This window comes from Primulina eburnea, unplaced genomic scaffold (genome assembly GCF_022965805.1).
Source record: "Primulina eburnea isolate SZY01 unplaced genomic scaffold, ASM2296580v1 ctg973_ERROPOS1174311, whole genome shotgun sequence".
Lineage (NCBI taxonomy): Eukaryota > Viridiplantae > Streptophyta > Magnoliopsida > Lamiales > Gesneriaceae > Primulina > Primulina eburnea.
The window spans coordinates 148,740-205,369 of record NW_027331729.1 but is presented as its reverse complement, the minus strand read 5'-3'; the positions used below and the strand labels follow the sequence as shown (position 1 = coordinate 205,369).

The window sequence follows — 56,630 nt, the reverse complement described above, 5'->3', positions numbered from 1 at the left end:
ACAAAAACTTGTGTGAGACGGTTTTACGGGACGAATTTGTAAGACGGATCTCTTATTTGGGTTATCCATGAAAAAGTATAATTTTTTATGCTAAGAATATTACTTTTTATTGTAAATATGGGTAGATTTGACTCGTCTCACAGATTAGTATCCGTGAGACGATCTCACATCAAACCCACTCATAACCGAAAATTCAAATACCTTTTACGTAATTTCGGCATATTCACATGTTGCTATCAAGAACTTTAATGCACCAAAAATTATAAAACTTTAAGAAAAATGTATTATTTTCGTGATGCATATTTGTATTTTTCGATTTTGCTCTTAATCGTGAATTTTTATTTGATTTTTTTAGTCTTTTGTGAGGATGAAGACGCATAGATCACATTGGTGATACATCGACATCGAGTAATACATTATAATAAAAAATGTATTGGTATTATGCCTTTTTATTGAGTTTTATTTATTTAATCCATTTAATAAAATCAGGATTCCTTGCTGGCAAGTGGTTTCATTAATTTGGTACAAATTCGAAAGCTTTAGGGAAATTGCATGTCTGGCAAATTTATTTCATTAAATTGTGACACTGTCACTTATTCAACCTAAGCACGTGACACAAACACTGACAATTTCCGAAACCATAAATTATATATTTTTTTCTTCTTTTTTAATAATTTAAAATTTTTAATTTGAAGCACACATCATTTGACTTTTGATGTCACATGTAAGATGCAGAAAATTTTATTGAGAACGGGAAATTTGGCTTCAGTCCCCAGCCGCCTTTTTTCTTTGTTTTCAGTCCCTAGGTACTTTTTTAGTACCACATTTCCACATGAAGTGTACCACATTTCCACATGAAGTGTACCACATTTTGTATGAAATAGTACCACAATTTTGTGGGTAGGGAGTGAATGCAAAGAAATATTATGATTGGGGATTTTTAAATAACTTCCCCTATTGAGAACGATACAGGGGAATTCATGTAATGATATAATAATAATTTGATCAATATATAATAATAATAATAATAATAATAATAATAATAATAATATACAATAGCGAAAGGTCAACGTATTTTGAAATTACTGTCATCTACAGTTTCGTTTAAATTTATTTTATATTATTTTCATTTAAATTATATAATAAAAAATTCCTCCATTATCTCGAAAATATAGTTAAGTTTATACGTTTAGAAACATTTTTTCTTCTTATTTACTGATATATTCATATTAACAAATTTTTTGTAACTATTTTTTAATTAATTAAATAAAGATAAAATTTAAAATTCGTCGTAATCTCCTTCCGATACTTTCTTAATTCGTGAGAAAAATCAAACAAATATATATGTGTAGGACGTAGAATGTATTGTTCTACTCGAACTATCTTCTCATTTGCCTTGATAGTTCACGCTCCAATTGAAACTAAAATTTTAATGTGAGATTAATGTATTTGCAAACAAGTTAAAAAATAAATAAATAAATGTGACGCTTCTACGTAATTTCAGAATGATAGACATGAGTTTGCGCCGTAATTAATTCATCCAGACACGAACTCCAAACTTAAGTACTTAAATTTATTTTTAAACAAAATCTCTTGTTCGATGTGATATCATACGTTGATACGAATATAATATTTGAACATGACTGATTTCTCGCTTATCCAGATGATACTCCATCTATCCAATATACATAGGTTTATTTGTGTCTTTTATGTGGATTAAGTCTCTCAAAAAAAATGTGGATTAAGAAAATTATAAAAAAAAATTAAATTTGTCTCCTTTTGGCTCATATTTATTTAACGAGTGTTTTAATAGGATATCAAAATTCATTGGAAGTAGATAATTTATTTAATGAATAAGAATAAACTACTAAAAGAATCGATAAAATAATAAATAAGACAATGAATTATATATTTGGAACTAGAACGATTATCAGAAAAATTCATTTGAGACGGTCTGAAATGTAAATTTTGTAAGACGGATATTCTATTTGGGTCACCAATGAAAAAATATAATTTTTTATGCCAAAAATTTTTGCTTTTTATTATAAATATGAGCATGGTTGACTCATCTCACGAATAAAGATCTGAGAACGTATCACAAGAGACCTACTAATTGATTAATTCTGAACATACAATTAATATTAATTAATTATGCTTTTGTCCCTTGAAATGAAGCAAATGTATCTATATGTTGGATTTGTGGGTGCAATTAATTGATTTCATTGCCAACCGTTGTTTATCGATCAATGATGTTACAAAAGAGTGATGAATAAGGAAGCAAGAGATTGCAACTAAACCAAAAACTGAATATATCGAGAAAATGAAGGACAGAGGCTTTAGGTTCGTAGGTATTCAGAAAATTCGATGGACCAAGCTGTACGCTTATCAACGTACAAAATGTTCCATTCAAATTTTAAAACAATATAAAATAATTTATATAAGAATATTAGTTTCCTGTTTAAAAAAAAATTCCTATACAATTTTTTATAAAATATTTTAAATCTAAATGTGGTGTGTACGTATTTATTAGTTGAATGGACTATTCAAATGTGCCATTAAACGACTAGTAATTGCTTACATACGGAAACTATATTTTCAACCATAAATTCATTATCAAAAAAGAAAAAATGACATGAAAATTGTTAAGATTGAGATTTGTACTTTATTCAACCTCAAAAGATAGCTCAAGAGGATGATTGTCCAATTCTATATATACAATTCTAATGTATTTTATCCAACCGATTTGAGACAACTAACACACCCCCATGCTCATGAATGAACATTTGAAGCGCGAAGTTTATAAATGACTTAATTATGGGCTAAACAAGTGGCCCAACTATGGGCATTCCAACACATGGAAATGAAAGTTGAGCTCTGATATCATGTTAAGATTGAGACTTGGACCTAACTCAACTATAAAAGCTAGCTCAAGGGAGAAGGATTGTTCAAGTCCATATATACAACTCTCAGGTGTTTTATCCAACCGATATGGCACAACTAACAAAAATTATAGTTTCAACACTAAAATTATAAATAACCAAAACGACACAAATAAGAGCTAAAAAAAACCATAAATCAATATATTATTGAACATTCCAAAATCATGTTTGCGAGCCACCTAAACGAGCCGAGCTCGAGCTCGCGAGTCTATTATCAAACATGTTTGCGAGCTCAGGAGTCGAATATCCTTAGGCTTGAGCTTGGTTTGATTAAATTTTTGAGCTAAAAAATCGAGCTTGGGCTTGTTTTATATGATTAACAAACAAACTCAAACGAGCTTTTTATCGAGTCGAGCTTCAAATAGCTCACAAACGGTTTGGTTTATTTACATCCCGACTTTCATTGTACAATAGAACCAATGAAAGACTCCTATGTCTATACAAGTATTTATAAAGATTTTTTATAATTTACATTTCCTCATTAAAATTTTAAGACTTTAGCAAATTTTTTGAAATGTTTAAATTATATGGGTCCAATAGTCGATGACTTATATCAATATTTTTATTATAAGTTATCTGATATCAAGATTTCAAGTTTATGATAAAATTTTGGTTTTGAAATTCAATTGTAACAAATATTTTTCCCAACTAAAAATTATATCGGCTCGATAAAGCTTGAAAAGTTGAGAATGAATTAGGATTCATTGCTCGCTTCATTTTATCCAAGATGGACTAAAGATCACAAAACTAATTAATTTAAGATAATGAAGAAGAGGCAAATGATGGATCGAATTATTTTAATAAAAGGCGTGACAGATATAGAACCCGACTTTAGATTGGTAGGGTACACAAGTACAATGGGCGACTTTATCTACTGAGCACCAAACATGTAGTGTTAAACACGCTTTTATTGGATAATATAAACCGCGCGATGGAAGAAGCGTTTTCCAACCACGTTATGCTAAAAACACCAACTGGTCATTATATACAGGTCCTCTTTACACACAATATGTGCCTGTATATATATATATATATATATATATATATATATATATATATATATATATATATGTATGTATGTATGTATATATATATATGTATGTATGTATACTGTTTAAGTTGAATGGCCTCCCTATCAAGAAATCCAACTTTCAATTGGAAAGATTACGCACGGCAAGTAGGGGTTCCACTTCCACTACCGCTAGTAAATAAAGCAACCCTCGTGCGATAATATATTTTTTTAGTGAGAGGATGCACGCGTGTGATATGTGCAGATAGAATAAAGTTAAAAGTGGCAGGTGCTGTAAGATTTTGTTTCCAGACAATAATATTTCTTTAGGGCAACAAAGCCTTTTGGTACTGCAATGGCACTCGTAAGAGCTTTCGATTAAAAGGAACATGCCAAGATTATTTATTCATAGCCCACATGAGAATGTGGACTTCATATTTATAGCCCGCATAAGAAAAGGCCGGGTTTGCATGTGAAATCTCTGCAATTAAATGTCATATATAGCCAGTTAAACTACACAGGTAAACTCTTTGTGATAATTAAGCTCGTCTGAAAAAGTATTTGAAGGAAGAATCGAACTTCTGACTATCGATTAAGTGTTACCCACTCCACCAACTCGAACATCTCTTATAGACTTGAATTCGATTTTCTATTGATAAACTTATATCTAGAACTTCTGAGAAAGTAATTGAAATTATGTAAAAATGCTATTAAGAAGTTGTTTCAAGAAACAATGAGGGTGAATCTTTTTAATAATTTTTCTCGAGTATACACGATATTAAAAATTCTGTCTATTATAATATCGATTCCATATATTATTTATTAGATAAATATTTTACGAAAGATTGTTTACTTAAAGTTTTAGCATCGGGCCGTTAACAATACCCTCAAACAACCAACCGCAAATGTCCCTTGAGTGTCTTGTTTTGACCTCGAAATCCTAGTTCGTGTCGAATATTTAAATCATTTAGCAAATGGCATGAACAGCTCGCGATAAGTGGCTCGGGACTATCTAGCAGCGCCAGAAACCGGCTGCTTGTCTCAGGGTGTTACTTTCTTGTATACGTTTAATGTTTTCATACCAGTTTAGACAGTAAGACCGTGAAAATTGGATTTAGATTGCATTATGATACCCCCGTAAGAGCTCGAGTCATGGATGACCCGGAATATCAAATGGATTCCCAAATCCGAGTAAGTCTGCAAGTGGATTCTTCTGGAGCCGGGCAGGTGCAAGCCCATGCTCTACTCTCCGGGCAGTCATAGTCCCGGGCTCTTGTATAAATCTTCAAGGAGGCGTTCTACCCGGCCACCTCGGTATGAGCACCGCACTCGAGTATACTAGCAGAATAGGATGTGGGCGACTGTCCCATCTCTGACACCGTGCCGATGAGTTGACATGTCAGAATATAGGGTGTGCTCAGCCGTTCTACTATAATTAGTAGGTAGCACGGAGAACGAGGTCATCATTACTCCTCATACTATAAATACTAGGTTATCTCTTTACATTTACATGGGATTCATTCATACCAATATCACAGCCATCACTTGGCTACATTGGTTTTATTGCTTGAGTACTCTGCTGACTTAAGCATCGGAGTGGCCACGCCGGACACCCCTCCGGCGCCCATTCACGAGTTCCTCTCCTTCTCTGCAGGTCATAGTGGAAGCTATAGCTCACAAGTTCATATACTTTGCTCATTTTCCTGAACAACACTATAAATTATTGATTCGATCCGGTGGAGCACCCGACCCAGCTCACCCATTTCACTAGGATCGCATCATTGGCGCCGTCTGTGGGAAATTGAGCTCAAGACGTAGATATGGTTTCCATTCAAAAATAAGCCCAACTCTGCTTGGCAAACATACAAGTCCGACCAGCTCGGCACTCAGATCTTATATGTGGATTTTATATGGGCTCAAAGTTCAGCAGCTATCCCGGATTGAGGTGGAAGACCATTTGTTGTGCACTCAGCAGCATACAGCTATATTAGTCAACTAATATAGCTCAACCAGAGAAGTTTCACTCTACCGAAAATGAATTCGGATTCAGTATTTCCAGGTTAGTGATTTGGTTTTTAATAAAACTAATACAGCAGGAGAAACAAAATCTATTAAGTCCGGGAGGTACGAGGCCCCGGCACGTTCTATTAAGTCCGGGAGGCATGAGGCCCCGGCATATTCTGTTAAGCCCGGGAGGTATGAGGCCCCGGCACATTCTTGAAAGTCCAGGGCTCCGTACCCTGGCTCGGGGCTCCGTACCTCGACCATTCATGAAGGCCAAGGCTCCGCGCCTTGGTTATTTATAAGCCCAGGGTTCTCAAACCTGGCTCGGGGCTCCGTACCTCGACCATTTATGAAGGTCAGGGCTCCACACCCTGGTTATCTATTAAGTCCAGGGATCCGTACCCTGGCTCGGGGCTCCGTACCTCGACCATTTATGAAGGCCAGGGCTCCGCACCCTGGTTATCTATTAAGTCCAGGGATCCGTACCCTGGCTCGGGGCTACGTACCTCGACCATTTATGAAGGCCAGGGCTCCGCACCCTGGTTATCTATTAAGTCCAGGGATCCGTACCCTGGCTCGGGGCTCCGTACCTCGACCATTTATGAAGGCCAGGGCTCCGCACCCTGGTTATCTATTAAGTCCAGGGATCCGTACCCTGGCTCGGGGCTCCGTACCTCGACCATTTATGAAGGCCAGGGCTCCGCACCCTGGTTATCTATTAAGTCCAGGGATCCGTACCCTGACTCGGGGCTCCGTACCTCGACCATTTATGAAGGCCAGGGCTCCGCACCCTGGTTATCTATTAAGTCTAGGGACCCGTACCCTGGCTCGGGGCTCCGTACCTCGACCATTCCTAAGTCCGGGAGACACGAGGCCCCGGCACATTCTTATTAAGCACGGGAGGTACGAGGCCCCGGCACATTCTTGAAAGTCCAGGGCTCCGTACCCTGGCTCGGGGCTCCGTACCTCGACCATTCATGAAGGCCAGGACTCCGCACCCTGGTTATCTATTAAGTCCAGGGATCTGTACCCTGGCTCGGGGCTCCGTACCTCGACCATTCTTGAAGGCCAAGTCTCCGCGTCTTGGTTATTTATAAGCCCAGGGTTCTCAAACCTGGCTCGAGGCTCCGTACCTCGACCATTCCCAAGTCCAGGGACCCGTACCCTGGCTCGGGGTTCCGTACCTCGACCATTCCTAAGTCCGGGAGATATGAGGTCCTGGCATCTTATGCAAAGACCGGGAGGCACAAGGCCCCGGCATCTTATCACAAGTCCATGAGACACGAGACTCCGGCATTTCATCTCATTTCTGGGAGACAGGAAGCCCCCGATGCTTTTATAGAACAAGATTGATTATCTCTTTGGGAATCCAAGCATGACTGATCGGGACAGCGAGTATGACTCTAGCCCGACTATTTAAGGGATGTGTGATGATACCCCCGTAAGAGCTCGAGTCATGGATGACCCGGAATATCAAATAGATTCCCAAATCCGAGTAAGTCTGCAAGTGGATTCTTCTGGAGTCGGGCAGGTGCAAGCCCATGCTCTACTCTCCGGGCAGTCATAGTCCCGGGCTCTTGTATAAATCTCCAGGGAGGCGTTCTACCCGGCCACCTCGGTATGAGCACCGCACTCGAGTATACTAGCAGAATAGGATGTGGGCGACTGTCCCATCTCTGACACCGTGCCGATGAGTTGACATGTCAGAATATAGGGTGTGCTCAGCCGTCCTACTATAATTAGTAGGTAGCACGGAGAACGAGGTCATCATTACTCCTCATACTATAAATACTAGGTTATCTCTTTACATTTACATGGGATTCATTCATACCAATATCACAGCCATCACTTGGCTACATTGGTTTTATTGCTTGAGTACTCTGCTGGCTTAAGCATCGGAGTGGCCACGCCGGACACCCCTCCGGCGCCCATTCACGAGTTCCTCTCCTTCTCTGCAGGTCATAGTGGAAGCTATAGCTCACAAGTTCATATACTTTGCTCATTTTCCTGAACAACACTATAAATTATTGATTCGATCCGGTGGAGCACCCGACCCAGCTCACCCATTTCACTAGGATCGCATCACATTATTATTCTAGAATGTCCGGTCTGATTCATATTTAGAATGAAATATGATGTATTTGGTATGAAAGTAATATTTACGTGTCGATTCGAGGAAAAAATGAGTTTCACAAAATTCATAATAGTTTTTTTATACATATATGCATAGTTTGATAGCCATGATATGATAAACATGTGATATATAATATAAGGATAAATAAGATGTAGGATATTATGTTTAATGTTTGGTATGATTTTAATAAGAGTGATTAAATTTATATATAGATTGTAATGACAAAATTAACATTATAATAATAAATTTTATAAATTTAAATTTGTTGTTTGAGTTTATATTTCTTATCTATTCATTTGCCGACAGTGCTTGCATGATTTATTTTTTTCCCCCTAATTTTATATTATATAATATGATAATTGAGCACTTAATTAATTTTGTGAGTCAAGTCAAATATAAATTTTAAGGTTAATCGAGTGATACTAATAATTTTATTGAGATTTATACAAATCGTTTGTATAATTATCTCGAGTTCATTTATATATTTATCATATTATATTATATAATATATAAAAATATTTATTTGATTTTAATTTCTATCTACAAGTAAAATGATATAATAATAGGATTTATGATCTTTATATATTAAAGGCAATTAAGTCATTTGTGGTGTTTTTATTATTAGATTAAAATTATCACATCTCATAAAAAAGATATTTTATCCCTATATAAAATTATTTATCACAAGTTCATGATATTATTATAGATTTTTAAAAAAAACATCAAAAGTGAGATAAAAGAAGATCCCATATATCAAACTATACTATATAATCTTATTGGTGATGCCGACCAACTTGTTAAAAACATGTGTATCTTTCTTGACCGAGGGAATGGCGGCAATTCCCACACATGAAATGGAAAGGAAATCGAAATCGTTAGGTGCAAAAATCAAAATTCAACAACTTATATGTCACGTCGTACTTTACAAGCCCACCTTTTTTATTTTTATTTTTATTTTTATTTTTATTTTTAAGTCTTCCTCATTCATTAATTACACCATCACTACTAAGATAAGGTTCTTCGAGAACAAGATTACCATATCACACGGTATTCTTATAGTATAATATTTATTATCTTTGTTTTTCTAGAATAAAATTGAGATTAGCGAAACAAAGTTTTCTTGGGTCAGTTTCATCACGCACCTTGAATGATAATATTTATTTCTTTAATAAAAATTATTTAACAAAAGGTTTTTAATATTTCAATTTTCAGAAAGGAAAATTTATTTTTCCAAAGAAAGTTCAGAAAAAATACGAAAATAGGATTTACGAATTAATTGTTAGATTGGTTCTGTTTGAAACGTTGGAAAAGGCGTACCAAAAATGGGTTTTGTTTCCATATGAATTAATTCTTAGATAGGTAGACTGTCCCATTGCCGGTGCCCATTTTTTCCTTTGTCTTCCATTATTTAAATTCCCCGCGACCAGGAATTCCCAGGCCCCAGATTTCTCCCAAGAAGTTATGGTTGATCTTCCCCTCTGTCGGGTCATCAGACCATCGCCTAAACAAGAAAAATTATTCGATGGGAACTGCTAAAATCTCGAAACACGATCTCGTTCGTTCTGGGTTTGGATTCTATTGCTGGGGCTGGGAATTCCTCACCGCCCTCTTGCTCTTTAGTTGCTGATTGATTCTTTCTTTTGTCTAGTGAGAGATTTTGGTCTTTTGAGTGATCGATGGCGCTGAGGTCGGTTCCGGCGCCGTTCTTGACGAAGACTTACGATTTGGTGGATGATCCGGAGACCAACGACGTGATATCGTGGAACGAGAGCGGGACGACGTTTGTTGTCTGGAAAACAGCGGAGTTTGCCAAGGATTTGCTGCCCAATTACTTCAAGCACAACAATTTCTCCAGCTTCGTTCGCCAGCTGAATACCTATGTAAGTTTCTTGATCATCAGATGTTTGCTGAATTAGCCTCTAACTTTTGCTCCTTTTCTTGCTGATTTCCGTCTTGGTTATATGAAAACTTATCGAAAAACTGTAATTTTGGTCAGTCTGTCAAATTTGGTAAACTAAGGTATCAAAGTTGAGTAATTGGTTTGATATCAAGTTGTCAACTATCAAATAAAGAATGGTTTATTTTTTTCCCTTGCTTTTTTCTCTAAAATAATTGGAGTTTTGACGTGCAAGTTTATGAGCTAAATAGTATTGTGCTTATAAATTTTTAATGTTTAATTTTATGTATGCTTCTTGCAATATAAAGATTTATTAACAGAGGGATTTTCAAGATTCTAGTTTTAACATTAAAAAAAATGATCCAGCTTATTGATTTTTATTTAAAAATATGTCGCCAATTAATTTGCCCAAAAATTGGTATCCATGGATTATTTTCTTTGATTTTGTGCCATCATATAGGCGTGATCGGAATTATTTCTTGCAGGGTTTTCGAAAAACTATTCCAGACAAATGGGAGTTCGCCAACGACAACTTCAAGCGAGGAAAAAGAGATCTCTTGACCGGAATCCACCGCCGTAAAATAGCTTCTTCACAAAACCCAGCCGGCGGGAAGGCCACAGCCGCCGAAAACCAAAATTCACCGGCAATCTCCGGCGAAGATTTAGGATCAACCTCTACTTCATCTCCGAACCCCAAGAATCCCAGCTCACTGGGGATACAGGCTTCGGCTCAGCTCGCGGCTGATTTATCGGACGAGAATGACAAGCTGAAAAAAGATAATCAGACGCTGAGTTCGGAGCTGACGCAGACCAAGAAACAGTGCGATGAATTGATTGCTTACTTGAATCAGCGGCTGAATGTCTCTCCGGATCAAATCCAACGCATTATGAAGCTCGGATGCGGGGCTGACGGTGGTGTCGTGGGTGATCCAGGTTTAGATAGTGTCGATTTTGACGAATATGAGAATAGTATGAAACTGTTTGGGGTAGTTTTGAAAAAGAAGAGGGGTCGTGACGATAATATTAATTTTTCAGGGCCCCAAATGAAAGAAATGAAAAGTAGGGCTCCTTGGTTTAGGATTTCGGCGTCACCTGAAAACAGCGGGAAAGTCTATAACTGACCACTCAATTAGTGCCACGTGGTATTTGGTAAATAGTTCTAGGTTGTGAGTTGTGACATTGGGTTGGGTAATAAAGTAAAGTTTACATGAGCAAAATGGGAGATGAAAACCAATGAATCTTCCATCTCTGTTGCTTAATATTTTGTTTTCTTTGTTTTTTCAATTTGGATTTTATTTTTTTATGATATTGTTAACATGTCTGATCGAACTTTTTTAGGCGATACAAACAAAAAAGTGAAATTGGAGATTTTAAAAATATTTTATTTTAAAATAGTTAAAAGTTTTATTTTTAATTATCACACAATAATTCAAGAGTTGTCTATCTGAAATTGAATTGATTATGTAGAATAATGTACAAGAGTAAATGATCAGTCAATATTACGCTGTAAAACATTAAAGTTGTACACTTTATTTTAATTATCTTCCAATCAAAATATTAGATTTTTTATTTTAGTTTATCAAATAAATAAAATAATTTGTAATTGATATAACATTTTGCCAAAATTTAAAATAAATAGTTGTCTAAAAAATATGCTTTAAAATGTATATTATTATGGTGAAACTAAAAAAGAACAGTAAAGTTAATTTTGTCTATTTTAATGCAAAAAGTCAAAACGAAATATATTTAACAATTTGTGGAGTGTATATATATATATATACTCAACGAAAATCCTCTTGTGGTCAAATTAATCGTAGTACCTAAAACCAGATAAAATAAATAACTCTTGTAAAAACTTGTGTGAAATGGTCTAACGAATCGTATTTTGTGAGACATATTTCTTATTTGGGTCATCCATGAAATGTATTACTTATTATATGTTAAGAGTATTACTTTTTATTATGAATATAGATAGAGTTGACCTGTGTCATAGATAAAAATCTATTGTGAGACGGTCTCACGAATATTTATCTGTGAGACTTGTCAACCCTACCTATATTCACAATAAAAATTAATACCCTAGCATAAAAAGTAATATTTTTTCATGGATGACCCAAATAAGATATCAGTCTCACAAAATACGACCCGTGAGACCGTCTCACACAAGTTTAGCCGATAAATAATAAATTATGAAAATTTATGATATAAATATATAATAAATATTTTTTCAGACATACAATATATAAAAATATAGACAATATTTTTTTTAATTTGGGTCAGCTATCGGGTCCAACACGAACTAAACCGAACCCAAAAACTTCAAACACAAACCTGATTTGTTTCGAGATAAACTGTATCAAATTGATAAATCGTGTCAAATTTTGACACCCTTGCTTGAAATAAGAGATCTATTTATTGAGCTTTTGTTGAAGTTTAAGCATGCGAGCCCTTCTTTGTGCTTAAGGATTTTAATTGGGCATGAATGTTAATAGGCTAAACTTAATTTTGGTTTATTACCCATCACAATATTTTCAAAAAAAAAAAAATTTAAAATTACAGCAGAGGATTGACAATAATATTATTAGTGTATTTGATATTATTTAATGCTATTCACTCATTTTGACATCATCATCATCATCATCATCATCATCATCATCATCATCATTATTCTTAAATAATTTCTTATTAATAATAGTATTTTCTTAAAATTAAATCTTTTATATTTTGTTAATAATAATTAGCAAAAATATAATCTAAGCCATTCCCAAAAAAAGGTATTTCACTAAATGATGGAGATGGAGTTTCAGCTTTCATGGCGAACTTAACTGGTTCCTCACTGAGAAGCCATTTTCTCTACAACAGTTCAAATTTTGCCACCATTGTCCTTTCATTGTTTCCATGCTGCCAGAAGCGCCAAGATTTTAGGGCCTTGAACGCTTTATTAATTGTAAATGGATTGATTGAGCACCAATCTTTAATCAAACAATTTATTACCAAGTGTTGTCATCTGGGATTTCCGGATTTAGCTCTCTCAGCTTTCAAAACAATCGAAAAGCCGAGTCTTTCGCTGCAGAATCTGTTTCTTAGGAGTTTATGTGACAATGGTCTGTTCGGGAATGTGCTGAGTGTTTACGAAATGTGTCGAATTTCGGGAAGTCTTTCGGACAACTACACGTACCCTTTTGTGATCAAGGCATGCTCTGCGTTGAGTGACACTGGGCGTGGTGAATCGATGCATTGTCTCGTTACAAGGGATGGATTTGGGGAAAATCTTGTTGTGCAAACGAGCCTGGTTGATTTTTACTCCAAAGGTGGTGAAATGGATAACGCACGTAAGTTGGTCGATGAAATTTCTCAACCAGATGTGGTTACTTGGAACGCGTTGATTTCTGGATTTTCTTTTAATTCGTTTGACGATGAGGTTTTTCGGGTTTTTCATGAAATGAGATACATGGCAATGAGGCCTAACACTAGCACATTTGCTAGTTTGTTTCGGGTATGCTCGAAATTAGTAGCTTTCGATTTTGGAAAATCTCTTCATGGACTTGCTTATAAACTTGGATATGCAATGAGGGAGTCTTTAGTGCCTGCGCTGATTTCTACTTATGCTAATTGTCAGGACATGTTGGCTGCTAGAAATATTTTTGATACTTCGACATTCAAGAATGTTGTTGTTTGGAATGCTATAATATCTGCTTATACACGGAATAATAAACCAGAGGATGCTATTGCTTTGTTTCAGAGAATGTTACTCGATGATATTAAGCCTGATGTAGTGACTTTCGTGTCTCTTATTCCTTCTAGTGAGAATCTCGGGTGCGTTTGTTATGTCGAGTCGCTTCATGCTTATGCAATGAAATTTGGGTTCACTAAACAACTCTCTGTGGTCACGGCCCTTCTGTCAGTTTATGGAAAATTAGGAAATATTTATTCGGCTGAGTTACTTTTTTGTAACGTCAACCAAAGGAACCTCTTGTCGTGGAATTCCATGGTTTCAGCATATGCCAGCAACGGCCTTTGGAAGCATAGTTTGACTGCATTTCACGACATGCAGATGGATGGTTGTAAGCCAGACGCAATCTCGATTATTAGTATCCTCACTGTATGCTCTAAATTGGAGGCTATTTTGCTGGGAAAATCCGCACATGCTTTTAGCGTTAGAATGGGGATTGATTCGAATCTTAATGTGTGCAATTCATTGATGGGGTTTTATATTGAATGCCGTGAGTTGGCAGTTTCTTTTAGTATATTCGATAGAATGGCTCTCAAAAGTGTTGTTTCATGGAACACCATGATTTCTGGGTGTGTGGATAATGGAGAACCAGAGAGATCACTGCTCCTATTGCATCATATGAGGCTACAAGGTGTTGAGTTTGATTTGGTTTCCTTAATAAGCATTCTTTCATATTGCAACGAGTTTCAAAATCTAATCTTGGGGTCGGCCATTCATAACTATGCTATCAGAACTGGATTTGCTGATGATATTTCCTTAGCTAATTCTCTTGTCACCATGTATATAAACTGTGGACAGCTTGGAGCAGGAAGGTTACTCTTCAATGACATGCCTAATAAAAGCGTGGTTTCTTGGAATGCTATTTTGACTGGCTATAGATATCATAACTCACCGAAGGAGACCTTGGAATCGTTTATTCATATGATAAAGAAAGGTCACAGACCAAATTATGTAACCTTGTTGAACGTGTTACCTGCTTGTTGTACAAATCTTGAAGGTAAATCTATCCATGCTTACATTTTAAGACTTCAAATCCCTCTAGAAACTAATCTTCTCACGTCTCTCATAATCATGTACGGTAAATTTGGAATTTTCGCTTCATGCTTGGCGCTGTTTCACGAGGGAGAGAAAGGGAGCATTTCCTCGTGGAATACTGTTCTATCTGCATACTTACTTTCAAAGAATGCCAGAGGGGCAGTTGCCTTCTTTCGTGATTTACTTCGGAACAACATTGAGCCTGATAATGTAACTATTCTGAACCTCGTTTCAGCTTGTCGCCACCTGCAGAACTTACATATTTCAAACTCTATATTGGCTTTTGTGGTACAAAAGGGATTTGATAAAGATGTTGCTATTAGTAACACGTTGATTGATCTATTCGGGAAATGTGGAAGCATCCCTTCTGCAAAAAAACTCTTTGATCTCTTGCCACAAAAGGACACAAAATCTTGGAATATAATGATTAATGTGTATGGTTTAAATGGGGATGGTGAATCTGCTTTGTCTCTTTACTCACAGATGAGGCTTCTAGGTTTGAAGCTGGATAAAGTGACCTACATGGGGATTTTATCAGCTTGCAGCCATTCTGGTTTAGTCCAACAAGGAAGGATGGTATTTAACTCTATGATTCAAGATGGTGTATTGCCATGTATGGAGCATTATGCGTGCATATTAGACCTCCTTGGTAGAAAGGGCTATTTGAAGGAGGCTCGGGATATTGTCCAAAATTTGCTTTGTAAGCCTTCGGAAAGTGTTCTTAAGTCCTTGTTAGGTGCTTGCTTGAGTCATGGAAATTATGAACTCGGAGAGGAATTTGGTAGGCTACTGCTAGAAACGAACTTGAAAGATCCTGGTGCATACGTGATTCTACACAATATCTACGCAGGAGCAGGAAAATGGCTGGATGCTGACAATGTGAGGTTGACCATGGAACAGAATCAATTCCATAAACCACTTGGCTTCAGTCTTATTGATGTTAATGCTGGAATACTCGATGTGCAATCATAATCTATATATCTATAAAAGTGTGGATAAAAGGCATTGTTTTCCAATTGTGTAATGACAAAATTAACCTTCTATACACAATTCAAGAATAGAATGTAACTCTTATATTAATTTTACCAAATAACTCATCTTTATACTACATTTAAATATTTTATCCTTTTAATTTTCTCTCTACATTTTTTTCTCAATGATTTTATCCATAAAAGTGTGGATAAAAGACATTGTTTTCCAAATTATGTAATGACAAAATTAACCTTCTATACACAATTCAAGAATAGAAGGTAACTCCTATATTAATTTTACCAAATAACTCATCTTTATACTGCATTTAAATATTTTATCCTTTTAATTTTCTCTCTACATTTTTTTCTCAATGATTTTATTGTAATTTTGTAATTATATTTTTAGTGCAATTTCTAATTAATTAATAAATTATACTATCACAAAAAGATATATGAAAAATTTATAACTATATGTGCAATAGTAAAATAACTAACATATATATTTATAAAAGTGTGGATAAAAGATATTGTTTTCCAATTGTGAAATGATAAAATTAACCTCTATACACTTCAAAAATAGAATGTAACTCCTATATTAATTTTATCAAATAACTCATCTTTATACTACATTTTAATATTTTATCTTTTTAATTTTTCTCTCTACATTTTTTCCAATGATTTTATTGTAATTTTGTAATTATATTTTTAGTGCAATTTCTAATTAAGTAATAAATTATTGCATCACAAAAAGATACATGAAAAACGTATAACTATATTTGCAATAGTAGAATAACTAATATATTTTATGTGTTTTTTTAACAAAGAATTAAAAGTAAAGAATTTAATTTTTATTTTAAAAGATAGTACGATTTCAAAAAAATATGGAAAAAAACATCTATAACGAATATATATGTTATAGGCATAATTATTTTATTAAATTGTATAACTAAAAAATTACATGTATTGCTTGCAAAATCAATCATCATTCAAAACTTTGAATATGTAATTAATTAAAAATTATTTAATGAGCAATAAAAAGACTATAAGTTATTTTCCGATGTAAAAACAATATATGATATAATTCTTATAATAAATATAATTATAATGATCATTGATTAGTATTTGTCAAAATATCAGAATTTTTACATATGATATTTAAAATCTTTATTAAATTATTTTGAAATCAAACTAATTAATTCAATAGATACAAAAATAAAATTTTTTTATGAAAGTTTATTTCTTTTGTTATATTTCAAATTTTAATGATGAAAATCGTGCCAATAGTTTAAAATCTATATTTAATAACTATCATATGAGTTTATTTGATATTTATCATATAATCTTATTTGAATGTGCATTTCTATAAATATGTTGATTTATTTATTATTTTAAAACTTATTTAACAAGACATTGATAGTCATCAATGCTAATCTACGAAATATCGATATATAGAATTTATTATCCATGATATAGAATTGTAAAAATAAAAAATAAAAAAAATTCTTTAAGATATTAAATTAAATATTATGAGTTATATTTTATTATCAATATTACTATTTCACTTGTTTTAATATTGTTTTTATGAGTTAATCACAGTGATTTTAAATTGATAATTATTTGTCTTTAGTATGCTTCGTTTTTGTATATTATGATTTATACAATGATAAAATTCATAATTTGGTGATTTTTATATTATTATGATTTATACGTGGTTTCTGAATATATAATTTTTTTAAAAAATTTTTTTATATTCATTTTGTACTATATATTATGTTCATTATAATTTATTATATAGCATAAAATCAACTGCTTGAATTTTAATTTGAGAAACAATTTTAAAAGTAAGTTATATAAGTTCTTATAAATCGTCTAATATGATAAGAAATTAAGTCCAGAAAAATAACAAAATGATTTAAATTGTTTTTTAGAAAATCACATTTTTTAAATTTTTATAATATAATTGATATTACATGCAACGCACGTGCATCATGCTAGTAACATCCAAAAGGGTGGCAAACGAGCAGAGAGGACAAGAACTTGATTGTCGCCTTTCTAAATGTTCCCACACAATTCAACGTCATAAGCATGGGTAGACTTGTTTGTTTTAGCCATTTTTCTTGTGTATCACCTTCTCAGTTCTCATCGACAAAATTTGAATCCATAGGTGTCTGCTGGCTAAATAATTAGTAAAAAAAAGGGATTGAGTTCAGCTGCAACGGCACACGTGGGAAATGAACTGGGAACGAACCAACCTAGCAAAGTTAAAGCTCCATCCTGGCACAGCTTTAAGAGCACCATTCTGGCAAGTTTGATTGCCATGTCATTCATGGTAATGTTTCTTGGTAGGGGTTGAGTTACCCTCCACGTATAATGACCACAATTGTAATAAAAATTCTTTTATTTGAGGTCAAGTATGGACTACATATATTTGAATTAATGATAAGCTTCAGATTGACACATGTTCTGTCATATAATATACTTCTTTTTTTAAAAAAGAAAAAGCAATATATTACTATCGAGAATCGTTGAGTACAACTTCTTGAGTAATATATTACTCTGGATAATCGTTAAATACAACTTCTTGTAGCCAAGAAGGAAATCAGAATTCATCTTACACTATAAGCAATCGAAGCAGCGAATTTTGCCAATTTGTGAGCTGCCCGGTTAGCTTATTTCCACATATTAGAATTCCCACAAAATCGTGGTCCGAAAGAAGCTTTTTGATTTGAATAATCACCAAAACCTCAGGGCCAAAGAACTCAATGGTAGCATTCCCTACTATTGCTTCCAATGAATCTGAATACACTCGTACTAAGTTGTTTACAAAGATTCATTCCAGCTAGAATGATAATTAATTCACCCGTGAAAACCGAGCCAGGATTGCAAATAGACGAGCCGGCCATAGCCGCTACAGTCTGTCCCCGGCATCTCGAATGATACCACCTATCGATAAACAACCCTTGATAATATTGATTCCCCCGTCTACATCCAATTGAAAATTCTCCACCGGAGGTTTATTCCATTTTTAATACTGCCAAGATAAATCTTCCTTCTCCACATATTAAAAACAAGTACGTATTATTTTCTTTCCAAAATATCTCATTTCTGAATTCTTACTGAACTAAAACTAAACCCGAATCAAGCCGAGTCAAATCAACTAAAGCTCTCCCAGGTACTATCCGTTTATCAACAAGATTTAAACACGAGATCCTACTAAAATCAATTTTTTTACTACTCGATCGAATCAGTAAAGTGATAAATATTCGTGTATGTAGTGTTGAACATAATTATTGACGAGGGCAATTGAGTTTATATATTCGAGTACATTAAAAAAAAATGAAGAACAACATCATACGACTTAAAATAATGGATTAATTCATGATCACCAGTTATCAGAATCTTATGAACGACGCACACCAAATTAGAAAATTCAAAAGCAAAAGATGCCGATCAAAAGCACACGTGAAGCTGCATTTTCCGAAAGTTGCTACCAGATTCTTCTACCACCTCTACAAATCCCTCACCAATTTCTCCAATTATCAGTCATCACTCGCCAAATTTTATAGACCATACAGAACAAAAACCGAAAATCGATGGCGTTGATGTGCTTCATCGAAGTGTTGAATACGAACCGTGAGATGTCGGCGGAGGAATTCAAGGCGTGGCTCCGAAGCTTTGATTTCGACGGAGACGGCCGTATCAGCCGCGAGGAGCTGAAGGAAGCCCTCCGCAGCCTGCACATGTGGTTCGGCTGGTGGAAGGCGCGTCAGGGAGTGATAGCCGTCGATTCCAATCGCAACGGCCAGATCGATGGCGCGAAGGAGATCGAGAGTCTGGTGATTTACGCGCAGAAGCAGTTGCACATGAAAATTTATGATGAGAACGACTATTACCGGTGATTCATGCACGCTTGTAACTGTAAAAACAAATGGCTTGTGCTGGATTTGAATGGTATTGTGTGTTATTTAATCGGCAGCATCATTTGAAATGGAAATGGATTTCAGGTTTTGTGTAAGACTCGAGTAAGATTGGAAATATGGATTTCATAGTTTGGACTTTTTTAAGCAAAAACTTGTGTGAGACGATTTCACGGGTCGTATTTTGTGAGACATATATCTTATTTAGGTCATCCATGAAAAAATACTACTTTTTATGCTAAGAACATTATTTTTTATTTTGAATATCGGTAGGGTTGACCTGTCTAACAGATAACTATTGATGAGACCGTCTCACAAGAAACTTATTCTATTTTTTTTTATGATTTAAAATATTAGGAGTGTTATACTTATCGTCAATTGATAATTGTGATAAAGCAACAAAATATAGTGACATTAAAACAAAAAGTAAGAGAAGAATATAAAAAAATAGAAAAATCATTAATTTTAGTCACGTATAGATCTTTTCGTGATTAAAGATGTCAAAACGGTTTAATGTGATAGACTGATCTGAAATTATATCGTGTTACGAAATTATCAGCCTAACCCACTTAATTAATTTATGTGATGAGTCGGGTCTGACAGACTTTGCAGATTTTGTTAATGTTGTGTTAGATTTGATATTGTGACAGATCTATTTGTGATATTTGTTTTTTATATTGTAAACTTTTTGTTTAGTCTGTTAATTTTTTTTTAGTTATGGTGTTTCCGATGAAGGATTGACTTAACGTCAAAATGACTCGTACACATGTGATATCACGTCAATGCATAAGCTAAAATTTTCAAACATTTTAAAAAATATCAGATAAAGGTTTATTATTTTATTTTTGAGTAGATAAAACATTTATTTAACTTATTAATTACTAAAAGGTAAAATAGAAAACCTACCTTTACCGACCATGGGCACTGCACGACATATTCTTTATATATCTATATATCCACAAAGATGAAGATAAGAAGGAACCCAAGAAAGAAAATTCGTTGGCACGTTAAAATTAGGGTTTTTCGAAATATTCGAGTTGGTGAATGTTTGATTAACGGTCAAAAGAGTAATTTCTCATATCAATATTTATTCGAGTGAATGGGTCGCACTATATTTTTTCAATGTGATTTACCTAACTAACATAGTTGACAGAATATTGTGTTATTAACGCAACAATTTATATATGAGTGAGTATCATGTGAGACCGTCTCACGGGTCATAATCCGTGAGACGGGTCAACCCTACCCATATTCACAATAAAAAGTAATACTCTTAGCATAAAAAGTAATACTTTTTCATGGGTGACCCAAATAAGAGATCCGTATCACAAATATGACCCGTGAGACCGTCTCACACAAGTTTTTGCCTTTATATATATGTGTGTGTAATCAAGATATATTTATTTATGTATAAAAAAAAACTAATTGAATTACGATACTTTGATGGGGCCGTTGGATATATCAGCGGCACACATTCAAAAAAGAAAAGAATTTAACTGGAAAAAAAATCTAAGAAAATAAATTAATTAATAAAAATGTAAGTGAATAAGTCTTCTGAGTAAAATAATTAATTAATATTTATATTAATGATGATTTATAACAAAATTAAGAATATGTGGGGGTTATGCATGTTTTATTATTTTAGAGATTATTAAAATATCAACAACAAAATATCTTACAACTTTGTGTACATTTTATGAGTCTCCACTGACAAACAGCTTGCAGCGTTTGCTTTTAATATCTATTGTCGTAGTTGGGACCATTTAGAAATTTCAACATTATTAAATGATCAGTTAAAATATTATTTTTGTAGTTCATAACATATATTGATAAATGATAAATTAATGAGTGTATATATGATCAAATGTGTGAAACCGATAACTTAAGAATGATATATTTGTTTCTGGATCAAAGCTTTCAGGTAAAGTCATTTTATGTCTCTTTTTCTTTTATGAACGAAAAGATTTCACTAGAAAATTTTAATTATATAATCACTTGTACATATAACATCATTTTAACTGACGTCTCTCACTCTCAGTTACAGAAACACGATTTGTTAATATTATAAACCAGAACATACATAAACGAAAAATATTTAACTAAAATTTTAAATTAAATCGAGTTCAAGACAATATGTACTACTTTGATATATCTTTAGCATACTGGCATTTATTTCATAAATGATTGATTATGTATAAGCGTATCAGCCTATATTCGATGAGAAGTTATGTTTACAAACATTGGCAATGAATCTTTATCAAACCATACTCGTGGTGCTTGACTTGATCAATGTGTATTGTCACATGGAAGCTACAAAATATCGAACATATATAATATAATCGTTTGGTTCGTAAAATAAGAAAAAAAATTACAAAATATTCAACATATATAATATAATCGTTTGGTTCGTAAAATAATATTTCACAAAATCATCAGGTGTTGAGAGTTGAATGAAAATAATCCATAAAAAATAATGTCCGAATCTCGTTTTTTATTCTTTTTTTTTTTTTTTAAAAAAATAGGAATCTCGTATATTTTTAATGTTTGTTAATTTTTTTTTTCAAAAATAATAATGTATAGATGCACATTAATAACGTGGACGATGGATAAGCTGTTACGGACAGCTAAGTGAGTGGTAACAGGTAAATACAAAAAGTCAAATGTTGTGGTCAACTGAGGCAATAATCCAGCTTTTAAAAGTTCTGTTTTACCAGTCACACGCACTCTCTAATTTTTACTTAAAAAGTACACACAACAATGACATCTCAACTCTCAAAAGACACCACAATTCAATGTCTTTTTAAATTAATTTTTCAGAATAATGGGGATATTTTTAACTTTAGATGCATGTCTGATAAAAGAAAACATTGTCGTTTGGTTTGTGACATGAAATAACAAATATTTATATCATAGAGACACAAAAACGTATATGAGATGATGTCATGAGTCAATTTTGTAGGATGAATCTCCGATCCAACTTGAATGTCAGGAAATATATTATTTTTTTTATGTCCAAAGTAACATTTTCGTTAGCTATGTTATAGAAAAATATTAAATAATATATGTTGATCATTTAAATGAAAATTATTATTTTTTATTTCAAAAGTATTACACTTCATTACAAATGTGGATCAAGTTCATTCATCTCACATAGATATAGATAATATAATGATTTGTGGATCTAATCGATTATACAAATTGAGTCAAATGTTGAATGTGGTGAATTATATGTAGTCAATAAACATCTCATCCTTCACATCAAACCGTGTATATTTATTAAATGTTAAGAGGTGCTTTTAAATTATCATACGAAAATCAAGCTACGATTTTCATCATAATTTTCCAGCAATCTCTTCTATGTCATTAAAACATATAAATTATATTTTTATTCCTTAACTTTCACGTATTTCATTTTTGTAATGTTATCTATCAATTTATAATCTCAATCCATCTAATATGTACTTATATTTCAATTCTTGTCATTTTTCACTTGAATACTGACATGACATCGACACGTCATAAATTTTTGGTGACATATAATCATTTTCAAATACAACATAAGCACCGTAATCGATATCGCCTGAAAGATTCGCTTACATCACTCCTGAATCACAGAAATAACTAAAATAGGATACAATTTAGTTGATTAATATCATAAGCTAACCGATAATAACATCATTTTTAAAAAAAAATTAAAAGAACATAGACAAAAAAAAAAAAAAAACTTTTCCCGATGTAAATAGCACAAAGAAAGCCAATAACATTTAATTGCACATAAATTGATGTTAAAATAATTGAAACAAACTTTGCCAAAAACACTGGTCAAAGTATGTCACCATCCACCTATTCAGAAAGCCAATGAACCATAAATAAAAATTCAAAAAGAAACAACTGTAGTTGGTTGCATTTGCCAGCAAAGGGAAACTGTGACTCCCCTCCAAATCTGGTACTTGGCATCTTTTTATTTCGATCATACGTCAATTCATTCATCATTTAATCATCTGTCCTTATAATTTAATGATGTCATCACTTCTACTGCACACAAATATTATATATATATCATCTGATGCACCCGTGATCTCCTTATTTCTTCCATTCTTATCAATATTATCAACAAAAATGTGAATCTTCCTCCACTTTGTCACAATATATATATATATATATATATATATATATATATATATATATATATATATACAAAGTCCGAAGCAAGCTAGGGGAATTAATTCTATCCAAGCTTTGGTGATAAGATTCTTCAATGAATGCCAAATGACCATGTTTTGACAAAACCAATCACATCTCCAATCTAGACAACGTACATGTCCGCTTATTCCATTAAACCTTGGATTTCCTCATTCTTTTGACCATAATCACATATTTGGATTCAACCCAACAAAACTAATCAAAACACGTTTTCTTGTGGCCAAGATTTTGACACATATATAGAATAATAAACGACAAAGATTGTACCAGAAAGAAAAGGTCCCCCTCATCTGAGATAAACACAAAACATCTACTGGTACACTGCAACAGTGGTAAAGGGACCCCCTGAGAAAAATTTATTAGAGAGAGAGTGGAGATTTCAATTCTTTTGCTATTTGAATTCCAACCTCGTGCTTTTGTTTGGGAGCTCCATGGCATGTTGGAGATGTACAACCAAAACTCAGAGCACCACAAAGGGATTAATAATCCTCCTCCAACGAGCCCAAGAATCTCCTTCTCCAATGATTTTCTTGAATCATCATCCCATTCTCAATCCCATTCTCGCTCCCAATCCCACATGATCAGGCCTGCTGCCGCTGCTGCATACAGGGATGCGCCTGTTTCCTCGGATTTCGAGTTCTCTGTGAGTAATCACTCGATGATGAGTGCTGATGAGCTCTTCTTCAAGGGGAGGCTGCTTCCGTTCAAGGAGAACTGCGGCGGCGGCAACAAGACGACCACGCTCAGGGATGAGCTTCAGAACGAAGAAAACGATGAAGATTTCTCGCTGAGGCCGCCGAAGAATCCGACGAGGTGGAAGGGTTTTCTTGGGCTTAAGAAATCTCACGTTGGTTTCAAGAAAACTTCTGATAAGGCTGAAGGGTCCGTTGAAAAGAGGCTTGGTTTGCATGAAGATGAACACTGCAGCAATAATTCACAGGTTGTATTTAGAAACAAGTTTCAGAAAACGTAACTGTATTTTTAGTCTTATTTTCCAAAGAAAACATTTTTGTTACTGCAAATATCGAGTTACAAGTAATTATATGAGAACAAAATTGGGATTTTGGGTGAATTTATGAAGAAATGTGAGAAATTGTTTCTTTCTTTCTTTTTCTTTTTAATTCTGATCCAGATTCTGTTTCTTTTTTTTTTTGTTGGTTTCAGGATTCAGATGAATGAGTGAATAAATTAGCAAAGTGACATGCATTGGAGCAACGGAGGATTAAAGTTTTTTCTAACTTTGGAAATGTAGATGGAAATTTTTTTGGTGGTTGAATTAATTTAGTATGTGGTCTCTCTTTTTATAATGTAATTTGCTTCACTTTCCATCTGCTTAATCTTGTCGAGGTGAATCGCATACAAAAATCTCTTTAACATTTCGTATATATATATTGATCCCTTTTTGTCAAATTAATTTGTTATTTAATAATATTTTCATATAATTTATAGTTTTGGAAAAACAATCAATGGAATTAAGCAATACCAAACTTTGATTTCTCATAATTGAATGAATCTGCAATTTTGAAATAATGGATAAGTCAACAGTCAACACGGCAATATCACAGAGAACTAATGCGTGTGCAGAGCCAAATAATTAATAAAATAAAATAAAATAATACTAAAATAAAAGGGAAAAAATTATGATCTGCAGAAAGTGCAAATGGGTTATGAAATTTTTTTACACAAAAATTAGGAGTAAGGACATTTTTTTAAAAAAAATTAAATAAATGAGGAGTAGGGACATTTTAAAAGTACTGTCTTTTTTTCCTTAAAAAAAAGTACCGTCTGTTTCACTCGTCATTCTTTGTACTCCTTTGATCCAACTATCTCTATTCTCTATTATTCTAACGGTAATTTTGTTAGTACGATGCTTAAAATAAATGTTAATCCATCTTCATGTATCTAATACAACCTTAAATTATTATTATTTTATTATTAAATATGAAACTCGTGGAAAATAAAATAAATTATAGGTTGTATTTGAATGAAAATTTTTGATTGAGAGAGAAACTTTCATTGTAATCATCTTTGAAAATTCTTAATTTAGAGTAGATAAGCAATTCATCAAATTTAGTCACCATTCAAAAATATCATGATAAAGTCAAAACTCAATGTCAATGGCATTGGTTTGTCAATGTAGGATTGTATAAACACATAATCCCACATTATATATCAAAATCAAATGAATGTTGAATAATCCTATTATTTTTCTCTTTTATTATTTTTCTCTTTTTGGTTTCTCAAAAATAATATTTTCTCTCAAAATAAAACAGGTATTTTATTTATTTTAAATTTCCTTTTTAAAGATATATTTCCGCCCACTTTCATCTCTTCTAATATAATCATAAATATAACATTTTAAAATAAGTTAAACGAAGGAAAAAGAAATTATATTTCTACAAACTCCAGAAAAACAAAACCAAAATAAACCTAATATCTCTTTTTTTTTTTTGGTAAATATCCCCAAATATCTTCTAGCATGTTAAATGATAAGACACTCCATTTCACCCTTTTTTCCCCATCAATATCGAAGAGAATATTACCATTTAGCGTTAGCCTCGTCTTGAAAATTCATGTCATAGCTCTCGGCTTTAGTCTTTAGAGAGACTATTTCACCATCATATTTAGCAGATAGCTCTTCAAGTTCCACAAGCTTTTCTTCAAGATTTTGAATATCAACTTCAATGCGACAACGATTTGTCTTAACATCCAGATACCTTTTTGTCTCAAAGGCATCTTCCGAGTCGAAGGAGAGACTTTGCAGTCGACGAAGACGAACCCGTAAGAACCCGACTTCTAATCCCAAAAGTTCAAAAGACTTCAAAGATTTTTCCCACACTTCAAATTCTTTTTTGGGGTGGTGAGTTTACAAGCTCGTATAGCATCAGCAATGTTGACAGCTTCGAAAATCATACCAGCCGCTAACTTGCTGGAGAGCCCTGGGAGGAGATGGTCATGAAGGAACATGTTCTTGCTGCAGCATAGCGCGTAGTATTTTCGACGAATATTTTCTGGGAGCTCAGGGTCGATGCACGCTCCATTTATCATGATGTGAAATCCCTCAAAACCTTGAACATCTTTCAAACGCAAAGAAAATCCTGAGAACTTGGAATCCTCCAAAACTTCCGAGGCAACCTCATCACTATCGATTCCTGAATGTTCCTCTGGCTGTCCAAGTTGTGGCATTGATGAGCCTTCCTTCTGATTCAATTTCTTGAAAACCACCAATGGAAGAGATCTTGGTCGCCTTTTCTGCTTGCCTTGCGCATCCAGTTTTCCCTCTGCGCAGTAGTTTCAGAATTAAAACTGGTAAAGATTACGTGCCCATGAAGCCAAACACCTCCAAATGCCACAAAAAACATAGAATATATATTTTAATCGAACAGGAACAAGAAATAGACAGCGCAAAACTAACCTGCGTCACTTCGCTTAGTTTGGTATTCCAAAGTAAGAAGGCTAAGTGCACCATCTACCTCAGTCAAATCATTTGCTCTTATAATGTACACCTACAGAATCGGCACATAATATTAGATGAACAAATTTTCCACAGGTGAATCACCCCTAAAAGGTGTGGCAGTTACACTAAATGCGTATTTTCAGCAGACATGTGACATGATTGTCACCTTAAATCTGCAAGGTTCGACTAATTGGAAGATCAGAACGTCCCCTTCTAGCAATTTGTTCCCAGCTACAAACTTCCTCCATCCGGCGCTTAGTCCAGTCTTATGTGCGATGTATTTTATTCCAAACTCGTCACCGGTTTCATTCTCAAGATTAACTGTAGCATCCTCAGCTGGTAAATGTAGCCTGCAAAAGGGCACGGGAAGACCCTGCGGACAAATGGAAATTGCGGGGGCGTTAAAAACTTAACCTACACATCCAGTCAAGAAAATGTCAGAAGAGATGATAACATAAAAAAATAAATACCATCCAGAAACAACTCCCGACATGTGATCTAACTAAGACTTTCAAAAAGCTAGGCTGATCATTGCCCAAACTCAACTGAACCTCCTCTGCTCGAATCATGGTGGGTGACTTAAATGGAACAGACTGCATCAATGTTCCTCCATCGTCAGGTGTCCCCTGCTAATGCATTTTTAAATCCATATGTTAATTGCAAATATCACTGAAACAATAGATTGTTATCCATCTGACGATTTTTCAAAGAATATCAATCCATGATAAATGTTCTAAACAGGAAACATTTAATCTATGACCTTTGGCATACGGGCTGACTAATGTCTCAATCTTCAGATGCGTTACACCATAAGGGAGAAAGTGATAGAAGCTGGAACATTTTCAAGAACAAACAGCTCATGATATCTTTTGTGATACCCCTTTCCACTATCAGTTTGTAGGAAGGATATGATGAGGTTTATAAAAGGATACAATGGATTTCTTCAACAACATGTAGTAATTAGTATTGTAAAGCCGAGATAGTTAAGAAGAATAGTTCCCAGAGGAATTCAGTGTAAAGTCTTTTACGGACAGACTGGTAGGACAAGGGACTGATATCCTTGATTGTAGTCTTTTACCTATCTCATATCCATAGGCCCGTTCAATTGTGACTCTACATATTGATCTCTGCTAACAATTAAATTGCATACATATTCGTTTTAAAGTAATACAAGTTGGTAGAAAAGTTCATTTTTATTTTGTTATTTAGTCAGTGACACTTCTCCTGCAACTGAAGGCCAGGTTATTACACTGACCCATGACTTTCAAGAAACCTGTCAAAGCTATCACTACAGTCCTAATAAAGTAGAACCAGCATGAAACAAATACTAAAAACTCACTTCTGAGTGCGTACAAGTTTGAAAAAATAACCAAGGTAGATAGATGCACATCCAAACACAATTATGTCTATACTACAGGGAAAAAGGTCACTTCGTGGCCCTTCAATGCAGGCCCAAATCATGTTATGTCATGCAAAATTGAAGTTCAATGTTTTGGATTACCATGCACCGAGATTATATTGAAGTAACAGTGAACAAAAATCATCTTAATAAGTAAGAACTGGTCAAGAAAGTTGTCACTGGACAGGAAGGAATACATAAATGAAGAGTTTTTTCCCCTGACTCCTTATTTTTGGAGCCACGATGGACTCAAACCAATTCGGAATCAAGTCGGATCATCTCTTGATTCACAGAACTCAAATTCAATGCCTTGCTGGATGTAAACCAAACTCTTTGGCACTCAAACACCAAAAGGAAGGCGTGCATACTGTTTGTGTAACCAAACTGAAAAAAATAATAAAAATAAAATCTCTGATTGAAGAAACGAAACAATAAATGATGTCTCACAAATTTAGATTTGGGAAAAGACTGCTTCTTCTTCCTCTTCTTGCTCGAGATGAACAGCGAAAACTCGTCAATCAACTGCTCCTTAGGCTTCCGCTTCCTCTTACCCTAGCAACAACAAACCAGATCTGATATAAGCTCAGCAATCCCACCCACAAAACCATCAAATTCACGAATTTCAGGCCAAGAAAGCTCACAGTGACAAGCACAGGGCAAGCAGCAGTAGTTGGAGAAACCTCCAGAGCCGTCGAATTCTCCTTCGTTGAACCATCCTCCAATGCAGGATTCATCTGGGTTTCCTCCATTTGATCACCCGTTTCAACTGATTCCTGCTTCATCACCAGTTCTTCCCTGCCCATGTTCTCTTGATTTTGGTGAACTATTTTCAGCCTCATTTCCCAAAAATCAAGCCAGTCTATAGAACATTTGCATCAACAAGATTCTGTCTTTACGCCAGAGAGGAAAAGATTTAAGGAAAACAGCGACTGGGGATTAGAGAAAAACTGAAGAAAAATCGAAAGAATTTTAGAAATCTGATTCAGGGATGGTTTTACGGGCTGGCGTGCGAACAACGAAAGCTAAAGCCGCTTCAGTTTCCGGGTTTTTTTTTTCTGACGGGACGAGAAATACAAAATTGCCCCGATTATTAGAAACCTGTCAGATAAATTTCCATAATTTGGTGTTTATACTCATTAAAAAAAAAAATCCACTGTGTGAAAATTTGTAGAAATTTTTGAAATGTAAATATATATTATATTTTACTTGCAATACTATTGAACTAATGTGATTTTGGCAAAAAAATTTTAAAAAAAAAAGACATGTAGCAATGATAACATGTTTCCATCTGTCTTTAGAGTGAGTCTCATGTGAGACCGTCTCACGGATCATAATCTGTGAGACGGGTCAGCCCTACTCATATTCACAATAAAAAGTAATATTCTTAGCATAAAAAGTAATACTTTTTCATGGGTGATCCAAATAAGAGATCCGTCTCACAAGTACGACCCGTGAGACCGTCTCACACAAGTTTTTGCCCTGTCTTTAATGGGGTCTCCCATTGGATTGGACCATAGACCGATTGACTATTATATAATTATTAAATCAAATTAAAATGGTTGGATATTTATCAGTTATTTTAAATTTTACACAAGTTTTACAAAATAACGATATCACTTATTTTGGATAAAGAGTAGTTTTTACAATGAATTAATATTATCTATTATTAGATAATCATCCAATTTTTTTAGGATTTATCTAATGGTGTTTTAGGTTTTCGATATCTATTGGTGGTGATTCATACAATCTATGGAAATCGAACATGTAGTATTAACTTTGATATCAATTATATGATGAATGACTTGTTATTTTATCAAAATATATAGTTGGTGGTAGGTGACTGTTTAAACATCATGTTTCAATCTCTCTCTTAATAAAGTCAATTGATCTCAAACACAATAACACAAGCTAAATATATGCAATTAGCAAGCAAGAACATTGATAGGATTGTATGTTTTGATGTAAAGAAAAAACCTGCAGCGAATCAAATGATCAGCTTTGTACAAACATCGGTTAGAAAGCTAAGAAATCAGACGAGACACTACTGAACCGAATGATATGTTCAACCAACCTTTGATTTTTTTTAAAAAAAGGACAAAAACATTCAATATGGTCCCAAAAGAAAATAAAAGAACTAAATAAAACGGTATGAATATATCAAGAAGATCAAATTTTTCGTTGGAAGAAGCTAACATAAAAAGAAGAATCCCAGAAGAACAGAGGAGTTATAATCATCGAGAACACAAAAAATGACCAATAAGTATTATCTAAGAATGCACTATATAGTTGTCGGATCACCGTAGATGTTCAATTTCTCAAGCAGAGAAGAATTCATATTCGTGTAATCCATGTTCGCACTTCACCTCCATGTTAGCTTTTTCAAACAAATTGTTTGAGACAGATTCCAGTCGATTTACACCGTAAGCAAGATCATTCAATGACTAATGTATACAAAAGAATAATAGTAGCTTAGCTTTAGCTAAGATTCCTGTTTTACATAGTAGAAACAAGCATATTAATAAAGAACAAAGAATATGCAGTACTTGAGTTTTGTCGGAATAATTAGGGAGAAGATGATAATTTCATAAACCATCGAAGCGAAGACTTTATCTAAAGATTTAAAAAAAAAATTGTTTGTTGTGATGAAGTTTGATAAGCTTGATTTCTAAAGGAGGCCGTGGAATAATGACTACTCTTTATACATAAATATAATACAATTTCAAAATTTTTTCATTAATGATTTAAATGTATAGGGTTTAAATTTATAGAGCTTGAGTTTTGTGAATAATAATAATCATTACATGGCTGGTTTCCATGAACTCACATAATTTAATTATTTAACGAAAGAAATATTTTTTAAAAATATAAGAAAAAGAGTAGGTACTTTGTGAGACGGTCTCACGAATTTTTATTTGTGAGACGGGTCAATCATACCGATATTCACAATAAAAAGTAATATTCTTAGCATAAAAAATAATACTTTTTCATGGATGACCCAAATAAGAAATCTGTCTCGCAAAATACAATCGTGAAACCGTCTCACACAAGTTTTTTCTTAAGAAAAAACATCATGAGCTTTGATATAAGGTAAGTTAGAAAAAATTGATAAGAAAACGGAGAGATGCATGAAAATTATAATCCAAAACAATCAAAACATGAAATAAAAAGTGATTATAACAGTAAAATTTCGGATTATATTTTGAATCTCCAAGAATAATTAATGACCCTTATAATTCAATCGATGATCGATGAAATAAGAAAGCAGTATAATTTCAGATTTTTTCTGGAAATTTTCACGTTTTTTAAACACCATAGGAAATATGATTTTAGTTGTCTATCAAAGCTCACATTTAATACAAGCAGAATTTAAAAACTTGGAAGTGAAATTTAAATTTATAAAAAAAATACGTAAATCAAAATAGAAAGAATAATTCAAATATTGTGTCTTTACGGCTACTTGACTATTCAAGTTTCAACTTTTAGCCATTTAAGCATCAATCTATCATTATGTAGGAAATTCGTATAATGGAAATAACATAATTGTTAAAAAAAAGGAAAAATATCATAGTATTAAATAATTATAAGAGTTGACGAAGATTTATAAAATTAAATCTATATTTTTAATAATAATTATGTGTAACATTTTGAAGGAAAAAAAATTACTTGAGAGTTGAGAGGGGTCAATCACCGACCTACGGCTCCTCATATAGTTGCATTTGTGTTTTGAAATTTTGTGACTACTGAATTACTTTGTCCGTAAGGTCGATCGAGTATGCTTTGATTCGGTTTTTAATAAAAATTCGAGCAAAATAAAATTTATCGATTTTATTAAATAAATCAAATAATAAATTAACAAAGCAAACTAAGAAATTTTTTTTCGGTTAAATTGAGTTTGGAGTATCGATTTTAACTTTAGAAAATTTTAAAATAATATTTGATTATTGTCAAACACAATTTAAATTATCTAATTTTTCTTTTTCAATATATGAACAAAAGATTAAAACATTTAATAAAATAATACACAACATTAAATTTTTAATAAGTTTATTCAATTTTTTTGTAAACATGAAAATTCCACCTAAGAATATATAAATTTTAGATATATAAAATTTGTTTTGAGAAAAGTAGAAACTAATAAAATTAAATTAAAAATAGTCCAACTCGATAATGCCGGTAATATTCAACTAAAATCAAATACTACTAGATGTCTGAAATAATAAAATTTTATTTTAAAATAATTTTCTTAAAAATAATAATAACTAATATCAATTATAATCCCAGAGTTCGTAACATTTTTTCTGGGGTAGTTTTGTTGGTTATGTTCCCAAAAATAGTCCATTCAAAAAACTAGAATGGTGTTCGCTTTCTTTCGGGCTTTCTGAGCCTTGTGTGTGTAATTATTTTTGTTATCCTTATGTGATACTCATTGAATATTTAGAATTCGATTCCAGCAAGTATCACTAGTCCAGATATGTGGGGGCCCGTGCTCCTGATTAACGTTTAATGACCAAACAACCAGGATTCGTTAATGTAAACAGCGAAAGCGATTAAAAATTTCCATTTTTGGGCCTACAGAAATTTCGGCATGACCTATTCGTAAATAGGACATCCCAGAAAAATCCAAAACATCACAACCAATATTTATATACTCGAAATAAAGTCATAACAGCAATTCACAAACCTATAGCCGCACTGGCCAGGACTAATGCATACATAGCCGACAAGGCTCAATCACACAACTAGCAATCCAAAATATCATAAAATAGCAGTACAGCTACTCAGGGCATTCCCTGGCAAATATATATAAATATATCTGGGGATTATCAACAACAATCCATCTACTGGGCACCGCTACCTGACGCTCCTCCAGACGCGTCAAATCCTCCTGGATAATCTGCTATGACATCAAAAACAACCACAGCATAAACAGAAAAGAGGGGTCAGGCCCCAGTACGACGAACCAGTAAAATTATGACAATTATAACTGACGTGAAATAAACTCAAGTAAAATGCAATGATATGCAATGCAATGCGTGTCGGTAACAATGAAATAACGGATACCAAAACGGAGTCCAATAAAACGCATCAGCAACAGGAACAGTGGCCACCCGTGCCAGGAATGCAGCAACGTAATAGCATGCCGCCGCTATCCATGCACGTAGCATCGAGGGTACGGGTGCGACCCGCTCAGCCCTCATGCAAGTCATCAGGAGTGCTAGTCCTATCACCCATTCCATCGATGAGATGTCAGGAGTGATCTAATCCTATCACTCACTCCATAGATGACGCAACATCGCAACAGATCAGTAAAGCTAGCAATCAACGGAGTCAAGGCTCGAAATGCTATGTATCAACTCAAATAAATCCATGAATGCAATCACGTATTCCCAGAAGCACATAAAGCACGCCACAACTCATTACAAGGTACTTAACGTCATTTCACATCACTATAGACGTCATAATAAAACGGTTCATACGTACCTCAACTGGACTTTAATTACCACAAAATATCTTAAATATTTCCTGAAAACTCCAATCCTGTGGCAAATAATACATTTCATATCAAGTCCCATTTATTTTTCCAATATTCACTAATTTAGCCTAAAATTCCAAAAATTCTTAACTTAGGCTTAATATTTCTAAAATGAATATGCGACAATTCTATAACATTTAAACACCTAATTATTGAACACTAAAATTCGAAAACCCAATTACATAAATCTGAATTTTCGAAATTATGCCCAATTAAATCCTGAAATTTCGTTAATACCTCCAATGAGCTCCAATATAGCACCTACAATCAATAATACAACATATATTAATTATTGGAACTCAATTGAATTAAAATCCCCAAAATTCGAAACCCTAAATCCATAATTATACCTCTGAAATTTCGAAAAAGGCTTAAAGCTTCGAATTTAAGCTTCAAACAACCTAACCCGAGCTTCCTTCCAGCTTTTCCGGCGAAAAACAGGCGGCGGTCTTTGACGGGATTTTCGGGGCTCGCGATTTTCTTAGCAAAATGGATATCACTGGATAGCTCTTGGCGAGAGGATTTCGAATATGTATTTACTTAAATTTTTCGGCGACCGGAGCGGCTAGAATCGACGGTCAAAGTTTCGAAATTCTAAAACAAAGAAAGATGGAGCTTTCGGTGCTGGAGAGGAAAAACGGGGAGAGAGAAAACAACTTTCACGTTTATCCTTTTTCTTTTCATTTCATTTTTTTTTTTAATAATTACTAAATGGGCTGGGCTTTGGCTAACGGGTTGGGCTCTCACATTCTCCCCTACTAATAGAAGATTTCGTCCTCGAAATCTAACATACACAATTTTTATACAAAAGTGGTTTACAAACATTTACCACTGATAGTACATAGGGAAATCAGAATACATGGAATAATTTATTACATTTTCAAACAAATGAGGCCAATCCTGACGCATCTTAGCCTCTAATTCCCATGTAGCTTCTTCTCTCCCATGTCTACTCCATTGCACCATGACCAATGGAATCGTCTTATTCCTGAGTTGCTTTTCTTTATGATCAAGAATTTGCACTGGATGCTCAACATAGCTAAGGGAACTATCTAACTCCACCTCATCAGTCCTCAAGACATGAGAAGGATCCGGCTCGTACTTTCGCAGCATAGATACATGAAACACATCATGTATCGCAGATAAACTCTGCGGCAAGTCCAAACGATAAGCCAACGTGCCAATCCTCTCAACAATCGCATATGGACCAATATAACGCGGAGCTAGCTTCCCTTTGCGCCCAAATCTCATAGTACCACGAAACGGTGATACTTTCAAGAAAACCTGATCGCCAACCTGAAATTCTAAAGGCCTACGCCTTTTATTAGCATAGCTGGCTTGACGATCCTGCGCTGCTTTCATTCTTTTCCTGATCATTTCAACCTTCTCTTTCAATTCTTGTATAAATTCTGGTATTGCCATCTGTTTTTCTCCTACATCTTCCCAGCATATCGGAGATCTACATTTTCTACCATATAAGGCTTCAAATGGTGCCATTCCGATGGTTGCTTGGAAGCTGTTATTGTAAGAGAATTCCACAAGTGACAATGATTCCTGCCAACCACCACTAAAATCCATCACGACTGCTCGCAACATATCCTCGAGTGTCTGAATGGTCCTCTCTGACTGACCATCTGTCTGTGGGTGATATGCAGTACTCATCGCCAACTTTGAACCCAATGCTGATTGCAAACTACCCCAAAACTTTGAGGCAAACCTGGGATCACGATCTGATACTATGGTTACAGGCACACCATGCAATCTCACTACATGATCGATGTACATTTTTGCCATTTTCGTATAAGTACAAGTACGATCATAAGGAATAAAATGGGCTGATTTAGATAATCTATCAACAATCACCCAAATCGCATCACAACCACGATTAGAACGAGGTAGGTGCGTCACAAAATCCATAGCAATGTGCTCCCAATTCCACTGTGGCACTTCAAGACTATGTAACATACCACCAGGTCTCATTCTCTCAGCTTTAACCTGTTGGCACGTCAAACATCTAGCCACAAAGTCAGAAATCTCTTTCTTCATACCTTCCCACCAATAATGAGATTTCAAGGTATGATACATCTTTCTGATTCCAGGATGAACACTGTGCCGACTACAATGAGCTTCACGAAGTATAGATTCTTTCAAATCTATCAAATTCGGAACCACAAGTCTACCATTATAGCGCAGACATCCATCTGAAGCAACACTGAACTTGTCTGATTGACCTGTCTGAGTCAATTCTTTCAATCTATGAACATGCGGATCAGTTCTCTGTGCTGCTTTGATTTTAGAAATAATCTGTGGCTCAACTTGAATAGATGAAACTATAAAGTAATCGCCTTTAGACTGATAAGTCCATCCTGAAGTTCCCAAATGCTCATGAACTTTTGAAATAGTCAAAGATGTCAACATTTTAGGTTGAACCTTTCTGCTCAAAGCATCTGCAACTTGATTCATTCGCCCTGGCTGGTACTGAATTTCACAATCAAAGTCCTTAAGCAATTCCAACCATCGACGCTGTCTCATATTCAAGTCAGACTGTGTGAAAAGAAACTTCAGACTCTTGTGATCAGAATAAATCACAAATTGTTCTCCGTACAGATAATGACGCCATATCTTCAATGCAAACACAATGGCAGCTAACTCCAAATCATGAACTGGATATCGAGTCTCATGTGGCTTCAACTGACGAGAAGCATATGCAATCACTCGCCCATTTTGCATCAAAACACAACCCAGTCCATTTAGAGAAGCATCTGTACAGACAACAAATCCACCTGAGCCTGAAGGCAAAGCTAGCACTGGAGATGTGGTCAACTTTTCTTTCAAAGTCCGAAAACTAGACTCACATTCTGCAGTCCACACAAAACGTCGATCTTTCTGCGTCAACTGGGTCATAGGCCTAGCTATTCGAGAAAATCCTTCAATGAAACGCCTATAGTACCCAGCTAACCCCAAAAAGCTTCGAATCTCAGACACATTGGTTGGTTTAGGCCAATTGATAACAGCTTCAACCTTACTAGGGTCAACAGATACTCCTTGTGCAGAGATAACATGGCCCAAAAATAAAACTCTGTCTAACCAGAACTCACACTTAGAAAACTTGGCATACAACTGCGCTTCTCTGAGTGTTTGGAGAACTAGTGTCAAATGTTTTTCGTGCTCTTTCTTTGACTTGGAATAAATCAAGATGTCATCAATGAAAACGATAACGAATTTATCTATGAATTCCCGGAATACACGATTCATTAAATCCATAAACACCGCTGGAGCATTAGTCAAACCAAACGGCACGACTAGGAATTCATAGTGTCCATAACGTGTCCGAAACGCTGTCTTAGGAACATCTTCCTCTCGGACTCTGAGCTGATGATAGCCGGAACGAAGATCAATCTTGGAATATACAGAAGTACCCTGCAACTGATCAAACAAGTCGTCAATACGCGGCAGAGGATACTTATTCTTCACAGTAGCCCGGTTCAACTGCCGATAATCGACGCACATTCTCATCGTTCCGTCTTTCTTCTTTACGAACAATACTGGAGCTCCCCAAGGCGACATACTTGGTCTAATATAGCCTTTCTCCAGTAAATCCTGAAGCTGTTCTTTGAGTTCTTTCAACTCTGTCGGAGCTAAACGATATGGTGCTCTAGATATAGGATTTGTTCCTGGCATCAATTCAATGCTAAGATCTATTTCCCTTTGAGGCGGAAAACCCGGAATCTCATCAGGAAATACATCAGGAAAATCCTTGACAACAGGAATGTCTGAAGCTTTCAATCGTTCTTCCCGTGTTGCATCAAGAGCATAGATCAAAAATCCTTCGTTGCCGATTGACAACAACCTGAACATTTCCATTGCAGATACTAATGGAATTCGAGACTGTGAATCATAACCATAAAAATTCCATTTGCTGCCATAATACGGTCTAAATCTGACAATTCCATGGAAACAGTCCACAGTAGCTCGGTAATTCGTCAATATATCCATACCAAGGATACAATCGAAATCAGACATAGCTAACTTGATTAGATTAGTTATCATAATATTATCCTCAAATCTAATCACACAATTTATGACTATCTCGCGAGACATCAAGTATACACCGGCAGGAGTAGCCACAGACACAGTATCCAACAACGGAATAGTAGCAATCTCATGCTCATCAACAAATGCAGCAGATAAAAATGAATGAGATGCTCCAGTGTCTATCAATATACGCGCAGGATAATCGAAAACATAACAAATACCTGCAATCACTCCGCCTGGTGCATCCTGAGCCTGGTCCTGAGTCAACGCATGTACTCGAGCCTGCTGCGGCACTGGAAATTGCTGCTGAGGAGGAACTCGAGGTGGTGGATAGCCAGACTGCTGAAATGACTGTGCAGGAGCATATGGCTGGAAAGCTGGTCCTCGGGGAACTTGTCCAGACTGTTGTGGCTGAAATTGTTGTCTTTGTGCATTAGGACATACTCTGGCGAAATGTCCAACTTGACCACATATATAGCAAGACCCCTGGACTCCTATACACTGTGAACTAAAATGTCTTCCACCACAGCGGTCACAATACACAGCATTCGAAGACCCAACAACACTGCTCCCTCTAGTACTGCCTGAACTGGAGGAGCTGGACTGAGATCTCTTCTTAAATTGTTTACCTCTTGCTCTGAATCGTTGTTGCTTCGGTTGCTGGGATGACTGTTGAGGCTGATAAGGAGATAAACCCGCTGGCATCGGCATATGACTTCCAGATCCTTGAGAAGTAGATGCTGGAACTGGAACTGGCCGTGATTCTCCTCTGAGCAAACTAGCCTCTATCTTCTTCGCCATTTCTACAGCTTGAACATATGTATTAGGCGATCCAGTCATCACCAAAGTATGAATAGTCCCTTGTAGCCCATGCAGGAAACGAGAAAGTTTGGACTGGTCATTTCTTGCAACGTGCGGCACATATGGCAATAGAGCAGAAAATTGAGAAGCATATTCAACAACCGTTTTATTTCCCTGCACCAATTGGTTGAACTCTTCTTCCTTGCCATAATAATAAGAAGGAGGTGCATATTCTTGGGTAAATTGAGTACGGAATACTTCCCAAGTAATGGTTTGTCCAGATGCTTTCAGTGCTTCCTCTGCAGCTTCCCACCAGAGTTGTGCTCGATCTTTTAACTGATAGATTGCCAGCTTCAGTCTGACACTTTCAGTATATTCGAGCAAATTAAATAGATGGTTTATGCTTTTCAACCACCCGGATGCTTTTTCGCCATTTTCAGTGCCGAAGAATTTGGGAGGACGTAATTCTTGAAATTGAGAAATTATTAATTGCATCCCACCCACTTTCTGAGTCAATTGCTCGACTTCTTGATTCACTTCTTCCTCTACGTTTCTAGCAACCTGGGCTGCAGGACGACCACGTCTACCCCTGACAATATCTTCAAGTCCTCGAACATTCTGGGCTTCAGACTCCTGGACAACTTCTTTTCCCTTTTTGCCTCTTCCTCCAGGTGCCATTCTATAAGACACAAGGATTTAAGATCAAGGCAAAATAACTTAATAAGCACAAAATAACCAAAGGAAAGCTGAAACTTAGTCTCGTAGCTAGTTATTAAACTAAGTCAAAACCTAATCAACAGTGCTAAATCAGGCTAATTCAAATAAATCACCGCACATAGTTCAAACAAGAGCAAATAGTCAAACACATACGCAATCATTTTATTTGTGTCTAGACTCAAGTGCCCTAGACTCTAATTCGAGCATATCCCAGTTACGCTCTGATACCAACTGTGGGGGCCCGTGCTCCTGATTAACGTTTAATGACCAAACAACCAGGATTCGTTAATGTAAACAGCGAAAGCGATTAAAAATTTCCATTTTTGGGCCTACAGAAATTTCGGCATGACCTATTCGTAAATAGGACATCCCAGAAAAATCCAAAACATCACAACCAATATTTATATACTCGAAATAAAGTCATAACAGCAATTCACAAACCTATAGCCGCACTGGCCAGGACTAATGCATACATAGCCGACAAGGCTCAATCACACAACTAGCAATCCAAAATATCATAAAATAGCAGTACAGCTACTCAGGGCATTCCCTGGCAAATATATATAAATATATCTGGGGATTATCAACAACAATCCATCTACTGGGCACCGCTACCTGACGCTCCTCCAGACGCGTCAAATCCTCCTGGATAATCTGCTATGACATCAAAAACAACCACAGCATAAACAGAAAAGAGGGGTCAGGCCCCAGTACGACGAACCAGTAAAATTATGACAATTATAACTGACGTGAAATAAACTCAAGTAAAATGCAATGATATGCAATGCAATGCGTGTCGGTAACAATGAAATAACGGATACCAAAACGGAGTCCAATAAAACGCATCAGCAACAGGAACAGTGGCCACCCGTGCCAGGAATGCAGCAACGTAATAGCATGCCGCCGCTATCCATGCACGTAGCATCGAGGGTACGGGTGCGACCCGCTCAGCCCTCATGCAAGTCATCAGGAGTGCTAGTCCTATCACCCATTCCATCGATGAGATGTCAGGAGTGATCTAATCCTATCACTCACTCCATAGATGACGCAACATCGCAACAGATCAGTAAAGCTAGCAATCAACGGAGTCAAGGCTCGAAATGCTATGTATCAACTCAAATAAATCCATGAATGCAATCACGTATTCCCAGAAGCACATAAAGCACGCCACAACTCATTACAAGGTACTTAACGTCATTTCACATCACTATAGACGTCATAATAAAACGGTTCATACGTACCTCAACTGGACTTTAATTACCACAAAATATCTTAAATATTTCCTGAAAACTCCAATCCTGTGGCAAATAATACATTTCATATCAAGTCCCATTTATTTTTCCAATATTCAATAATTTAGCCTAAAATTCCAAAATTCTTAACTTAGGCTTAATATTTCTAAAATGAATATGCGACAATTCTATAACATTTAAACACCTAATTATTGAACACTAAAATTCGAAAACCCAATTACATAAATCTGAATTTTCGAAATTATGCCCAATTAAATCCTGAAATTTCGTTAATACCTCCAATGAGCTCCAATATAGCACCTACAATCAATAATACAACATATATTAATTATTGGAACTCAATTGAATTAAAATCCCCAAAATTCGAAACCCTAAATCCATAATTATACCTCTGAAATTTCGAAAAAGGCTTAAAGCTTCGAATTTAAGCTTCAAACAACCTAACCCGAGCTTCCTTCCAGCTTTTCCGGCGAAAAACAGGCGGCGGTCTTTGACGGGATTTTCGGGGCTCGCGATTTTCTTAGCAAAATGGATATCACTGGATAGCTCTTGGCGAGAGGATTTCGAATATGTATTTACTTAAATTTTTCGGCGACCGGAGCGGCTAGAATCGACGGTCAAAGTTTCGAAATTCTAAAACAAAGAAAGATGGAGCTTTCGGTGCTGGAGAGGAAAAACGGGGAGAGAGAAAACAACTTTCACGTTTATCCTTTTTCTTTTCATTTCATTTTTTTTTTTAATAATTACTAAATGGGCTGGGCTTTGGCTAACGGGTTGGGCTCTCACAGTATATATATATATATGTATATATGTTGTTTCTTACATTTATTATGTTCTCATCTGTCCATCTTTTATTAATCAATCAAACATGTCCATTTTTTGTTCTAAATTATATCGCCAAATTAAAGACTCGAAATGCCAATTTTAAGAATAGGAAAAGTAAGATTTATCCTGACCTGTATTTAATTTTTACTAGATAACTGATATTTATAACAAAGATTTTGTGTAAAAAATGTTCAAATTAAATTTTATCAGAAAAATCAACACACTTAAATTAATTTGGAGGATACATAAAATATTACCCGAATTAAGTTCGGATGATATGGAATGCAACTACCATAAATTTTTTGACTCAGAACAATTATATTATTAAACTTTAATAATTTTCATTTCTTTATTTTTAATTTCGTAGATTGTAAAAATAATCTTGCGAAAAAATCAAATTCCAAGAGAGTTTTTCTAGAGAGTATCGAGTAATCTCTCGTGAAATTTATATTAATGCCTGAAAAATATTATTTAGACAATATTTTCTATTGTTTAATTTGAAAAATATAATTCATACAATATCTTCTATGGTTTTCTAATTAACCACTCGTGCGATACATGCTATAATTAGAAAAAGAAATAAATTACTATCATTGAAATCGCGCTAATATGAAATCATAAAAAGGTAAAGAATTGAAACAAATTTCCTGAGTAAAAGAAACATAGAACATCTCAAATTAATTAAAATTTTAATCAAAATTTCAGAACACCTTTAATTTCGTACGATTTATTCAGTATTTATAATTAAATGTATAAGTTCTAATAATAAATAATATTAGAATACACATACAAATCTATACGCACACACAAATATATATATATATATACACACACACACACACACACACACATATTCACACACATGTATATGTATATATATATATATGTATGTATGTATGTATGTATGTATGTAATGTAATGTAAGAAGGAATTCTACAAAAGACAAAAGGACAAAAAACTCATGCTCAGCACTTCCTGTCAATCTTCATTTCAACAATCTCTCAAATCCCTTCAGACTTTCAAGTTTCAACCCTAAATCGTCGGACCATCGAAAAATAAAGCGATGTCAAGCAGAAGGAACTCGGCTTTGTCCTCCAGACACGATGGCAACAACTTTTATGCCACGCCACGGCGCCACCAGCAAATGCAGGTTGCGAAGGAATCAGCGGCGGAGGCAGAGATCACATCCAGCGGGAGAACAAGTGATTCGATACCATCTGTTTCCTCTCATTCTGTGAGCAAAGTTACGAACTTGGATCGTTTGTTGGAATCCTTTTCTCCACTCGTTCCATCCCGATTTTTTCGGAGGTAGAAATGATTTCACCTTTTTTCTTTGTTGTTCAGTCTTTTGATCTTTGATTCTCTATTTCAGATGATTTTTTAAGCCATTTTTTCCATGCAAAAATCAAATGAAAAAAAAAATCGCTTTACTTTCAGTTGAAAACGAGATTTTTTTATTAGATCTGTTTCAAGATGTTTTAATTTCCTTTTCATAAAACTTCCATGATCAAAAGTTTATGTTTTTCAGTTGTTTTGAATTTTAATTTATGTGATGATAGACCATCGATTAAATAAAATTTTAAAAATCCGATATACAAAATGGCTAGTTGGCGCGAATAATATTTTGATTTATCGTTATAAATATGTTATCAAAAAAAAGTTCGTTGGCGCGCGAATTAATATCTTGATTTTATTGGTGTTCTGAAATTATTCTTAGCGCTAATTTTGGAAGGTTTTCTTTTGTTTTTACTAATAGGTCATTAATTTGTAGCATTTGAAAAATCATAGGTTCAGTTGTGTTTCTTTGTATATTGCACATTTCTCATAAAAAAAATTTGTTAAATGCATTACAAATTTACCTGTTAAAAAAATTATATTTGTTCTGTTTTTAGGTAAATAATTTTCAATTCTTAAAATAAGTCGTCTAAAAATTAAGCTTCCATAAAAAATTATGATTAAATTAGTCAAATCCATAAATATAGAAGCGCACAGAAAACAAAAACATTATTCTTAAATTGGATAGCTATTTTATTTCATCTTAGTTTATGTTCTATTTTTTTAAAAAATTCCGTGATATTTTATTCTTATTTATTTTGCATCCCGTATCTTCTTCCTTTTTTTTACAACATAAAAAGAAACATGGTTTTTTAAAATATATTACACTGTTTTGTAGATATTTATAACATTTGTTTTTATTTATTTTTGAAATGATATGAATATAACAGTATTATTTTAAAAAAATACTATTATTAGTAAAACCTTTTACAAATTTTTAGCCGTGATCATTTTTCCCCAAAAAAAAAAAACTTTCAACATAAAAATGAAAAATTGAAACCATAATTTTAATCTTTAGCCCAAAGTGAATATATAGAGTACCAAATAATATGTTTATTTTATAACCACTAAACACTAAATAAATAGGGCGTATATTAAGCATTCTATAAAAAAAGAAATTGCATTTTACAAAAGGAGGAGTGTAATCCTGATATTATTCAATGCGTTAATGTCTCAAAGATTTTGTTTTATTGTTTACTGATATGTAATTAATTTGTATAATTTGAAGAGAAAGTATTTTCAATTGATTTAACATTTGGGAAAGGCCATCAGATTCAAGTATCGAATTAATAATCCTTTTGTTTGTTAATGAAAGTCGTTAGTGTGCAAAAAATGTGCAATTTTAATTTGCACGTGTATATTTCTTGTGCAAAAAATTGTGCAATTTTTAATTTGCACGTTTATATATTTCTTTGCAAAAAAGTGAATTTTTTGAATTACTTTTTTGAAGTAAATTTCATCTGCAACAGGTGATTTCAAAGTGGATCAGAAGCACTTGAAGCAGATTCTCATCCCTTCTTTCACCTCGAAGATCTATGGAGTCGTTGGAAGAAGGTAGCCTCTACGGAGCCGGCGTACCTTTGGTTCTGAACGGAAAAGACCAGATTGTACAATACTATGTTCCGTATCTCTCGGGCATACAATTGTACAATGACCGTCAAAACCCTCTTCTCAACTCAGGTGAGTGTTAACTAAACCTCAAATTTGCTGAAGTGGTCATCATTAATTGAATTGAATTCTAATGATAAGAAGTTGATTGTTTTGCTAGTTCATCGTCCCCTCAATCACCGTTCTTTCAATACTTGGAATACGAAAACCGTATAATCGTCAACCTTTAACAGATAAGGTGAGTATATATACCACACGTACACAATCATTAAAACTTGCATTGGAAACTGATCATGCATGGCATGTATATTTTTCCATCAAATACGTAGATATTTGATCTTGCCACCCAATTTCCGGAGCTGAACAAATGCAGGAGTTGCGATCTTCTTGAAAACAGCTGGCTTTCTATAGGCATGGTATGGCTTTTTTGTGCTTTGAGAAAACTAGATTTCACGTGTTAATATCATACGACTCTTTACCATGCAGGTATCCGATTTGTAGAATACCCATCGGCCCAGCAATTGAAGCTTCTTTCTATCGTTTTATTCCTTATCAACACAGTCGACAGGTATTGCATTTACATACTTTATAACTCATTTACGCAAGATTTTTCTTGTGCTATGATAGCAAAACAATGTTGATTTTTCAAATGCAGGAAAATTTCCACCACATTTTTCTGCTGCAAATGCAAGAGCGGTGTACAATCCAATCGATAAGAAGTTTTCATTGCCCGTTTTCGGTATGCTTTCATATAAGCTATGGGATTCGAACCTGAATCTGAGTGAGCAGCATGAAATCGAGCACGAGAACTCTCTGGTGCAAGCTGTGGATAACTGGATTGGATACCTGAAAGTTCCTCTACCCGACTACCATTATTTACGACCTAGACACTACTCTTATCGGAGATGATAGGGTTTTGGGCTAGATAATAGCCAAATTAAATCAATAAACGGGATTTTGGTGAACATACAACTATTATCGGTGGTATAGTCTTAAGCTTAAGTATATATCATTCATTGGCAAAAAAAAAACCTATACCAAAAAATAAAATAAAAATTCAGGTTAATATATAAAAACCGAACTTTGACAAGTTACATGATTAAATACAGAGCAATTCAACTTACCGGCCTAAAATTGTAATTTTTTCTAATTAACAATTTTGAATATATTTAAATAATAAATCTAAAAATGAAATTCAATTTAACTTCAAATGGTGACCTTGTGCATATTCTGTGCGTGCATTGCATGTGCATGTGTGTATATTAAAATAATTAACAAAGAGAAGAGACATTCATAAAATGATTTAAAAAAAAAAATCAATTCACGTACGATATCTTCCACTGTTTTCTAATTAACTAATCGTGCGAGTGTGGGGGAATCGTAAAAAGAAAGTAGAATGTACAGTGCCGGCGTGCCTTTGGACTTTGGTTCTGAACGGAAAATACCAATTGTACAATATTTCGTTCCGTATCAATCTTCATTTCAACAATCTCTCAAATCCCCTTCAAATTAACTTTAAATACAAAATCGTCGGACCATTTTCCAGTCGGCGTTTGCATTTAATCTCTAATCTTAGTCCAAAATGAATATAGAGTACCAAATAATATATTTATTTTATAAACATTAAACACTTAATAAATAGATGGTATAAAAAGGAAACTGCATTTTACTTTACACACGGTGGAGTACAACCCTAAATTATTCAGTGCACTAATGTCTCAAAGATTTTTGTTTATTGTTTATTGTCGTTACGTAATTAATTTGTGTCATTTGAAGAAAGTATTTTCAAATGATTAACATTTGGGAAAGGCCATCAGATTCAAGTATCATGCAATTAATATAATCCTTTTGTTTGTTAACGAAAGTAATTAATGTGCAAAAAATGTGCAAATTTTAATTTGCACGAGTATATATTTCTTGTGCAAAAAAACGTGCTAGTTTTTTGAATCACTTTATTGAAGTAAATTTCATGTGCAGGTGATTTCAAGTCTATCAGAAGCACTTGAAGTAGATTCTCATCCCTTCTTCTGCCCCGAAGATCTATGTGAGTCGTTGGAAGAAGGTAGCCTATACGGAGCCGGCGTCCCTTTGGTTCTGAACGGAAAAGACCAGATTGTACAATACTATGTTCCGTATCTGTCGGGCATACAATTGTACAAGGACCCGTCAAAGCCCTCTTCTCAACTCAGATGAGTGTTAACTAAACCTCAAATTTGCTGAAGTAGTTATCATTAATTGAATTGAATTCTAATGATAAGAAGTTGATTGTTTTGCTAGTTCGTCGTCCCTTCAATCACCGTTCTTTCAATACTTGGAATACGAAAGGCCGTATAATCGCCAACATTTAACAGATAAGGTGAGCATATATACCACTCGTTATACAGTTATTAAACAGTCAACAGGTTTTGCATTTACATGCTTTCTAACTCATTTACGCAATTATTTTCTTGTGCTATATATGATAGCAAAAAATATTGATTTTTCAAATGCAGGAAAATTTCCACCACATTTTCTTCTTCAAATGCAAGAACAGAGTACAACCCAACCGATAAGAAGTTTTCATTGCCCGTTTTCGGTATGCATGCTTTCGTGTAAGCTATGGGATTCGAACCTGAATCTGGTTGAGCAGCATGAAATCGAGCACGAGAACTCTCTAGTGCAAGCTATGGATAACTGGGTTGGATACCTAAAAGTTCCTCTGCCCGACTACCATTATTTTCGACATAGACACTACTCTTATCGGAGATGATCGACAGGGTTTTGGGGCTAGATAATAGCCAAACTAAATCACTAAATGGGCTCTTGGTGAACATACATCCATTATTGGTGGTATAGTCTTTTTGGTCGAATGCTTAAGTAAAACTCAGAATACGTCAACTTACCATACTCAAATTTCATTTTTCCTAAATTATCTGTTTTTAATAGATTTAAATAATAAATCTAAAAATGAAAACTATAAATAATTAACAAAAAATTCAATTTAGCTTCAAATGGCTGGTGACCTTGTGCATATTTTGTGCGTGCATTGCATGTGCATGTGTGTATATTATAAATAAACAAAGAGAAGAGACATCCATAAAATGCTAAAAAAAACATCAATTCACATACAATATCTTCCACTGTTTTCTAATTAACTAATTGTCCGAGTGTGTGGGAATCGTTAAAAGAAGGTAAAATGTACAGTGCCGACGTGCCTTTGGTTCTGAAAGGAAAATACCAGATTGTACAATACTTCCTTCCGTATCAATCTTCATTTCAACAATCTCTCAAATCCCTTCAAATTAACTTTAAATACGAAATAGTCGAACCATTTTCCAGCCGTCCGTTTGCATTTAATCTCTAATCGATAAATAAGTGATGTAAGGAACTCGGCCTCGTCCTCCAAACAAACGACAATAGGTTTACACACCGCGCCACCAGTGCCTCGGTGCCACCAGAAAATGCAGGTTCCGAAGGAATCAGCGGCGGAGGCAGAAATCCTGTGTGGCGGGAGAACCAGTGATTCAATACCATCTCTTTCCCGTCCTTCTGTAAGCAAGGTTACCAACTAGGATTGTCTCACGGAATCCTCCTCTCCACTCGTTCCGACACAAGATTCCATGGAGATATAAATGATTTACCTTTTTCTTGCTCTTGAGTCTTTTATGGATTTAAATCCTTAGTTGTGGCTAAAATAACAGCATCAGTGCTGTGTTTTTTACACGAGATGATCAACTGATGATTTGTTTCGTCTGAAATTTTTTTAATTTATTTGACACTGTGTGAAGTTCATCAGATGATCAAATATCATCTCGTATAAAAAGTACACAGTAACAAGTACTATGTTTTAAAACTACAACAACAGAGAATCCAATCCAATATTTCACATGGTTTGAGTTATATCATCAAAAGCAATTATTGTCCATATGTAAATATGAGCGTGTGTGGACTGTGTTTTACTATCACTCAAGAAATTAATTTAACTCATCAAAACTATTAAAAAAATGACTTGAAAATGCAATAAGTTCGTAAATATTTTATATTTTCTATTAAATAAATAAAAAAAGTGAGTCATTATACAAAAAGTTTTTTTTTTATTTAAAAAGTGTCCCTAAATACCCACCAACCTCCTTGTGTTTATATCATTGCTGGATCCCATAACACTAGACCTAGTTTAGTTCAACATCCACAACATCTTACATTAGGGAAAATTATCAAAAGTTGTCTCTTAAAGTGACATGTTTTTTATTATTGATCTTGTAAGATTTCAAAATTCAGTATAATCTAATAAACATAACCAAAAGTGAATACAAAATCTAAATTATTGAATTAATAAATCAAACTTTGACTATTTATATAAACAAAGCAAACAAACCAATTTACTAAACTATTTCAACCTTTTATTAATGCATGAAAATATATGAAGACCACATCGGAGTATGTTTTACGTACTTATATATATATATATATAATAAAAATAAAAACAAAAAAGTAAGAAACGGTTTTCAATTATATCATAAAGTACTGCAACTATGGTTATATATATATATATATATATATATATATATATATATATATATATAGACCAATCAAAACATGTCCATTTTTGTTCTAAATTATATCGCCTAGACTTGAAATGCCATTTTTAAGAAGAGTGACTTTCATGTGAGACCGTCTCATGAATCATAATATGTGAGACAGATCAATCCACTCATATTCACAATAAAAAGTAATAATCTTAGCATAAAAAGTAATACTTTTTAATGGATGACCCAAACAAGAGATCCGTGTTACAAATACGACCCGTGAGACTGTCTCACACAAGTTTTTGTCTTTTAAGAATTGGCCGGGGAAGACCAAGATCGATCTATCCTGACCTGTATTTATTTTTTAATTAATAATTGATGTTTTATAACAAATATTTTGTATAAAAATATGTTCAAATTAAATTTTATCTTATAGAACAATCCACACAATTAATTAATTTGGTAACATAAAATATTACCAGAATTAAGTTCGGATGATATGAATGAAATTACCATAATTTTTTGACTCGGAAAAATTATATTATTAAACTTTAATAATTTTCATTTCTTTATTTTTAATTCGTAGATTGTAAAAATGTATAAGTTCTAAAATAAATAATATTAGAATATACATACAAATCTATGCACACGCACAAATATATATGTAAGAAGGAATACTACAAAAGACTAAAAGTGTCAATCTTCATTTTAACAATCTCTCAAATCCCTTCAGACTTTCAACCCAAATCGTCGGACCATTTCCAGCCGGTGCTTGCATTTCATCTCTAACCGAAAATAAAGCGATGTCAAGTAGAAGGAACTCGGCTTCGTCCTCCAGACACGACGACAATCAGCAAATTCAGGTTGCGAAGGAATCAGCGGTGGGGGCAGAGATCACGTCCAGCCGGAGAACCAGTGATTCTATACCATCTGTTTCCTCTCATTCTGTAACCAAAGTTACGAACTTGGATCGTTTGGTGGAATCCTTTTCTCCACTCGTTCCATCTCGATTTTTCTCGGAGGTATAAATGATTTTATCTTTTTTCTTTGTTGTTCAGTCTTTGATTTTCTATTTCAGATGAATTTTTAAGCCATTTTTTTCCATGCAAAAATCAATGAAAAAAAAAATGCTTTACTTTCAGTTGAAAATGAGGTTTTTATTAGATCTGTTTCGAGATGTTTTTAATTTCCTTTTCATAAAATTTCCATATGATCAAAATTTTTTTTTCCGCTGTTTTGAATTTAGATTCATCGATGATAGATCATTGATTAAATAAATTTAAAAATCCGATATAAAAAAGGTTAGTTGGCGCGAATAATATTTTGATTTATCGTTATAAATATGTTATCAAAAAAACGGTTGTTGGCGCGAATTAATATCTTTATTTTTTGGTGTTCTGAAATTATTCTTAGCTCTAATGTTGGGAAGATTTTGTTTTGTTGTTTACTAATAGGTCATTAATTCGTAGCATTGAAAAATTATAGATTCAGTTGTGTTTCTTTGTATATTGCACATTCTCATAAAAAAAAAAAATTGTTAAATGCACTACACATTTACCTTTTTATAAAAAAAATTCATATTTGTTTGTTTTGGTAAATAATTTTCAATTCTTAAAATAAATCATCTAAAAATTAAGTTCGTAAAAAATTATTATTAAATTAGTCAAATCCATAATTAATATTGAAGCACACACGAAACAAAAACATTTAAAAATTATTCTTAAATTGGTTATCTATTTTATTTCATCTTAGTTTATATTATATTTTTTAATTTTTTTTCAAATTTTGTGATATCTTAAATATTCTTATTTATTTTTCATCCCGTATCTTCTTCCTTTCTTTCTTTTTTCAACATAAAAAGAAACATGATTTTTTAAAATTAATTACACTGTTTTGTAAATGCTAGATAAATATTTATAACAGTATATTTTTTAAAAATGATATAAATATAACAGTATTATTTTAAAATATAATATTGTTCGTAAAATCTTTTACAAATTTTTAGCCGTCATTTTTTCCAAAAAAAACATTCAACATGAAAATGAAAAATAAAACCATAATTTTAATATTTAGCCCAAAATGAATATAGAGTATCAAATAATATTTATTTTAAAAATATTAAATACTTGATAATAGAGGGTGTAAAAAAGAAACTGCATTTTAATTTACAAACGGTGGAGTGCAACCCTGAAATTATTCAGTGCGCTAATGTCTCAAGGATTTTGTTTTAGTTTACTGTTAGGTAATTATTTTGTGTCATTTGAAGAAAGTATTTTCAAATGATTTAACATTTGGGAAAGGCCATCATATTCAGTATCATGCAATTAATATAATCCTTTTGTTTGTTAATGAAAACATTAGTGTGCAAAAAATGTGCAATTTTTAATTTGCACGAGTATATATTTCTTGTGCAAAAAAATGCGATTTTTTTCAATCACTTTATTGAAGTAAATTTCATGTGCTACAGGCGATTTCAAGTGGATCAGAAGCACTTGAAGCAGATTCTCATCCCTTCTTTTGCCTCGAAGATCTATGGGAGTCATTGGAAGAAGGTAGCCTATACGGAGCCGGCGTGCCTTTGGTTCTGAACGGAAAAGACCAGATTGTACAATACTATGTTCCGTATCTATCGGGCATACAATTGTACAATGACCCGTCAAAGCCCTCTTCTCAACTCAGGTGAGTGTTCACTAAACCTCAAATTTGCTGAAGTAGTCATCATTAATTGAATTGAATTCTAATGATAAGAAGTTGATTCTTTTGCTAGTTCGTCGTCTCCTCAATCACCGTTCTTTCAATACTTGGAATATGAAAGGCCATATAATCGCCAACCTTTAACAGATAAGGTGAGTATATATACCACACGTTACAGTTATTAAAACTTGCATTGGAAACTGATCATGCATGGTATGGATAGATATTTGAACTTGCCTCCCAATTTCCGGAGCTGAACAAATGTAGGAGCTGCGATCTTCTTGAAACCAGCTGGCTTAGTGTAGCATGGTATGGTTTTTTTGTGCATTACAAGAAAAGTAGAATATTTCACAATATTTTAATATCATATGACTCTTTATCATGCAGGTATCCGATTTGTAGGATACCCATCGGCACATCAATTGAAGCCTCTTTCCTATCCTTCTATTCATTATCAACACAGTCGACAGGTTTTTAATTTACATACTTTCTAACTCATTTACGCATGCAAGAATAATCTTGTGCAATATGTGATAGCAAAACAATATTTATTTTTCCAATGCAGGAAAATTTCCACCACATATTTCTGCTGCAAATGCAAGAGCAGTGTACAACCCAACCGATAAGAAGTTTTCATTGCCCGTTTTCGGCATGCTTTCGTATAAGCTATGGGATTCGAACCTGAATCTGTGTGAGCCGCATGAAATCGAGCACGAGAACTCTCTATTGCAAGCTGTGGATAACTGGGTTGGATACCTGAAAGTTCCTCTGCCCGACTACCATTATTTCCGACCTAGACACTACTCTTATCGGAGATGACAGGGTTTTGGACTAGATAATAGCCAAACTAAATCACTAAATGGGCTCTTGGTGCACATACAACCATTATGGTGGTATAGTCTTTTTGGTCGCATGCTTAAGTAAAACCCAGAATAGGTCAACTTACGGTACTCATATTTTAATTTTTCTTAAATTATCTGTTTTCAATAGATTTAATAATAAATCTAAAAATGAAACTATAAATAATTAACAAAAAAAAAAATAACTTCAAATGGCTGGTGACCTTGTGCATATTTTGTGCGTGCATTGCATGTGCATGTGCATGTGTGTATATTATAAATAAACAAAGAGAAGAGACATCCATAAAATGATAAAAGCATCAACTCACGCACAGTATCTTCTTCTGCTTTCTAATTAACTAATCGTGTGATCTAGACATGCTAAAATTAGAGAAAAATAAATAAAGTTCTACTATTGAAATCGATATGTAAAATCATAAAAAAAAGAAGTGAGAATTAAACCAAAAGTTCCGCTCCAGTGTCTATCAAATACGCGCAGGATAATCGAAAACAAACAAATACCTGCAATCACTCCGCCTGGTGCATCCTGAGCCTGGTCCTGAGTCAACGCATACTCGGCGCCTGCTGCGGCACTGGAAATTGCTGCTGAGGAGGAACTCGAGGTGGTGGATAGCCAGACGGCTGAAATGACTGTGCAGGAGCATATGGCTGGAAAGCTGGTCCTCGGGGAACTTGTCCAGACTGTTGTGGCTGAAATGTGTTGTCTTTGGCATTAGGACATACTCTGGCGAAATGTCCAACTTGACCACATATATAGCAAGACCCCTGGACCCTATACACTGTGAACTAAAATGCTTCCACCACAGCGGTCACAAAACAGCATTCGAAGACCCAACAACACTGCTCCTCTAGTACTGCCTGAACTGGAGGAGCTGGACTGAGATCTCTTCTTAAATTGTTTACCTCTTGCCTGAATCGTTGTTGCTTCGGTTGCTGGGATGACTGTTGAGGCGATAAGGAGATAAACCCGCTGGCATCGGCATATGACTTCCAGTCCTTGAGAAGTAGTGCTGGAACTGGAACTGGCCGTGATTCTCCTCTGAGCAAACTAGCCTCTATCTTCTTCGCCATTTCTACAGCTTGAACATATATTAGGCGATCCAGTCATCACACAGTAAGAATAGTCCTGTAGCCCATGCAGGAAACGAGAAAGTTTGGACTGGTCATTTCTTGCAACGTGCGGCACATATGGCAATAGAGCAGAAAATTGAGAAGCATATTCAACAACCGTTTATTTCCCTGCACCAATTGGTTGAACTCTTCTCCTTGCCATAATAATAAGAAGGAGGTGCATATTCGGGGTAAATTGAGTACGGAAACTTCCCAAGTAATGGTTTGTCCAGATGCTTTCAGTGCTTCCTCTGGCAGCTTCCCACCAGAGTTTGCTCGATCTTTTAACTGATAGATTGCCAGCTTCAGTCGACACTTTCAGTATCGAGCAAATTAAATAGATGGTTTATGCTTTTCAACCACCCGGATGCTTTTTCGCCATTTTCAGTGCCGAAGAATTTGGGAGGACGTAATTCTTGAAATTGAGAAATATTAATTGCATCCCACCCACTTTCTGAGTCAATTGCTCGACTTCTTGATTCACTTCTTCCTCTACGTTCTAGCAACCGGGGCTGCAGGACGACAACGTCTACCCCTGACAATATCTTCAAGTCCTCGAACATTCTGGGCTTCAGACTCCTGGACAACTTCTTTTCCCTTTTTGCCTCTTCCTCCAGGTGCCATTCTATAAGACACAAGGATTTAAGATCAAGGCAAAATAACTTAATAAGCACAAAATAAACCAAGGAAAGCTGAAACTAGTCTCGTAGCTAGTTATTAAACTAAGTCAAAACCTAATCAACAGTGCTAAATCAGGCTAATTCAAATAAATCACCGCACATAGTTCAAACAAGAGCAAATAGTCAAACACATACGCAATCATTTTATTTGTGTCTAGACTCAAGTGCCTAGACTCTAATTCGAGCATATCCCAGTTACGCTCGATACCAACTGTGGGGGCCCGTGCTCCTGATTAACTGTTAATGACCAAAACACCAGGATTCGTTAATGAAACAGCGAAAGCGATTAAAAATTCCATTTTTGGGCTACAAAAATTTCGGCATGACCATTCGTAAATAGGACATCCCAGAAAAATCCAAAACATCACAACCAATATTTATATACTCGAAATAAAGTCATAACAGCAATTCACAAACCTATAGCCGCACTGGCCAGGACTAATGCATACATAGCCGACAAGGCTCACACACAACTAGCACCAAATATCATAAAATAGCAGTACAGCTACTCAGGGCATTCCCTGGCAAATATATATAAATATATCTGGGGATTATCAACAACAATCCATCTACTGGGCACCGCTACCTGACGCTCCTCCAGACGCGTCAAATCCCCTGGATAATCTGCTATGACATCAAAAACAACCACACAAAGCAAAACAGAAAAGAGGGGTCAGGCCCCAGTACGACGAACCAGTAAAATATGACAATTATAACTGACGTGAAATAAACTCAAGTAAAATGCAATGATATGCAATGCAATGCGTGTCGGTAACAATGAAATAACGGATACCAAAACGGAGTCCAATAAAACGCATCAGCAACAGGAACAGTGGCCACCCGTGCCAGGAATGCAGCAACGTAATAGCATGCCGCCGCTATCCATGCACGTAGCATCGAGGGTACGGGTGCGACCCGCTCAGCCCTCATGCAAGTCATCAGGAGTGCTAGTCCTATCACCCATTCCATCGATGAGATGTCAGGAGTGATCTAATCCTATCACTCACTCCATAATGACGCAACATCGCAACAGATCAGTAAAGCTAGCAATCAACGGAGTCAAGGCTCGAAATGCTATGTATCAACTCAAATAAATCCAGGAAGGCAATCACGTATTCCCAGAAGCACATAAAGCACGCCACAACTCATTACAAGGTACTTAACGTCATTTCACATCACTATAGACGTCATAATAAAACGGTTCATACGACCTCAACTGGACTTTAATTACCACAAAATATCTTAAATATTTCCTGAAAACTCCAATCCTGTGGCAATAATACATTTCAATCAAGTCCCATTTATTTTTCCAAATTCAATAATTAGCCTAAAATCCAAAATTCTTAACTTAGGCTTAATATTTCTAAAATGAATATGCGACAATTCATAACATTTAAACACCTAATTATTGAACACTAAAATTCGAAAACCCAATTACATAAATCTGAATTTTCGAAATTAGGCCCAATTAAATCCTGAAATTTCGTTAATACCTCCAATGAGCTCCAATATAGCACCTACAATCAATAATACAACATATATTATATGGAACTCAATTGAATAAAATCCCCAAAATTCGAAACCCTAAATCCATAATTATACCTCTGAAATTTCGAAAAAGGCTTAAAGCTTCGAATTTAAGCTTCAAACAACCTAACCCGAGCTTCCTTCCAGCTTTTCGGCGAAAAACAGGCGGCGGTCTTGACGGGATTTTCGGGGCTCGCGATTTTCTTAGCAAAATGGATATCACTGGATAGCTCTTGGCGAGAGGATTTCGAATATGTATTACTAAATTTTTCGGCGACGGAGCGGCTAGAATCGACGGTCAAAGTTTCGAAATCTAAAACAAAGAAAGATGGAGCTTTCGGTGCTGGAGAGGAAAAACGGGGAGAGAGAAAACAACTTTCACGTTTATCCTTTTTCTTTTCATTTCATTTTTTTTTTTAATAATTACTAATGGGCTGGGCTTTGGCTAA

At 34.6% G+C, this 56,630-nt stretch overlaps 5 protein-coding genes, 1 long non-coding RNA gene and 1 pseudogene across 14 annotated transcripts; 4 read left to right on the top strand and 3 right to left on the bottom strand.

Moving 5' to 3' along the window:
* The first annotated feature begins 9,437 nt into the window (after positions 1-9,437).
* LOC140822623 (heat shock factor protein HSF24-like) lies at positions 9,438-11,242 on the top strand. Of its 2 annotated transcripts, XM_073183426.1 has the most exons (3): positions 9,438-9,966; positions 10,469-11,149; positions 11,186-11,242. In XM_073183426.1, the coding sequence occupies exons 1-2, from the start codon at positions 9,763-9,765 to the stop codon at positions 11,102-11,104; spliced, it is 840 nt and encodes a 279-aa protein (XP_073039527.1). In that variant the 5' UTR covers positions 9,438-9,762; the 3' UTR covers positions 11,105-11,149; positions 11,186-11,242. The 2 variants fall into 2 exon arrangements, with proteins under 2 accessions (XP_073039527.1, XP_073039526.1); XM_073183425.1 differs by having other exon boundaries at positions 10,469-11,242.
* A 1,523-nt stretch (positions 11,243-12,765) lies between these two features.
* Positions 12,766-15,723, top strand: LOC140822634 (pentatricopeptide repeat-containing protein At5g27110-like). The gene has a single exon (XM_073183443.1). It carries the CDS (start codon positions 12,796-12,798, stop codon positions 15,721-15,723), a length of 2,928 nt encoding a protein of 975 aa, XP_073039544.1. The 5' UTR covers positions 12,766-12,795.
* Positions 15,724-24,172: 8,449 nt separating this feature from the next.
* LOC140822604 (uncharacterized) lies at positions 24,173-25,219 on the top strand. Its single transcript, XM_073183388.1, has 2 exons — positions 24,173-24,782; positions 25,007-25,219. The coding sequence occupies exons 1-2, from the start codon at positions 24,279-24,281 to the stop codon at positions 25,019-25,021; spliced, it is 519 nt and encodes a 172-aa protein (XP_073039489.1). The 5' UTR covers positions 24,173-24,278; the 3' UTR covers positions 25,022-25,219.
* Positions 25,220-26,217: 998 nt separating this feature from the next.
* LOC140822618 (B3 domain-containing protein Os01g0234100-like) lies at positions 26,218-29,784 on the bottom strand (annotated as a pseudogene).
* Positions 29,785-33,171: 3,387 nt separating this feature from the next.
* LOC140822600 (uncharacterized) lies at positions 33,172-41,805 on the bottom strand. Of its 7 annotated transcripts, none has more exons than XM_073183381.1 (5): positions 41,427-41,798; positions 41,314-41,337; positions 41,026-41,082; positions 38,488-39,746; positions 33,172-33,595 (listed from the first exon to the last, which is right to left on the bottom strand). In XM_073183381.1, exons 4-5 carry the CDS (start codon positions 39,743-39,745, stop codon positions 33,537-33,539), a joined length of 1,317 nt encoding a protein of 438 aa, XP_073039482.1. In that variant the 5' UTR covers position 39,746; positions 41,026-41,082; positions 41,314-41,337; positions 41,427-41,798; the 3' UTR covers positions 33,172-33,536. The 7 variants fall into 7 exon arrangements, 3 of the variants coding, with proteins under 3 accessions (XP_073039482.1, XP_073039484.1, XP_073039483.1); XM_073183383.1 differs by having other exon boundaries at positions 33,172-33,592; XM_073183382.1 differs by lacking the exon at positions 41,314-41,337 and having other exon boundaries at positions 41,427-41,805.
* An 8,308-nt stretch (positions 41,806-50,113) lies between these two features.
* On the top strand, positions 50,114-52,823 carry LOC140822633 (uncharacterized). Its single transcript, XM_073183442.1, has 6 exons — positions 50,114-50,332; positions 51,778-51,989; positions 52,078-52,156; positions 52,228-52,313; positions 52,392-52,474; positions 52,570-52,823. Exons 1-6 carry the CDS (start codon positions 50,114-50,116, stop codon positions 52,821-52,823), a joined length of 933 nt encoding a protein of 310 aa, XP_073039543.1.
* A 1,684-nt stretch (positions 52,824-54,507) lies between these two features.
* On the bottom strand, positions 54,508-56,389 carry LOC140822582 (uncharacterized). Of its 2 annotated transcripts, none has more exons than XR_012115992.1 (4): positions 56,257-56,389; positions 56,148-56,171; positions 55,866-55,922; positions 54,508-54,599 (listed from the first exon to the last, which is right to left on the bottom strand). It is a non-coding gene; the product is annotated as an uncharacterized lncRNA (long non-coding RNA). The 2 variants fall into 2 exon arrangements; XR_012115993.1 differs by lacking the exon at positions 54,508-54,599 and adding an exon at positions 55,117-55,278.
* Positions 56,390-56,630: the final 241 nt, after the last annotated feature.

Coding starts and splice junctions, on each gene's coding strand:
- LOC140822623 (XM_073183426.1), top strand. CDS start 9,763: ATGGCGCTGAGGTCGGTTCCGGCGCCGTTCTTGACGAAGACTTACGAT. Junction 9,967..10,468: donor TTCGCCAGCTGAATACCTAT/GTAAGTTTCTTG, acceptor TATTTCTTGCAG/GGTTTTCGAAAAACTATTCC.
- LOC140822634 (XM_073183443.1), top strand. CDS start 12,796: ATGGCGAACTTAACTGGTTCCTCACTGAGAAGCCATTTTCTCTACAAC.
- LOC140822604 (XM_073183388.1), top strand. CDS start 24,279: ATGTTGGAGATGTACAACCAAAACTCAGAGCACCACAAAGGGATTAAT.
- LOC140822600 (XM_073183382.1), bottom strand. CDS start 39,745: ATGGCACCTGGAGGAAGAGGCAAAAAGGGAAAAGAAGTTGTCCAGGAG. Junction 33,596..38,487: donor ACCAGGCGGAGTGATTGCAG/GTATTTGTTATG, acceptor TTGATGTCATAG/CAGATTATCCAGGAGGATTT.
- LOC140822633 (XM_073183442.1), top strand. CDS start 50,114: ATGTCAAGTAGAAGGAACTCGGCTTCGTCCTCCAGACACGACGACAAT. Junction 50,333..51,777: donor CATCTCGATTTTTCTCGGAG/GTATAAATGATT, acceptor CATGTGCTACAG/GCGATTTCAAGTGGATCAGA. Junction 52,157..52,227: donor GCCAACCTTTAACAGATAAG/GTGAGTATATAT, acceptor TGGTATGGATAG/ATATTTGAACTTGCCTCCCA.